At 43.5% G+C, this 72089-nt stretch overlaps 1 protein-coding gene and 1 pseudogene across 1 annotated transcript; both read left to right on the top strand.

Moving 5' to 3' along the window:
- The first annotated feature begins 15325 nt into the window (after nucleotides 1-15325).
- On the top strand, nucleotides 15326-68817 carry LOC126248221 (protein obstructor-E). The gene is made up of 4 exons (XM_049949045.1): nucleotides 15326-15442; nucleotides 52240-52653; nucleotides 61666-61873; nucleotides 68506-68817. Exons 1-4 carry the CDS (start codon nucleotides 15391-15393, stop codon nucleotides 68525-68527), a joined length of 696 nt encoding a protein of 231 aa, XP_049805002.1. The 5' UTR covers nucleotides 15326-15390; the 3' UTR covers nucleotides 68528-68817.
- Nucleotides 21597-21714, top strand: LOC126250490 (5S ribosomal RNA; annotated as a pseudogene).
- Nucleotides 68818-72089: the final 3272 nt, after the last annotated feature.

The raw sequence follows: 72089 nt of genomic DNA, 5'->3' as shown, positions 1-72089 counted from the left end.
GCCCACGGTCAAATTCATATAGATTCCTCATTCTACATTGACAACACGCTCACTGATACTACATGCTCCGTGCGTGTGTCTGACTAGCAGCCATTCCTCGCCAGGTGACGCTGCTATCGAGTGGACGGGCTGATATCGATAGTAGTTCGGTGGTCGTTATGTTCTCCTGATCAGTGTACACTCACGGTTCTGGGTGGCTTCCTAACGCGTTAGGTGCATGTGGAGTTCATGCCAACACGCTGTCGTCACGTGGGCGTACCAGGTGATACACGACAATGGGTATGCGTTGCTAGTTCTGTTATTAAGAAGTATATTTTTGCTCCTTGTTCATCGATCAAACGTTTTATCTCCGAATTTAAGTATAATCCCGTGCGAGGATACGAACGGTGTAGGAACTGCGATCGCAGATTTACTTACGTTATATGACCGAAAACCTCCTAACACGTACTGCTCCTTTTTCCAAAGTAGCCAACTGCGTATTCCTCCGCAAGGCGAACTGGTTATCCGGCCGTAGCGAAAACTGACTTGATCACGTGACTACGTACATTCACGTTCCTGTTCAAAGTAGAGTGCGTTGTTACCTCACAATGTGAGCGCAAAAAGTGCGCGTAGAAAATATCTTCGAGGAAAGCAGTCATACCTTGCTGTTAACGTTATTAATTTTATTAACAGTGAGAACGAGATGGGTGTGATGGTGTCAGCAGAGAAGGCAAGGACAGGTGCAAACAGATATTTACAAGCAAAAGATAAGTTAGACAGTGCTGAGCAAATAACAGAAGGAGCAACTCGAGTGGAGCATAAATCAGGTATCTGCCGTAAAGCAGAATAAGCAAAATGCACACAGTAAATTTTTCACCGATGATCTAGATATACCTGTATGTGTTATTAGGCAGTTATTACTGCGATATTTTGAACGATATAAGGAAATATCATTTCTGCAAAAGCTTCACAGTTTTTGTAGCACAGAACTAGACTTCCAGGCTTGCAAAGCAGCCCTGAGAAAAACTGTTCCATTCCTGTGCTTTGATTTTAAAAGGTGCCACAATGAACCATTCATTACGCGCAGACGAGAAAACGTACTTACGAAAAAATGAGGCATCAAAATTAAAGTGGCCTGTGCATTCATAAACACTACACTGCGAATGTATGTTACAAGATTCAGTATTGTCAAACAACAGTTCCAGACCACGTCTCATTCTTGTGAACGCAAAGTTTATTTTCGTGTTCACTTCCCCTTTATGATTATAACGGCATACTGCAGACTATCATGTAGAAATGGGCCGAAAAAATTAAAATTAGTCTTTTGGCGCTAACTTAGGACAACCAATCATTTTTCCTTTATTCCGTCGACAACATTTTGCAATAAAATACACTCCTGGAAATGGAAAAAAGAACACATTGACACCGGTGTGTCAGACCCACCATACTTGCTCCGGACACTGCGAGAGGGCTGTACAAGCAATGATCACACGCAAGGCACAGCGGACACACCAGGAACCGCGGTGTTGGCCGTCGAATGGCGCTAGCTGCGCAGCATTTGTGCACCGCCGCCGTCAGTGTCAGCCAGTTTGCCGTGGCATACGGAGCTCCATCGCAGTCTTTAACACTGGTAGCATGCCGCGACAGCGTGGACGTGAACCGTATGTGCAGTTGACGGACTTTGAGCGAGGGCGTATAGTGGGCATGCGGGAGGCCGGGTGGACGTACCGCCGAATTGCTCAACACGTGGGGCGTGGGGTCTCCACAGTACATCGATGTTGTCGCCAGTGGTCGGCGGAAGGTGCATGTGCCCGTCGACCTGGGACCGGACCGCAGGGACGCACGGATGCACGCCAAGACCGTAGGATCCTACGCAGTGCCGTAGGGGACCGCACCGCCACTTCCCAGCAAATTAGGGACACTGTTGCTCCTGGGGTATCGGCGAGGACCATTCGCAACCGTCTCCATGAAGCTGGGCTACGGTCCCGCACACCGTTAGGTCGTCTTCCGCTCACGCCCCAACATCGTGCAGCCCGCCTCCAGTGGTGTCGCGACAGGCGTGAATGGAGGGATGAATGGAGACATGTCGTCTTCAGCGATGAGAGTCGCTTCTGCCTTGGTGCCAATGATGGTCGTATGCGTGTTTGGCGCCGTGCAGGTGAGCGCCACAATCAGGACTGCATACGACCGAGGCACACAGGGCCAACACCCGGCATCATGGTGTGGGGAGCGATCTCCTACACTGGCCGTACACCACTGGTGATCGTCGAGGGGACACTGAATAGTGCACGGTACATCCAAACCGTCATCGAACCCATCGTTCTACCATTCCTAGACCGGCAAGGGAACTTGCTGTTCCAACAGGACAATGCACGTCCGCATGTATCCCGTGCCACCCAACGTGCTCTAGAAGGTGTAAGTCAACTACCCTGGCCAGCAAGATCTCCGGATCTGTCCCCCATTGAGCATGTTTGGGACTGGATGAAGCGTCGTCTCACGCGGTCTGCACGTCCAGCACGAACGCTGGTCCAACTGAGGCGCCAGGTGGAAATGGCATGGCAAGCCGTTCCACAGGACTACATCCAGCATCTCTACGATCGTCTCCAGGGGAGAATAGCAGCCTGCATTGCTGCGAAAGGTGGATATACACTGTACTAGTGCCGACATTGTGCATGCTCTGTTGCCTGTGTCTATGTGCCTGTGGTTCTGTCAGTGTGATCATGTGATGTATCTGACCCCAGGAATGTGTCAATAAAGTTTCCCCGTCCTGGGACAATGAATTCACGGTGTTCTTATTTCAATTTCCAGGAGTGTAGTTTCCTTCCTACTACTGCTAGGTCATTTAGAACTAAATCCTATAGAACTGCTCTGGAATCTTGCAAAGCATAAGACCCGTAGTTATAAAAGTCTAGCATCTGGCTCTGTAACCCGAAAAAATAATGGCTGGTGCTTTTGCTGGTAATAAATAAACGTCGCGTGTCAGTTAGCCTGGTGGAAGCGTTTCGACGTAACGCTACTTCGGCGACCTGTGCGTCAATTTCACTGCTTTTATATGGAAGCAGCTTTTCAGTGGCCCCATAAGTCTGAATGGATCTCCTTCCAGATCTTTGAAACGTAGAAAAATTTGAGTTGGTCATCGGGAATCAAATCCGGGATCTCGAAGTTTCTAGGCAAAACCATTTACTGCTAAACCAAGCAGCCCGTTTGCTTTTACTGCTGGAAGATTAGGAGGCCACAAGGCTGCGTTTCATGTAAAAAATACGTGTGATTACTACTGGAGGAGAGATACTGTGACAGTCGAGGAAACGGAAAATATAATAAAATCAGTCGGCATAGCTTCGATCAAAGAATCGGCAGTTTCATCTGCGGCTAAAACACTAGCTGACGAATCAACAGACATAGCTGTGGAAAACAGCGATGTTACTGGGGAAAGTAGTTTTACGGCTACTGCAAGAGAAGTGTCGTAAGATATACTTTTTGTTCTGTTTCTGTTCTTTTTCTGAAAGGGAATTTCATTCTGTGGTGCTCACAGAAGTGTAGCATAACAGCACACCACGTGCAAAAGAGAACTGGGATGTACACTACTGCTGCATACCCTATCTGCTGCCGCGCGGGGTAGCCGCGCAGTCTGGGGTGTCTTGCCACGGTTCGCGCGGCTATCCCCCCTCGCAAGTTCGAGTCCTCCCTCGGGCATGGGTGTGTGTGTTGTCCGTAGCGTAAGTTAGTTTAAGTTTGATTCAGTAGTGTGTAAGTAAGTCTAGGGACCGATGATCTTTGCAGTTTCGTCCCATAGGAACTTACCACCACCCAATCTGCTACTCGAGCGTAAACGCATCGGTACTGCCACCCTGGCCACGTGACCAGTTCGCCTTCCGAGTAATAACTACTAGCCTGTATGACATTCTTTTGCTACGACGAGATACTATAGCTTTTAATTTTGTGGGAAAGCTTTCCACCGAGATCTGATACACTGCAGATTCTGTACAACGAAGTATTTCAAAATCAGTTATCCAATTTCACTAGATTATATCTTAATGAATAAGGGTAGACACTTGTGGTGAGTATTTACTACAAACAGTTTTATATTCAGAAGAACTGTCCGATATTACACAGGTATATCTCTTATGTGCATGTACATTCGCAGACGAGCCAAAATATTGTGACTTCCCATTTAATAGGTGACGGTGCCCCTTTGGGAGGCAATACAGTCGCGATTTTGCATGGACTCAACAAGTCTTTGGTAGGTTTCCGAAGTTTATGTGACACGGGATGTCTGTGCACAGGTCACGGAATTCCCATAAGTTATGGGCCGCTGGGTTGTGGGCGTGGACCTATGCCCGATAGCATCTGAGATGTATTCCATCGGGTTGGAATTTGGTGGCCGAGAAATCAACACGAGTTAGTACATTGTTCCTCAACCACTGCAACACGATTCTGATCTTGTGGCACGGTCATTTATTGTTACGGAAGATGCCATCGTCGCAGACGAACACACCGAAAGTGACGCGATGGTGTCCGCAATAATGTTCAGGTAGTACATAGCCGCTACTGTGCGTTTGAATACTACCACAGGTTTCATGAAAGCCCAAGTTAATATACCCCATAGCATAATACTGCGCCGGCCGAAGTGGCCGTGCGGTTCTAGGCGCTGCAGTCTGGAACCGCGAGACCGCTACGGTCGCAGGTTCGAATCCTGCCTCGGGCATGGATGTGAGTGATGTCCTTAGGTTAGTGAGGTTTAACTAGTTCTAAGTTCTAGGGGACTGATGACCTCAGATGTTAAGCCCCATAGTGCTGGGAGCCATTGAACCATTTGAACCATAATACTGCTCCCAACGGCTTGCTTCCATGGCGCCGTGCATACTTCGAGTACCCATTCGCCTGGATGGTGGCGTATCCGGACCGGTCCGTCGATATGGTGTAACAAGAAATGCGATTCGTGCTTTTCCGCGGTTCAATCGCTGCGCGTGGCTACTTCAGTTGTAATTGACGATGATATTGAGTCAATATGGGAACAAGCAAGGGTAGAACTCCATGTTTAACAATGAGCGCGAAGGGTATACTCTGAGACACTCGCACCTGCACTAGCATCGTACTCTGTCAACAGATCTGCCGCCGATCGCCGCCTATACTACTGTATAGAGCGGACAAGTCTCCAGCCTCCTCGTTCTGGGGCGAAGCGTTGACGCCCAGCACCTACTCGTGATTTCACCGTCCTGCAACCACTTTCCGTACGTTTTTACGTCAGTAGCACGCGAACAGTCCATCAGCTTCGTCGTTTCCGAGGTACTCGTTCCTAGTCGCCGAGCCATAACAGTCTGTCATTTGTCAGTATCGCTTACGTCAGTGTATTTTCCAGAATGAGATTTTCACTCTGCAACGGAGTATGCGCTGATATGAAACTTCCTGGCAGATTAAAACTGTGTGCCGGACCGAGACTCGAACGCCCCCAGGCTATGGCTAAGCCATGTCTCCGTGATATCCTTTCTTCCAGGGGTGCTAGTTCTGCAAGGTTCGCAGGAGAGCTTCTGTGAAGTTTGGAATGTAGGAGACGAGGTACTGGCGGAATTAAAGCTGTGAGGACGGGTCGTGAGTCGTGCTTGGGTAGCTCAGTTGGTAGAGCACTTGCCCGCGAAAGGCAAAGGTCCCGAGTTCAAGTCTCGGTCCGGCACACAGTTTTAATCTGCGAGGAAGTTTCAGTGTATTTTCCCATTCCCCATCGTCGCAGGACTTTTAGATTAGATTATATTAGACTGGATTCAGTTTTAATTCCATAGACCCAAAAATGAGACGATTCTCGTGGGTGTGGAACAACTCAGGAAGTATAACATAAAAAACATAAAACATTTGAATTTAATACTCAATACCCTGACCATTTGTTAAGATATTGTCAAAATAGGTGAGTACATTACACTGTCAGAATGAAAAATAATTATGCACTTTTAATAAATTAATCATACACAAAATACCTAATCTTGACTATTGGGACAAAGTGCTGTCAAAATTTAACCTAACAGACATTTTTACTTGGGCTGGTCTAAGACTCCCTGTTAAGATATTCATCAATAGAGGAGAAGGAATTGTCTATCAAAAAGTCTTTCAAACTTTGTTTAAACTGTGCTTTAACTGAAACCAAGTTTTTAATGGTTACTGGCGGTTTATTGAAAATGTGTTTTAATTAATGTTGGCCCCCTTTTTGGACCAAGGTAAGTGATTTTAGGTCTTTATGTAGATTGTTTTCATTCCTAGTATTGAAACTATGAACTGAGCTACTGGTTGGATATATTAATTGCAACAAAATTAATTAAGGAATAAATATACTGAGAATCAGTGGTTAGAATACAAAGTTTCTCGAACAGGTATCTGCATGATGTTCTTGAATTTACACCACAAATGAGTCTTATTACACTCTTTTGCACGCTAAAATCTTTTGCTCGGTTGGACGAATTACCCCAAAATATGGTCCCATACGACATAATAGAATGAAAGTAAGCAAAGTATGTAAATTGTTTTGTATCTATATCTCCTACATCTGACATCATTCTCACTGCAAATACAGAATTGTTGAGGCGTATGGTCTTCCCAACTGACTTAATTATCGAGTTGTAATCCCAGAAATTTAACACTGTCAACCTCTTCAATCTGCATGTCTTCGTATAGTATACACATGCTGGAAGGAAATCTCTTACAGGTTCTGAACTGCATATAGTGGTTCTTTTCAAAGTTTAATGACAGTGAATTAGCTTTAAACCAATGATTAATGTCAGTGAAAGTTTGATTAGCAACCATTTCTAAATCTATACTTGACTTGCTACTTATTCCAATGTTTGTATCATTTGCAAACAAAACAAACTTAGTATCTGGCAATTTAACAGACGAGATGTCATTAATGTACACAAGTAAAAGAAATAGAACCATGATGGAACCTTGAGGAACACCACATGTAATTAATTCCCAATAAGATGAAGGCTGACTGCTTACTTCACAGGTATTTCGCAATGAGACCCTTTGTTTCCTATTAATTAGATAAGGCTCAAACCATTTCGCAGGAGTGCTTAAGAGAATGCTGTGATACACACAGTCAAAGGCTTTTGACAGGTCACAAAAATGCCAGTAGCCTGTAATTTATTATCTAATGAATTAAGTACATTCTCACTGTACGTATAACTTTCCCATTCCATTCCATTCCGTTCTGCTCCGCTTACATACTTACCTTTCTGCGTCAAGTAGCCCAAACGCCACCAGTTGGCAATCAGTCTCGCTAGGAGCAGTGGTTATAATGTACTGGCTTAGTGTACATATTTGAGGTAAGTTTTACAATTACATCCTTGATGATTACAATGTCTATGTTTCTACAGTGTCTGTATCTTCACAATACAATATCCTTCGACATTGTAACCATCAATGATGTAGCCATGCCTCGACGGGTACAAAGACGATGTATTTGTCTCGCTGTGCGGGAATCACGAATTGTAAGAGTTGTGACTACGTGACGTACGAGTTGGATGCGTTCTCGAGGTGTGCTTGGATAGCCGAAGTGGTTCTGATTCACACAACGGAAGTGGTTTCCTTTTGGTACAAAGTCATTAATAGATTATTACCTACTAATGAACGCCTACACCGAATTGGTCTCTGAGACACGGCAACATGTTGTCGATGAGGATCCTTGGACATGCTTCCGCATAGATTTACCTGCAGTGGTCACGTGGAGAAGTGGCCCTGACTGCGGAATCAGCTTGCTTTCCTAAGGACTCACCAGGACTTCTGTCACTGCTTATACCGCGGACATTATCCTGTGACCAGAATTCTCCTTCTTTCCGAAGTCGAAGACTAATTCCGTGATGTGGTTATTTGCTCATTTTGTACATTTTGTTTTTGGTGGTGTGAGGAAGATGACTTTTTGACGTTTCGGTTGTACATGGCTACTACACATTGGGAGCCTCGTAATTGCCCGGTTATTGGGACAATTTTCCTAATACGCTAAATCTCACGATTAGCAGGCAGCCTGTTGGTTACGGTGGTCAGCGGGTATAGTCTTAATCTGACACAGGAGTCGAAATGCACTGTCAGGGTATATGACCCTCATCATTTCCTATTTCTATCTTTGGCAAGATGTTCGCCGATTGTGTACCCTGTTATATATAGGTGGAACAACCTACGTTTGTCGGGTGCTCAGTTCTCCAGCTGTTTGCTGTTTCAGTTTAAAAAAAAAAAAAAGAAAGAAAAAGAAAAGGAGAACAAACCGGTAACGCGCGTGTCAGGAAACCGAGAAAAATAAAACAGCACTAGTGACGTGACTCGCCCCGTGTTTGTGTGTTTAAAAATAGTGGTGAAGTAACCGATCGCGATAAGTGAGGAAATCCGGGTTCGAGTACAAAAAAAAAAGAATAAAATAAAAAAAGTAAAGACATAAAAAAGTAAAGACATAAAAAAGTGAGGTGACCGCTCGCGATAAGCGGGGAATCTTGCGTCGAGTCCCGGTCCTGCACAAATTTTCATGTGTCGCAGTCTTCTGACGTCAATGCGTGGTCGCAGAATGCGAATCTATTCCTTAATTTTTACAGTCAGGATAAAAGTTTTCATTTGCGTTTCACAAATGTTCAATGGGCTCTACGACTGGACACACATTAGTCAAACTCGTCCCAAATTTTTACGCCGATGTCTGAAGTTATTGCATTTACTACTGCTGTAGCTATGAGTCATCGCAGTTTCGGAGTTTTTACAAACCACCACAAAAATTTGTCACGCAATCAATCTCTGTTTAATTCCAAAGAAGACCGATGAGTTTTACCGCCGTATTTTGAGTGCGCTAGTTTCTTTGAACCCTCATGCAATGTTCATTACGTTGTTGACATGAGAGGTGCTATGATGAATCACACAAGAGACTTCTGTTAGCCGGCCGTTGTGGCCGAGCGGTTCTAGGCGCTTCAGTCCGGAACCACGCTGCTGCTACGGTCGCAGGTTCGAATTCAACCTCGGGCATGAATGTGTGTGATGTCCTTAGGTTACTTAGGTTAAAGTAGTTGTAAGTCTAGGGGACTGACTACCTCAGATGTTAAGTCCCATAGTGTTCAGAGCCATTTGAACAAGCCCAGATTATGGAAGGAAGTACATAGGGAAAGAAACGTACACTCAGATATCCAGAAGAAATGTTCACATTCCCACAGTAACTGCAGTAAATAAGGAAACTATTGAACGATTAAATAAACATTTCATTTGTGTCAATTACTGAGGAGAACTCGCTTCAGAAGGAGCCTTCGGAAAACGCGTAATTCCAATCTCTGTGAGGCCATCCAGATGGTAGAGCACTTGCCCGCGAAAGCAAAGGTCCCGAGTTCGAGTCTCGGTCGGGCACACAGTTTTAATCTGCCAGGAAGTTTCAAATCAGCGCACACTCCGCTGCAGAGTGAAAATCTCATTCTGGACACTCCTCTGGTGTTTACGCACTGCGCCTGCACACATATGTACAAAGAATGCATCCAGCGAGAGAGCCGGAGACTTTGGATCTCATAGTCTATGTCGCATTTTCCGACATTACCAGGGGCACTGGACCCTCACTGGTACTGCCTCCGATTTTGTAAACGTTGCACAGGCTATACGTGGAGCGAAGCCAGAGGTCCAACCGTTCTCTCCATTCTTCTTTCACGTGAGTATATACCATTTACCTACCTTTAGTTAGTTGCTCTGTAAGTGACAATTTGTTCAAATGGTTCAAATGGCTCTGAGCGCTATGGGACTTAACATCTGAGGTCATCAGTCCGCTAGAACTTAGAACTACTTAAAACTAACTAGCCTAAGGACATCACACACATCCATGGCCGAGGCAGGATTCGAAACTGCGACAGCACCGGTCACGTGGTTCCGGACTGATGCGCCTAGAACCGCTCGGCCACAGCGGCCGGCCTGACAATTTCTAGAAAACGAGAATCGTTTACTTCTTTCTTCATGTAAGGAAGATAATCGTTCTTAAGAATAAAGCTGGGTGACTTGCACCAAGTATTTACTTTCCATCAAGCGATATCTTCGGCATACAAATTTTCGAAATAAATAAATATACACGTCCGCTTTATGGTCATGTCGACTTTAAGATCACTATGACGCTAAATCATTTCACTAGCGGAAGACTTTATGCACGATAAACGAACATTCCACCAATCACCTACGTGACAGTGCGATGATGCCACGCAGTCGATAAACACTTATTAAACAGGGTGTTCGGTATGAACACTGGTATCCAAAACTTAGGGACGAAAATCTCTTTCGCATGATGTGTCACTACCAAGTAAGATGGCTGGATAGAACTTGGACAATACACAAAAAGAACTGCTACAGTATAGTACAGAAGGTAACTGAAAAGAATACTCCATGAGAAGAACATAAATGACACTCTCATTTAAAAATAATAATTACACTGAAGTCACCGAGATTTGTGATTGTCCTCTACCCATTACGAAAGAAAAGGGTTCAAATGGCTCATAGCACTATGGGACTTAACATCTGAGGTCATCAGTCCCCTAGATTTAGAACTACTTAAACCTAACTAACCTAAGGACATCACACACATCCATGCTCGAGGCAGGATTCGGACCTGCGACCGTAGCAGCAGCGCGGTTCCGGACTGAAGCGCCTAGAACCGCTGGACCACAACGGCCGGCACCATTACGAAAGACGGGACAATGGTCTTAATAGAGTATGTGATCACCTTGGACGGCAATTCATGCTGTGTAACGTGTTACCTTGGTGGCCACGAAGTGGGTAAGGATTTTTTGTGGTAGAGCATTCCGTTCACCAGCGAGTTTGATAGCTGCTGGCTAGTCGTCGGTGCATGTGTCCCCAACGCATCCCACACTTTTACGATGGGATTCAAGTTGGGGAAACGGGGCACGCCAGTCCATTAGCCAAATATCCTCTCATCCAAGAGCTCCTCTTTCTGTGCAGTTTGCTGCGGTCGCGCATTCTCATCCATAAAAATGAATTCGGAGACCAATACACATCTAAAACAAGACGCACTTGAGGAAGGAGCACAGTGCACAATAACGTTGACTGGTGAGTGTGTCGTCTTCAAAGATGTGGAGGACAGTACTCCAGTTCATAATTGTGCCTCCCCACACCATAATAGCTCCGCCAGAAAAACCATTATGTTCGACAACATCCCTACGTGCATTACGCGTTCCCATCTCTCGTTACATGAGGGTACGTCCAGCATTTTCTAATTTGATCGTTTTGGTAGTCCGTGTGTAAAGGTGTGAGGAGGCATAATGTAGCATGAGAATACCGACCTCCAGAACTTTGACCACGATACACTCACTACTCAACGTTATTGTGACAAAGTACTCCTTTCCCATGGGCGTCTATTCAGGGACGTATTCGCCCCTGACTTCATTTTTATGGATGAGAATGCGCGACCACATCAAACTGCGCAGGTGGAGGGGCTCTTGGACCGAGAGAATATCGGGCGAACTGGTTGGCCTGCCCGTCTCCCCAACTTAAATCCCAAGTGCATATGTGAGATGCGTTCGGGAGACGTATTGCAGAACGTCCAAATGCAGAAACGACCGTGGAGCATTTGCCAACCGCGCTGGTGGAGGAATAGGACGCCGTAACACAGGAACCGCTTACCAACCTTGTGGCCAGTATTGGGGCACGTTGCAGAGCATACTTTGCCGTCTGTGGTGATCACGCACTCTATGTGATCAAAAGTATCCGGACACCTGTTGAAAATGACTTACAAGTTCGTGCCGCCCTCCATCGCTAATATTGGAATTCAATATGGTGTTGGCCCACCCTTGGCCTTGATGACAGCTGCCACTCTCGCAGACACACGTTCAATCAGGTGCTGGAAGGTTACTTGGGGAATGGCAGCGCATTCTTAACGGAGTGCTGCACTGAGGAAAGGTATCGATGTCGGTCGGTGAGGCCTGGCACGAAGTCAGCGATTCACAACATCCCAAAGGTATTCTATTGGATTCAGGTCAGGACTCTGTGCAGGCCAGTCCATTACAGGGATGTTATTGTCGTGTAACTGCTCCGCCAAAGGCCGTGCATTATGAACAGGAGCTCGATCGTGTTGAAAGATGCAGTCATCATCCCAGAATTGCTCTTTAACAGTGGGAAGCAAGAAGGTGCTTAAAACATCAATGTAGGCTTGTGCTGTGCTAGTGCCACGCAAAACAACAAGGGATGTAAGACCCCTCCATGAAAAACACGACCAAACTATAACACCACCGCCTCCGAATTTTACTATTGGCATTATACACGCTGGCAGATGACGTTCACCGGGAATTCGCCATACCCACACTCTGCCATCGGATCGCCACATTGTGTACCGTGATTCGTCACTCCACATACCGTTTTTCCACTGTTCAATCGTCCAATGTTTACACTCCTTACACCAAGCGAGGCGTCGTTTAGCATTTACCGGCGTGATGTGTGGCTTATGTGCAGCCGCTCCACCATGAAATCCAAGGTTTCTCACCTTCCGCCTAGCTGTCATAGTACTTGGAGTGGATCCTGATGCAGGATGGAATTCCAGTGTGATTGTCTGGACAGATATGTGCCTATTACACATTACGACCCTCTTCAACTGTCGGCGGTCTCTGTCAGTCAACTGACGATGTCGGCCTTTCGCTTTTGTGCTGTACGTGTCTCTTCAAGTTTCCACTTCACTATCATATCGTAAACAGTGGACCTAGGGATGTTTAGGAGTGTGGATATTTCGCGTACTGACGTATTACACATGTGACACGCAATCACGTGACCACGTTCGAAGTCCGTGTGTTCTGCGGAGCGCCCCATTCTGCTCTCTCATGATGTCGAAAGACTGCTGAGGTCGCTGATATGTAGTACCTGGCAGTAGGTGGCAGCACAATGCACCTAATATGGTTTTCTACCATATACTCTATTCAAACGATGTATGGAGCAGGCAAGCCTGTGATGGAGGCAACGACGACGACGATGATGAAGACGACAATGACAACGATGATAAATAATGTCATAGCGGTGAACTCCAAAGGCCCCTGCCAAGAAACTTAAATTTGGTTCATAGTTCTACCTCATCGAGTAAATTGCCACAGTAATGAGACATTTCGATTGCATACCGAAAGGAGTGTGCTTCAAATATCCATCGAGCCCACTTGGTGTGATTTCTCTGATCACTTCAGACGTATGATTTATCAGATAAAGTACGACGTTTTCCTTCCTCCGTCTTTGTGTAACTTAACTACCGCTCAGTCTACACTGCGCAAAGAAATGTAGCAGTGTTTCGAAAGCTCGTAATTGTCTCCCACAGAGGCACATAAGTTTGACATTTGGCTCAAAGGCGCCTCCATACTTTCTCTGTAATAGTGCAAAAGCGATGGAGCCCTGAAACGTCACCCTCGGGCTCGGCAAAGCTTCAAACAGCAAAGTGTCGTCCCATTGGAAAAAACGGCCACAGTTCATACGTTTATGTGAGGTTCAAGGTGGCTTAATGATGTCACATTGGCACCTACATTTCATCCCTTCTTTTGACGAATCTGCGATGGACTCCAGAGCCGCGGCACACTGCGTTGAAATCACTCAGTTTTCTTATGGGTCGCCGAGGAAAACATTTCAGACACATCGCTTCTCAGAACTGACACGAAAAGCCCTTAGAAGGTGGCGCAAAGAGCGTCAATGAAACCATTCCTTCCGATTCCCATATATTACGCGGACGAAAATGACAGTTCGCAGTGCGATGGACAACAGGACAACATTCAACACCACTAACACCCCTCGGATGATTCAACCCTACCATGGGGCTGGAACCCCAATGAACATGACCTGACCGCTATGGAGTGTAGTGCGACCGCAGTTTTTGTTCTGGCATACAGTGTGGAATCACTAGGTACCGTTCATAGCCGCTCGACGAAATCTGAACCTGATCCGAGGTAGCCAAGGGTGTTAATGCATTGTCAGCCCTCCTGTGGCGTCATCAGAGAGCGGGTGCTGCATTGACAGTTGCGTGAATAAAACAGCAAGGGATCACTCTAAGACCCCCTTCCCTACCCCCTAGCCCAGTTTGCTAACGCCCCCAGTGTCACCCATGCAGTTTGTTGAGCACGTTACAAATGTGCCTGTCAGAGGCTTCGACGCCCACTCAGCTGATTGGTGCCTCGCGACTGCTCTAGCGCCTGTGGGCAGGCAACCCATCTGACATCGCTTAGGTGGGGTTGCCTGCCTCAGGCACTACAGCAGCCACAAGTTTGGCAGTAAGGCTCTTTACAATCATAATACCTTTCTTCTAGCATCACCCACTGGAATGCAGCTGAGCATTTCTGTAAGGCTCTCACGCCCGCTCGGTTGACCGTGCGGTTTGATGCACGGCTTTCCGGGCGGGAAGGAGCGCCTGGTCCCCGGCACGAATCCGCCCGGCGGGCTTGTGTCGAGGTCCGGTGAACCGGCCGCTCTGTGGATGGTTTTTAGACGGTTTTCCATCTGCCACGGCGAATGCGGGCTGATTCCCATTATTCCGCCTCAGCTACGCTATGTCCACGATTGCTGCGCAAATAAGTTCTCCACGTACGCATACACCACCACTACTCTACCGCGCAAACATAGGGGTTACACTCGTCTGGTGTGAGACGTTCCCTGGGGGGGTCCACTGGGGGCCGAACCGCACAATAACCCTGGGTTCGGTGTGGGGCGGCGGAGGGGTGAAGTGGACTGCGGTAGCGTCGTGGGGTTGCATACCACTGCTGCTGCGGCGGGGACGGAGCCTCTCCGTCGTTTATAGGCCCCCAGTTAACATACAATTCAGTGTAAGGCTCTCGCAGTGACTAAACAACCTCGTGACGAATCTTGGATCTCTTCTTGGGTCTTCTCTTTCTCTTTCGACAAGCCAGCCGAAAAAGGACCCCAAACCAACGAACAATACACAAGAACTGGTTGACAGAAAAATTTTCAAACAGCCCTCTTATGATTCTTCCAATAATAAGTTAGTGCGGCTTATGAACTACCCATGGCTCTATTTACGCGGTCGTTCCGCTTTAAATCGTTCCACGAAAACACTCGTCGAGACATAATGACTGTGACAGATTCCAGTAATTCATCACCGATGAACTAGTAAAACGACGACGGATCTTTTTGTCCGTTTACTAACACTCTATTGCGTTTCTTTTTAAATGGAGTGTACGCAGCGGGCACGAAATAATTACTCGTGCCGTTGAACTGCAGTAGCCGAGCAGTAAGTTTCTCGGGCGGTACGCATGGAGAACAGGGGAATGAGATCGGAGACATGTAACTGGTGCAGTTACCTTCTGGCCTAGAGACTGCGGTGGCAGTGAAGGGTGCGGGCTTGGCGACAGGCCGCCAGAGGGCAGCAGCGGCGGCCGGCCGCGTAGAAATGTGTGTCGCGGCGCCCGCGGGAGGCTCAGTCTGCCCGCTGCCTCAGCCATGAACGCCGCCGCAGTCTTCGCCGCCGCTGTCGCGCTCGTCCTTGGCTCTGGTAAGCCGCTCTCTCGCTCCACAAATATTTGTCCGTTCCTCAAATCGCATTAGTCGCTGCACCCCGGCGCACGAAAGTATGACGGCTCACCCGCCACTATGTATTTTTCCTCTCTAAGACACAAAAATGAAACTGCTAAATGTGTATGTCTGCATTGTCTCCACCAGATTTTAAGAACAACAGCACCATCCTCTGGACGATATTTGGGTACTTTCTTGCTTCGTAAATGAATCTCCCTCGGACCGGAGGTAATCTGTATTTCTAGAGAATCACAGGACAGCTTAAACCGATGTCAGGCTAATGGTATTACTTATTTGGCAGTCTTGTCGAATCACCTGAATTGTAAATGATGTTCCAGGTTGTCGCTAGAATTTGATGACGCGCAAGTCGATAGATCGTGTACCTCGGAGCAAGCGGCAGCAAGTGCGAGCAGTTCTCGAACTTTCACAGTCGGATTGTTAGACTTTCACAACCTTGGCGCGAAGAAGTTTTAGGAGAAATCCTTCTCAGCTACGAGAAGCGATCACTATCCAATCTGCACGAAAAAAAGGTCGCACGCTCATAGTTCTCCTGTTCAGGAAGAGAACAGCAATCGGGTTTTGTTTCCACTGCGCATTTAAAAGTTCTTAAAGGAATGTTTATTCCATAAATATTTTATTTGGGCTTTTGTTGACCGTAGGATACGTATGACAAGCAATATTTCGTGAACTGCACGAGTAACATTTTTGCTTCGGAACACAAAGTGTACAGATCAGGGACGTAGGTGAAAGTAGCAGGTAAAACGGACTGCGCTGGTCCTTTTTTTGTGTCCGAATTGAAAAGTAATCATTCCGTGGCGGGCGGTTTTGTACGAAAGCTGACAGCGTGTAGCCGAGAACAGGCAGCAGAACTAGGTCACTTTCGATGCTTGTGTAAGTTCCACAGGTAGAGCACAGATCCAGGCGGCCGAGTCCGTGGAGCACGGTTGTGTTTGCTGACTGCAGCGTCTTGACAACTGGCTGGCCCAGACGCTCGCACCAGCAGTGTTGCACAGTCTCCCTTAGCTTCGCTGATGCGTTTGTATTCCTAATGACAATATTGACATAAGAAATCCCAACATTCTATACTGTTAAACTTGGACTTTCAGTTCATATTCGTTACTGTTGTGGCCTTGGCAGTGTTGTAATCGCCTACAATGGTCAAAAAAGACTTGTAGCTCAGCCGACACAAATCGTAGCCTGCAGCTCTAGAGGGTGGCATAGGCTATAGCACAATAACTGAGAACTAAAGCTCGCCCATGTTGGCAGGAAGTAAACAGCTGCTGAACGTCATCGAGATGGTGCAACGGGTAAGACACTGGAACCCCCGTTCTAGAGGATTGCTACTCAAAACGAAGAAAGAAAGATATGGAATCGACAAGATTCTGTCAGAAAATGAGCTGTCACCATTATTAACGGAATGTTCGCAGCATTCTACTTGGGTCTTATAGGGAAACGCGAATTTGGTTAGCTGGACGTATATTTAAGCAAAGCTCCTTCCGAATGGAAGTCCAGTGTTCTATCTCATTGCACCGCCTGACTAGGTGACTAACATTCAAATCCTACAATCCGGATGAAGCTTCTCGCCGATTTTCTTAATTTGTCTCAGGAGAATACTGGGGTCAAGGTAATTTTGCCCCCATCCTCAACCAACTGAAGAAATGTTCTTCCTCCAACTACCTACACCACGCCTTACATCATTATCCCACAGAAAAAATTCCTGGCTCTGCGCTGCGAGTTTATTTCATTAGACAAATATTTCTCTTTATTTTCAAGTTAGGTAGTGCATATATGACATTTTACGATCTTAATTGTTGCTAATTAGGAAATTTACTCACAAACCTGTTCTGAGATAAGGTTTGACTGGATGAATCATATCCGACTGCTGTGATCAAGCACATTACATTTTAACTAAGTATGCTGGATTTTAATGACAGTTGCCGGCCGGAGTGGCCGAGCGGTTCTAGGCGCTACAGTCTGGAATCGCGCGACCGCTACGGTCGCAGGTTCGAATCCTGCCTCGGGCATGGATGTGTGTGATAGTCCTTAGGTTAGTTAGGTTTAAGTAGTTCTAAGTTCTAGGGGACTGATGACCTCAGAAGTTAAGTACCATAGTGCTCAGAGCCATTTGAACCATTTAATGACAGTTTTTTACTGTAATACTGACACGTTCATTCCTTCTTGTTACCGTCCACAAACTTTGTGTGTGCGTGTGTGTTTACGTGTATGTGTGTGTGTTCAGAATTCTTGTACTGGACTGGTGCTTGAATATCTAAAGATATTACCACCTGATTTCGAAATAACAGTAATTTTTAGGTAAACTGGACGACTTCTCGATGCTACATTCTCTTCTACCCCTTTCCTCTCTCTCTCTCTCTCTCTCTCTCTCTCTCAACACACACACACACACACACACACACACACACACACACACACACACACCACATCAGCACTTATTTACATGTAGAGTGGCTTGCGGTGTGTAGAGGTAGAAAAAAGTAACAAACAAAGAAACTAACCTTACGTAAGTTAGTGACGATAATATGTCAGATGAGTGGAAAACACACTACTCTATATGACTACAGTACACAACTATCGACCAAGTGATAGTATTCGTAATTTTCGCTGTCAATGGTCTGAACATTCTACAAACCATTCAAAGTATTACTCACATTACTACGCCGTCAGTAGGAGTTAAAGGCCACTCCGCCATTATGCTCTCATCTTAGGTTCTACGTTCAACTCCTCTGATCGTCACATTATGAACAGACTCAAAGTCGAATATATCCTAGTGACCTCTTAAGGCTAGCAAAATTCAGGTAATCTAGAAAAAAAAATCATCCCCAGAAAAATTATTACCAATATTTCAAATATCTTCCCAAGGTCTAGTATTTGGCTCTGTTATTTCTGTATGAGTTTCACTATTAAGACTGGTGATAATATGAAACGAACTGCGTGACGCAAAGAAATGCATAATGACATCGCACTAGAATATGAAACTCAAGGGGGGAAGCTCTCAGTAGCGTTGTCACCATCATTAACGCTGGAGTACTTCAGTTACCTTATCCGCAAATCACATGTCGCGAATGAAGCACGGGTTTATATTTATGAACATGCAGAGTTGTGGAAGCTACAGGTTCAGAGCACCAAGCGGGAATGAGAAAGAGTTTCGAAAAATGCCAAGTGACACTGAGGTGAGTGTTGGTTGCACCAGTACCCTAGACTTCGCAGGTCAGCCAAAGGAATTTCTGTAACTAAAGCTCAGAACAGCTATAATAACAAAGTGATGATCTAGGTGACATATTTATTAATGCTAGCTGTCCTTCGAACCCTGCGTTAAAATATGACTATAAGGAATGAAATATGGTCTCAAGGATGGTTACACGTCCTTGCACCATCATTTGCCAAAACAATAAAAACTTAACGAACACGCCGAAACGATAAAGATATGCCGTTTACGGCCGAATATCTAATGTCCTCTTAAGTCACCTGCCAAAATTATTCTGCGTTTCTTTGTTTAATCTTTCTGCGACTCAAAAGAAAATCCAAGTCGGCAGCTACAGCCTGTTCGCAACTGAAAAACACTTCACAAAGAGCAGCAGCCTGCGGCAAGATGCTCGAGAACTTTAAGGACCATCTTAATGTCAACCCTCTGAATGACGTAAACATAATTCAGCGACATCAGCAAACACAAAGTCCACCAAAGATCCGATACAAACTGACGGTACTCTGTCTTGACTTAAAAGTGCTGAAAAGGACTCAGAATTAGTATTGAAATCCCCTTTAGTTTTGTCTATAAATGTCGCAGTTGAATGTTGGTACAAATCGCTCCGAGGGGGCACGAAAAAGCTTGTCGAAAACCCTAGCGAATGTTCGTTGACTTCTCCCAGGTCATCTAGACAGAAAGCACTAGTTTTATATTTGCCACCCAGTGCGTGTTTAACTAGCGGGAGCATACAGTTAAAGAACCTCATTGGCCCTAATACCTGCGTTTTTTGCAGGCGCTGCACAACGATGCGGCTTGACCAGTTGGGTATACTACCTGCGCGAAACTAGAATATTGAACATACTGCCGTAGATGCCTCACAAGGTGCTACATGTGAACACCGATTCAGATGTGTATTATCCTTTCACTTACGTCTGGAGAAAATAGTTGCCTCTACGTGAAACAAACATTAAAAACTGAACCTTGTGATAGTCATGCGGTAAATTGCTCCAGTAGTCATACCTAGGGTGCCCAATTAAGTTACTAATGATAAATGCGAGAAACGTTTTATTTCTCATAGATCGAGGAGACTGTTTACTTTTTTAACTCCTTATCTAGTTTAAAAACTAAACAGTATGCGTACTGCCTAAGCAATAAACGTGTCTTAGGGTCGCACCATGTCAGTTCTCTTGACGACCATCCTCAAATTGAGGTACCGTGTCCTGTACGTTGAGTAATTTGTAAATCAGTGATGAGCCTTTCAGTAGTTCCATGGTAAAATCTGTCTCACCTTTTCTCTTCCTCTTTGTTATTCCTGAGAAAATTCATTATCTCAGCGACGCGTTAGATAATAGACAGTTAACGCCATTTAGACAGTGTGTCACGAACTCGCTTCTTCCATAATACTAATTTGCTGTCTATGGGAATCGACTGCGCATGTATCGCAAAAAATTGTGACATTCGAGCAACTAAATCAGAAAATTTAACACCTGGAAACACAAATTTTCCGTTTCCTGAACCCTATATACAGGGAATTGGCAAAATAATGTTAACACCTGTTCTTACTTGGGAATAGTTTATTAATACGGGGTTGGGCCGCCATTTGCCCGTAATACAGCTACGATTCTTCTTGCAATACTGGCATATAATGACTGTATAGTTTCCAGTGGAATGTTATGCCACTCTTCGATCAGAACCTCATCTAACTCCTGTAGTGATGAGGGAGGCGGAAATCTGCTCCGGACTCTGCGTCCAATATTGCCACAAGGGTTCGATAACGTTCAAGTACGAGGATTGTCCTGGCCAGGGAAGACGCTGCAGTTAGGTTGCATGCCCCGCATGCCACGATTGTAATGTCCTAGCTGCGTGAATGGGTGCTTTATCGTACTGAAATATGGCATCATTGTTGGGGAATAACATTTGAATCATGGGGTGCACCTGATCACCTAAAATGTTCACATAATCGTTGAGTAAGGATGGGACTAGCAGAATACCATTATATGGCTGCTCACACCACTACACTTCCACCTCCATGCTTAACCATTGGAATCAAGCAATCAGGATTGGAGGCTCCTTTTGGCGTTCTCCAGACGTAAACACGGCCCGATGTTGGAAATAAAGAAAACGTTGACTCGTCGGATCATATGACGTGTTTCCACTGATCAGCCGTCCAGGATTTATGCTCCTGACACCATGTTTTACGCTCCTTTGCAGTGCTTGTCATCACTGATGGTTTCGGTATCGCAACTCATCCATAAAAATTCGCTTTATGGAGTTCTCGGCGGACAGTGTCGATAGATACGGGGCCTCGAAGATGCTACTGAGCTCTGCAGTAACTTTAGCCGCCGTAGTTTTGTGCTGTTTTGACACAATTCGTGTTAACTTACCACGATCTCTGTGATTTAGTTTTGATTTGCGCTCACTATTACGTTTATACGATGACGTCTTTCCTTTTGTGTAGGCTCTCATGACTATTGAAACAGTTGCTCTTGAAACAATAAATAAGTTGGCTGTCTTGGTTACTGATGCTGCAGGTAATTGGGTCCCCACAATCTGCGCTCTTTGGAACTCTGTTAGGTCTTTCATCGCACGTCGGCCTCGGCCTCTGAATGCATATACGAAGTGTGCACTACTTGTAAACAACCTGCACGGATGCCTAGTCCGTACTGAACACTCACATTCCAGTGCGACAAGTGCCTGACCTGCGTACTGAACACGCACATTCCAGTGCGACAAGTGCCTGACCTGCGTTGTTGACCGTCAAACACAACCATCCCATTACTACCACTGTTCACATTATTTTGCCTATCTTCTGTAGGTATTAGCGAGAAGGCGACTGGAAACTATGGCTCTTACTTCTTAGCAGAATAACTAGAGGCTTCCTGTGAACTAAAGTGTGCTTGGAGTTTTAGAGCATCTATACTAATCTCTAGGCAACGGCCGTGCCGCAGTGGGTACACTGGTTCCCGTGAGATCACCGAAGTTAAGCGCTGTCGGGCGTGGCCGGCACTTGGATGGGTGACCATCCAGGCCGCCATGCGCTGTTGCCATTTTTCGGGGTGCACTCAGCCTCTTGATGCCAATTGAGGAGCTACTCGACCGAATAGTGGCGGCTCCGGTCAAAGGAAACCATCATAACGACCGGGAGAGCGGTGTGCTGACCACACGCCCCTCCTATCCGCATCCTCACCTGAGGATGACACGGCGGTCGGATGGTCCAGATGGGACACTTGTGGCCTGAAGACGGAGTGCATGATGATATACTAATCTCTAGTTTCACTCTTAAGTGAAATTGTTCTTTAAATTACCGTCTATAGGTGCATCTGCAATAGACCTATTATAAATGAAACATTTGCTAACTTCACCTGATATTTCATTCTAGGTTCTATGACGTTGGGAACCGAAATATACGCATCAGTATATACGTTTAGAGCCTAGTCTGGAATGGTACGATGACCTAGAGTTCTCTCCGGGTGAAGTGCTGCCCTAATCGTCTACTTATATAATGCTTCACCGAACTACTATAGTTGTGAGATTCCTGTTATTGTAGACTAGCAGGAAAGGCGAACGAACACAAATTAGGGCTGAGTAGCTCTTCATCTTTGTGTAATTCAGCGGTAAATGAAATACTATGTTGCAAGTAGCTACTTACGACATTTGAAGAAGCGAGTTTTATTGATGGATTTTGTATATTGCATTGATACAAAAGAAACAAGACCGCTTGCGTTACTATGGAACCAGAGGATGGGCAAAATAAAATTCTCCCGGAAAATAATTACAGTAAGACTGACGCGCGATTGACCCTTGTTAATGAACATCACAGGAGGTACTAGAAATGGCCATCGTTGACGTCGATGCAACACAATGCTCGATTTATCAAACTGTAAGATACAGGTAGCAGCTTTATCTGAGGGACAGAAGCAACAGCGTTTTCAGTGCTCTGCTCTGGCTCTACCAATGGGTGAGAGTTGTTTGAGTACAGCTAAGCCTTCAGTTTGCTCCCCAGGTAAAAATCACAGGGGGGGGGGGGGGGGGGGCAGGGAGAGATGAGGTGATTGAGTCGTTCTGCTGACTGTCCTCTCCTCATCGAACACCTCATGCACTCGTGACAAGTTTGTTAACTCGGCATGTGCTGTCCCTCAGTCTTGCTGAAAATATCGATATCGTCGTCCATCTTCTGTGAGCTGATCCACACATTATTTAAACATTTTCTGGACGTACAGCTTAGCATTAACAGATTGGTGAAGAAATGTTTTGCGATGTGAACACCAAATACCAATCTTGAAATTGTTCAACGCCTCTTCAGTGTACTTACGGGATTCTCTGATACATAATGAAGCATGTTCTGTGAGTTCACATACCCCGAGCTGAGCCAAGCCTCATCTGAAGAAATGAAACCAGAGGATTCCAAAGTCCTTACTCCACTTCACTCAGAAACCGCCGGCTGAACTCAGCACGTGAAAGTTCGTCTGGACGCTTGAACTTACGCACAACAACATTTTCTTTCATGGGAAGCTCTCCTGCTCATTAAGAAGGGCCACTTCAGACGTACAAATATTTTTCAGGTCAGTTTTATTTATTTTGCCCACCCTTTATTTGTGGAGGCGTGTTATTACGCGACTATTTTTCAATCTTGAACTGTTTCCTCGTACTGTAATAAGTGACATCATGTAGTGGATGACCAGTTTAATGTAGACGTATTCCTGCTTGCTCGTTATATCAACAGATAAGTCGAGCTTATCCAACTTTCTTGACAACTTGCAAAGGCCTTACAGAAAGATACACAGCAGATAAAGTAAATATCTATACATACTTACTTGGTCATGAACACTGGTCATTCTATAGACATAAGGATACATAACCAAGTTGTTTTAGCACAAAAAACACTTCATTCATTACCTTTCTATCATCATTGTGATATTCATAATCTCCAGTTTTGATTAGAAACTGTAATTATTGCTCATATCCATGACGTCTTCCACATTTCTCCACCCGAAGTTCTGTTGATGTAGTGAATCAGCTTTCATGTATTATTTTCAGATTTCACGAACATTACTGCAAAAGACCTATCAGTATTATGTGGCGCTAAAACACTTTATCTTACAGAACTTTCAGTTGACCAAACCTCAAGCCTCAATTAGAAGTAGTCCAAATGTAAAATGACTGGAATAATTTTCAGAAGCGACGTCAGTCACAAAAAGAGACAATTCGCAACATCTGGAGAGAAATCGACAAATGTATCATTACCTTTCACCGCAGTTCACTTTATACCGTGAATATGAATGAAACAGGTGCTTACCATTCGCTAATACGCTGAGTCGATTTTTTGCACTAACTGTTGCTTCAAAACCCGAGCATGCCGTAGGTATATCATCAGACCTCTGTAAACGCAAATACTGAGAACAGACACACAGCAAAAACTGAGTCCGACACCTAGGACGGGATTTGAACCTGCAACCTACCCCAAGGTAACGAAGGCCAGTGTTGATAGCCCCGATCTGAGTCACCATATTTGTCAGCCCCAACATGACCAGCAGCATCTCTTTGCTGTAAACCTCCACTGTACCGTAGCGACTTGCGAATCACTTTCAGAGCTGAACAGTCCTAGGCATCAACTGGGTACATCCAAACGCCGCATTTCTAAAATCTCCGAAGTAACTTCCAACAGATTTGCACCACCTATCAACAGTGCGCCGTTAGTTCTATGTTCCACAACAAAAAATGCTTGCTTTGCACAAATGGTACAAACAATGCTATTTTTATGAATTTATCTAGTAACAGATAGCAGGTCTTACTCTCCTATTTTAATAGAAACAATGTGACTCCTTATACTCAAGGCGAATGGTATCCTTCATATGCAGGTTGAGTCACTCCGACCCATCTCCAAAACAGGAAAAGCTATTCATGATCAGCGAATGTCAATGTGTTCCTTTTTAGGAGTGAGGCAGTGACTGATCCAGTATTGAAGAAAATAACGAAAAAATTGCAGGAGTATATTGTTTGGCTATGCTTCAGCAATGTTTATGCATATATAAAGAAGCCATATGTCATTCGAGAGCAGTCTTCTGTTAATCACCCCCTTATGTTACCTCAGCTTTATTCTGTCCAGACACCTGCGCACTGTCCCAGTAGGTCAAATAAGTATTTTTGATTTGGGGATATACTCAGATTTTGCAACAAATGACAGCGAATAACATTAGTACTCGAATAACGTTAGTACTACCATAACTATCATGACTACCAACTGCTTTGTCACATACGTCTTGATCGTAATGGTATTTAGTTTTGAGGGTGCTCTACAGATATGTCATCATCACTTTCTTATGTTATTATTATCATCAGAAAGCACGTGCCATATCTGATCAGTTGTCACTGTTTTACATATGAATCATCCATATTGTCTAATACATGTAACGAAGTGACAGGCGATGTACCTCCTTCTATGTGTGTCCTACCTGTATCCGCGATCATGATCAGTAGATCGTGGGACCCAGAGATAACTGAATATAATTCTGTTCAGGAGGGAAAAACATTAGACAAGCATAGCCTTTAGTGGAAGGTGTTGGTCTGCTGTACTAACGACCAGCCTGTCCTGGTTACATTCCAAACTGTTCACTGAATCATATGGAAGGGGGCGTACAACAATGTTGATAGCGATGAGCCCGTCTGATTGGGAAGCAAACCCTGGCTGCCCAGTTGCTGTCTTTTGCAATGAGTTTTGTCGCCTCAATGTAATGTTCAGCTTGTAGTGATATCGACTGTGACCACCAGGTCCCCAGCGGTTTGAATGTCATCAGTTCTCTCCCCCTCCCCCCTCCCCCCTCCAATTCCTATTTGTATCTCCTTTTCCTCCATCTTCTGCTTTTTATTGGTTAGCTTACTAGAGATTATGCGATTATGCCGGAATCGGGGTGACTTCCAAGCCAGAAACGTCCCACCAATGGGCGGCAACTACCTCGTATGTCTGTCTTTCTATTCTGAGAGACTTGTCTTGCTTACTACCAGTGGCTGATTACGTTGCATATTTTCGCAATACCTGTATTTCATATTCTGTTAGCTTTACGGACTGGGAAAGATGTAGTGTATCTCGCCTAGCATTCGCCATATGTTTGGAATGAGTCCAGATGTGCTGGTCACACTGTATGTTCTGATATTTTCCACATTTATACAGGCCATTTTGGCCCATAGACCACTAATCATCTTTACCGAACGAGATTCGAATGAGCACGAACTGTCTTGGCCAGGGTAAATTAGTGAATTTATATGTAAGAGAATGTAGGCCCGGACACTACAGAGCCAGTAGGAATGCTTCAGCAACTTTATTTCCCGGCCATGAGGTCTGACCTTCTGCTTCAGCAAAAAAAAAAATTATCGTTCTATGGCCGAAAATATGCGTCATAATTACATTTCTTTGTTTATGCCAAAAACGATTGTTATTATAGAGTCTCCTTGAACAAAGTACGGTATTTTTCTTTTTATAATATGTGCGGAGTGATGCATGAAGTTTCGGAAGAGCATCCAGAGAACACCTTGAGCTCTGTTCTCCAGTAGACTTTACCGGCTGTTGAGAATGGATAATTTGTTCTGTCTGAAAATTACAGCTGCTCCTTGTTGCTTAACATGGTCACGGAACGTCAGTCATGTCATAATTCCGAAACACTCTGGAACTGCAGCTATTAATTTAAGTGGTCTGCATAAGACTATGATTGCCAGTTCCAAGCAGTTTCCTGAACCAAAATAAGCTCGTATTCAAAGCACGTTACAACATCAGGGCTCTCACGTCTACAGATACGGCTCAGAAAATTGGCTGCCGTCACGAAAAGACGTGATCTGCAGACAAAAATCTTCGATCTGTGGAATCATAAACATAACAAGACATAAATGAGGCTGAAGATGTAAGAAAGAAATTATAGACTGTACTGATGTACTAGCTAACAAAGCGATGTCGGAAAAGCACATCGGAAGAATGTTTATTTTTTTGTCATCCCATCTCATTATTCAGTACAGACACATAAGAAATTACTCTTACCTTATTTTGACACTGACATTACAAATTAAAAATGATGTTCGCATTAAATTTCGAACGAATTATGTGCAATCGCTTTCATCTAACCGCGTAAACATACATCTTTCAACGAGGCAGGGTACAAGGACCCAACGCAAATACACGACGAAGTTATTAGGCAAGACGTTTCAAACTTTACTGGGTAATATCTCACATAGAATTAAAATAACAAAATTGACATGAAAACTAATTGACAGAGTAAAATCCTTTTATGACATAACCTCTATAAGTGTTGGAAGAACTACAGGATTGACCTCTTGAAACCTGAACTGATGTCTTGTGGGAACCAAACATGTACTATTTCCAGCTGCTGCGTGAGTCTTCCCCTCGCTACTACATATTTACTTGTGGAGAGCAAGGTATGATATACACCTCCGACCATTACACTATCACAGTCACAGAAAGGCGTTTTCTCGATGGTTATTCCATATACAGATGTGGCGGAAACCACCCATGACCAAATTTCATTCTTAAGTCCAGTTCAACCTGTTGACCCTTTAATCGAGGTCTTAGGTAGGCTGTACCGTGCGTGATGCCAGCTCTAACGAGTTCTGAAGTGTTCCATTGTTCTTGTCATTCAGTAACAATTCTCGATACTAGACAGATACGAGGGACGTTCTGAAAGTACGGTCCGATCGATCGTGAAACGGAAACGACGGTAAAAATCCGATGAAACTTTCAACAGTTGTGTTGGGCAGTGTCTCTAGTATGCCCGTCGATCGCGTCACGTCGATATTTTCAGTTTTGAGCGCACAGTGAGCACGTAAAGATGCATAGAAAAAAGTGTCTCCTGCCAAGTGTGAGGATTTAGTGAGAACTTTCGCTTGTAGATATTCAACCCACATAGCATGACTGCCATGTACTTCCTTCTTCATGACAATTCTCACCCGCACTCTGCAGAGCCAATGAAGGTCCTCCTGCAACGTTTTCGATGGGAAGTGTTTGATTACCAACAATACAGCCCGTAATTGGCTCCCAGTGAGTTTCGTTTCTGCTCACATGCACCGCTGGCTATGAAGACCACATATTGGCACAGACAACGAGCTGTAGACAAGAGTAGAGATTTGGCGGAAAGCACAGGCGACTGCCTTCTACGACGAGGGCATTGGAAAGTTGGTACAACGCTACGACAAATGTCTAACTCTGAGCGGCGACTATGTATAGGAGTAGATGGAAGGTCTAGCTAACTGTTTCATATAAAACATTTTTGAATTTCACAGTGGTTTCCATTTTGCGACCGATCGGACCTTCGTTTCCGAATAGCCCTCGTATAAATTTCTTTCTATGGAATCTTCAACTGAAACATAAATATTTTTAATTGTCTCCTTTGTCAGTTGGTTTTTCTTCTCACTATCATTCATTCCACAATGGCCTTTAAGGATTGAGAGAAAGATTCGGTCGTGAGCTTTTTGAACTGTTCTTCGAACATTCAACTAATGTGATTTAGAGAAACAAAAGAAAGCCTAAATGGAGATGAGCGCAGTAGAATTTAAATCCCGTTTTCGTCAGATTAGAGTCCAGTATTTTGGCAGTGCATGATCTCCTTTGGTAAAGGTAGCTTAACTGTTTAATTTATTATGAAAGTGTTTTGTAAACTATTTTCATGAGGCTATAATATAAATTTCGCTCGTGTCACACGTTTATCATGTATGACGGCTTCGACACAAGCAGCGTCGGGTATATCTTGAATTAACATCCGGAAAAATATTGCGTAATTCACGTTAATATGTGACGTGTTCCTGTCCATAGGGTATGTGCTGGTAACTCAGTTGTTTAAGCATTACAAACTTTTGGGTGCCAAAGGAAAGAAGAAAGATTAGAAATTAACATCCCATTGGCATCGACGTCATTAGAGAGCGCAGGTTGTGCTAGATCAGAATGGTAAGAATGGTAAGGCGACCAACATTGACATTTCTTGTAGCAACGACCCTGAAATGATTTCTGGAGACCACAGTACTTCCAATTAATGGCTGTCTGACGGGGATTGGAGCTCTACTGCTACGGATTGGGACACCAGGGTCAATCACTGAGTCATTCAATTGAGAGACCGATCTCCAGTTGGCTCTACGCTCTTTCACGTAATTAAAGTGATATTTCCCTCTGATAGTGTGTCCGATGGCTTCTGAGTTCAGATTGCACTTAAAACTTGAAAGATAATTGCATACCACCTATCGTACGACCGCGACTTGTAGACCACTGAGATTTTGAAATCAAGTTTACTGACTGGTTTACTAATTGAATATTTGGCTGCAGAACTCTGATTTAGAAATATTTTAGAATGTTGCCTATGCTAATTAGCACCACGACTCAAACTCCGATTCACATGCTAGAGCCAACTGTAACACAGTATAACTATTTCACTGAGACTGTCACCTGTAGTGAATACAATACTCGCTTCTACGCGTTACTTGCTTGATTTTACTAAATTCCAGCGCTACAACAAAGGCTGTTAAACTACGATCCAGCTGTATGTCACAGCCATTACGATAGCCGTAATATTAGCAACAAATAAATGAATGCCATCAACAGTTTATAGTTATCCAGGACTCACCAAACTGGCAAACATCTCTTGAACATTTATTTGTCTTTCAGCACAAAATATTTATTCCTGGTACTCTGCTAAATACTTGCTGCAACCTAACCACTCAATAATCACGAAAGCAGTTACATCATCAAACATCAGAAGGACACAGCAGAAAATTCCATCATAGAGGCCTTCTGGGTCATGCTCACATACATGAAAGTTTATGAGAGCATTTCACATTAACAAATACCATAGTATAAAACAGAAATGGAAAGTGATACGAAAAAAGAGTGTGAAAGAAAGCTGCACCATACTGCATATCGGCCTAACAGTTGACATCACCCAGCTTCATATTCACACCCACTACTGCACTCCGCAAGCCACCATACAGTGTTTAGCGGAAACACCCATAAATAAAGAACAAAAAATCTGCCTCTTTCTTTACTTATGTTGATGGATGAATAATTATTCTATCCTGAAGTGCGGTTTCTCAAGACTTACAGAATATCCAGTTAAAGTTGCCATAATATCTTTACTGGACTATAAACATTTTAGAAGACAAATTTCTTTGTGTGGACATAACAGAAAAACAGTGTGTGCAAAATCTGGTCAGCTGAGTCACTTCCACTGACTCGTAACCCCTGTTTTTCCTTACCAGAGCACCATCCATCGTCCCGACGAAAGACACTTTACTTTTGCATTCTAGGTTTTTTCTGACGTATTGTATCATGAAGTTGGTCGAGAATACATAAGATATTCGGCAGTAGTTGTTGTGCCTTTCACAAAGTAATCAACAAGAAGAATCTCTTTTGGATTCCAAAAACATCGACCACAATGAAATTAATTGGTTTTTCAGTGCAGTGCCAACAGGTATCATTCACTCCTTTTTTTACTTATTCTTTTCTAGCCTGTAGTAGTGGACCAATGTATCACCCACATTAACAATTCAGTGCACACGGCCTGTAGGGTTCTTTTTAAAATGGCCCAAAAATTGCTGTTAAATTCGATTTTCTGTTTTGTTTAGGCCAGCATTTAATAAATATTTCTCATAGCTAATCCTCCTTGTTAAATATACGACACTGTTTCTTCTGATACACCTCTGGAGTCAACTGTTCCATACAACTTTAATCACTGATCCTCCACTACCATATTGTGCACTTTCTCGATGTGTCCATCTCTGGTCCCAGATCTGTAACATCCTCCATGCGGATTGTCTCAAGAGAAGTAACGCTACATATATACTCAGAAGCCCATTTCATCAGTCTTGCTATCAGAGGAGGCTCATCATAAGCTCGAAAGAAGAATGTAAGTCAATGCCGAGGAGTAGGAAGAACAAACCTGTAGTGTTCGGATACAATATTACTAACTGCTTGACAAAGTCAATTCATTTAAATATAGAGCATAACGTTGTAAAACGATACGAAACGGAACGGGCATGTGAGAACGGTGATAGGAGAGGCGAATGGCCGAGTTCGGTTTATTGGGAGAATTTTTGGAAAGAGAGGATCACCTGTAAAGGAGACCGCATATAGGATGCTGGTGCGACCTGTTTTTGAGTACTTCTCGAGTGTTTAGGATCTGTATCAGATCGGTTTGAAGGAAGACATCGAAGCATTTCGGAGACGGACTGTTAGATTTGTTATCGATAGCTTCGAACAATACGGAACTCAAATGGGAATCCCTGGAGGAAAGGCGACGTTCTTTTCGAGAAACACTATTGAGAAAATTTAGAGAAACGACATTTGAAGCTGACTGCACAACGATTCTACTACCACCAATATACATGGCGCGTAAGGACCATGAAGATATGATACGAGAAATGAGGACTCATGTGGAGGCATATGGACAGTTGTTTTTCCCTCGCTCTATTCGCGACTGGAACAGGAAAGGCTATGACTATTACTGGTACAGGGTACCCTCCACCACGAACCGCACTGTGGCTTGCGGTTTATCTATGTAGACGTAGAAACTTTGGATAAACTTCCGTTGGAGATAAACTGAAAGAATGACAGCAGGCTATTTTGTTTTATCCACTTTAAGGACTCAAACACAACACAACATATCTGGGTTGTTATTTATGAAACGCTCTATGCCAACAAAACAATGTATCCGTCAAACTCCTAAACCTAAATATGTACTTGACAAGCCACTGTATTAGCTGGGAATGAGAGTGCTTATGTCGGCTTATCGTTAGTCAACGCGTAATCGGTGTTTCGGAGGGAAGGAAAGATGCTACAACTACTGTTATGCAATGAAAACTGCACTAACCTAGTTATTAACAGTTATGGAGTGGATGGTCTGTCACACAATGGGTAGACGCCAAGTTCTTCATCTGCTGTAACCGTTTCGCCGGAATCTGCTGCAGTTTCATCATTCATTTCAGAATCCATATCACAGTCGTTATCATGTTCTGCATATTCATCTTCATTCTTCAGACCAACATTGATTATTATATTCTCTGTTGCTTCTTCCAGTGACCCATCTCCCCGTGTACCGTGATTCGTCACTCCACACAACGTTTTTCCACTATTCAACCCTGTAATGTTTACGATCCTTACACCAAGAGATGTGTCGTTTGGCATTTACAGAGTGATCTGTGGTTCTTGAGTAGCCGCTCGACCATGAAGTGCAAGTTTTCTCACCTCCCGCCTAACTGCCATAGTACTTCCAGTGGATCCTGATACAGTTTGGAATTCCTGTGTGATGGTCTGGACAGATACCGGCCTATTACACATTACGACCCTCCTTAACTGTCAGCAGTTTCTGTCAGTCAACAGCCGAGTTCGGCCTGTACGCTTTTGTGCTGTAGGTGTTCCTTCACGTTTCCACTTCACTCTCACATCGGAAACAGTGGATCTATGAATATTTAGGAGTGTTGAAATCTCGCGTACAGACATATGAGGCAAGTGACACCCAATCACCCGACCACGTTCGAAGTCCGTGAGTTCCGCGGAGCGCCCCATTCTGTTCTCCCACGATGTCTAATGACTACTGAGGTCGCTGATAAGGAGTACCTAGCAGTAGGTGGGAGCACAATGCACCTAATATGAAAAACGTATGTTTTTGGAGGTTTACGGATACATTTGATCACATACTGTATGTTCGGAAGCTTTCAACCAACCATGCTGGGTAAACTTAGATAAATACTTCTTAGTTATTTGTTTTAGGGTAGCTAAATTAATGGCAGAAACATTTTTTCAGAGATTTTTTGTTTCATTGTATTATCTCTATAGTGTTCAAACCACAGTGGTATAGAGGGAGCCTCAAAACAGTAGACCTATATCCCTTATACTATAAAACTGCATCTACTTTAAAAATAGGTTTTTGGCTTGTTATAACGCACAATTTGTAAAAGCTCATCTCTTGTTAAGTTCGGTTCAAAACTTATTTTGTTCTGTACGAGCCATTCAGTTACACCCTTCTTGCGAACTGCAGTAGCGGGGGCCTTTATTTGCCTGAACACGGTGCGTCATCAAAAACAGCAATACTACCAGCTGCAACGTTAGGAATCAGTTTCTCTTCTAACCATATGTGACAGTTATCCCCATCATCATAATAATGTTGTGACTTTGATATGGAATCATAAATTGAGTCTGCTTCCTCTATGAAACCCATTGCTTCTCCGGAGTGTACAACAATAGCTCTTTGGTCTGCACTGGTATTAGTCATTGTACCCGGAAATTCATGCTGCCAGCACTTTTTCCTGGTGTAATTCGTATTTAGCCACGTTCATCCACGAACACCACTGGTTTATTTGACCTCTTTTCATTATTGTTGATTGCTCTGAGGTATTCTGCACGCTCTGTTACAATGTCGGAATGTTCTGTTAATATGGTTTTCTTACTTTTACATTTCTGAAATGAAATCCTATCTCTTTAAAAATTTTCCTATGTGTTTTCCTTCCCTCCTGAAAATATATCTCATTTTCTTAAAATATAAGCGTCTTTCTCAACGTCATAACACTCCAAAACGTTTGTTCGTATAACTGCTTTATCGAAGTCATCTGGAGAAACTAGGAGTTTTGTTAAAGTTTTTCAGAATGTATTTTACTGTTCTTTTTGACTACCCTACCATTTTTATCGCTCCTAAGATTGCTTTCTGTAGAGGTATCATAATCTGATTCTGCTTTTCTTGTTCCTGGCAAAACTGTACACTTTGAATACAAGCTCTTTTTCAGCTTTCACATTTTTCCGACATTTTTCTCTGTTTTCCACTCTCTTGATTATGGATAACACCGTACTGCACTACTGACGACATTTCACGAGGACACGCTATAACACATGATAGTACAAGCATTGACAGTGCGATGCGTTTTCCTTAGTCACTACTGTACCTGTTTACTGTAACGTCCGCGTTGTTTCCGACAACGGCCACGAGAGACCAATTGCAGTAATGTCATGGCTGGCCGGCCGGAGTGGCAGAGCGGTTCTAGGCGCTACAGTCTGGAACCGCGCGACCGCTACGGTCGCAGGTTCGAATCCTGCCTCGGGCATGGATGTATGTGATGTCCTTAGGTTGGTTAGGTTTAAGTAGTTCTAAGTTCTAGGGGACTGATGACCTCAGCAGTTAAGTCCCATAGTGCTCAGAGCCATTTTTTTTTTTTTTTTTTTTTTCGTGCCTGGTTGGTCTAGTGCTCGGTTGAGGGACTCATGAACACAGAATTAAATATTAAATACCTGCCTGTTACTGAAGTTATGCCGTTATACAACCAATTATACAGTGCGAAAGGCAAGTTTGGGGTAATTCGGTGATCGCGTTAGCATGCGTATACTTGTAGGCGGGGTCCAGCAAGTGGCGCGGAGAAATCTGGAGCAGGCCGGCTTACTCGTATGCCTTTCACTCGCGGCGGCGGCGGCTGCAACTAGATCTGGTTGCACCATCGGCCAGTCCAGTCCCTGCCATGACATTTGCCCGTGGCCAGCTTACGGCGGCTAATGCAGCCCAACCGGCTGGTTACCACGCGCGCTGCGGCCGGCTGGTGGGGCAGGTTAGAACGCAACGCGTGTCACACCACACACACACACACACACACACACACACACACACACACGGCTTCCTGCGCAATACTTCCACTGCTTGCGCGTGCTTAGATTTAAAGATATTGCACCCTCACATAATCAGACGGTCGTCAGCACTTCTACTGTACATAAGTCTGCCGATAGCATTCAAAAAGAATCGATATTATACAATGTAGGCTTTCACGTCCAGTGCTTATTTCAATTAAAATTTCCGGGCTGAGATGCCCGCTCGGGATACAGGATGTTTAGAAACAAGTGTCACATATTGCTGCAGGAACTGGTGTGGGTACAAACTAGAGGAAAAGTTTCTGTAATGATACGTCCAGAAACCAATACCTGTTGAGGAATAGGCCAATCGGTCCTCTCATTTCCATCTCTGTTACGTAAAAGTAGACACTATAGACAGCGCTGAATGTTGTTACCACGCATCCTGACACATACATCAGCCCTTATCCCCGGCGAATCACGCACTCTTTCAGATACACCAGACTCCATTCGGATTGCGTGGCATGCATTGGTCACATCCTCACCTTTACGCACATCGTCTATTGTGAGTTGGGTGTACACAAATGTCTTAAAATGCCCCCCCCCCTCCCCTCCAGGCCATACACCCAACGTACTCAGGTTCGGTATATTGGGAGGCACCTTCGATCAATCCATCACCCTCGAAACGATGTGGTGAGTTACGTGGCACGATCCGTAGAAAATCGGATTTCGTCCCGTCTTGTATAAACGACAGTAGTTGTCTTTCTACAAAGGTAACGTTCTTCAATGGCGATGGTAATTCATCGTGCAGCGCCTGGTAATCTGTTTGTTACAGCGTGTGACCCCATGAGTCTGTCACCAACAATTCCCGCCAATACACACATACTGAAGCGATCCTAATGCCTCACCTCTATGAGTGCTCGAGGAACTGCATCTGCAAGCAAGTGCGTATTATGGTAATTTACCACGACCTACACCACCGAATACTATACATTACTTGTAACAAGTAAAATGGCCCTATATCAACAGGTACTGGTTTCCAGACATGTAAACATGTGAGCTTTTCTTCTAGATGCGACCAATACTACCTGCTGTACAAGTGAGACACTTTACTCAAACATCCTATACGAAAGTATTCCCTGACGTTTCGTCTCCGACAGCGGCAACAGAATGACGATCGATTACTTTTAATCGAGAATGATGACGTCAGCCAGAAGTAATCACGTGACGAATGGTTGTTCCGTCACCACAGTCATGCACAACAATTAAATACGTGGGGGATATACATCCTTAGCAATTCAAGAGAGAACGACAACGTAAGTCAGGCTGTAGAGAAACCAGATCCACTGGAGGAATCCTAAGGAAATATAATTTATCCACGGAGATGAGCACCGGAAATTTCATTGGGCTGACTCTCGACTTTTATTCGCCAGTCCAAGCCTTTTGCCGAATGAGACTAATAGATAAGATAGAGAACACTCAGAGATGAGCCGTGACATTCTCCACTGTGCGAAACGATCGTAAAAGTATTCAGTAGACTCGAATTAAGGATGATACTAGAAAGAAAAATGAAGATTCTGCAGTGCTTGACTATTAAAATTCTGAGAGAAGGCATCTCAGTATACATCAAGAAACATATTACTTCCTGCCACATACCTCTCCCGTAATACCCCCAACTGTAAAATAGGAGAAATTCTGGTTTATACAGACGCATAATCTTTCCTCTCGCGTTCCATCCACGAATGCAACAAGAATGATGTTGGTACACTATGCTCCCTCCGTTACACGCCACACAATGTCTTACGGAGTATAAACGTAGATGTAGACGACACTTTTCATCTCTTCTAGCTGGTGTCATATTTAGATAGTAACTGATATGGCTGAACATTCATATTTCCAATCCAATGTTCATGAAGCACAGCGGCACCGAACTTAGATGAAACGCCATCCGAGATTTTATTTGAATTCTTTGTACAATTAATTAAAAATATAGTAAAATGAGATAAAAACTGCTATATCACCAATGCAGCCTGTATTATAAACAAAATTTTATGGCACATTTAAGAAACCAGTTACCAGCTATGACATCACCCGGCGCGACCTGAGGCGTCTTGTCACGGTTCACGCAGGTCCCCCCGTTGGAGATTCGAGTCCTCCTTCGGGCATGGGTGTGTGTGTCGTCCTTAGCGCAAGTTAGTTTAAGTTAGATTGAATATTGTGTAAGCTTAGAGACCGATGACTTCAGCAGGTTGGCCCCATAAGACCTTATCACAAATTTCCAAAAGAATTTCCTACCGTCATTTCACGCAATAGACTTTCAGAACCTTTTAAAATGTGTCACACTTGAGGAAACAGTTACTCGCAACTTTTAAATGACACACCATCAAAGTAGTTAGAGAGCCCATAGTGTTGGTTATCAGCTAGAGGTAAGGTCAAGAGAGGGAAAACTCTCAGACTAAACAGGAATGCTGTTCAGAATCCGCGCCCTTACTCTGATGAACATGGTCAGGGAAGATTCTGCTCTTCCCGAATATTATTACACTGTCTTAATTATTTCCCACTTTATCAGGTAAGAGCTTGATGGAAAATATATGCTAGCATGGAACAAGGACCATTACTTCATTAAGGCCGGTCAGTGAGGCCGAACGGTTCTAGGCGCTTCAGTCTGGAACCGCGCGACCGCTGCGGTCGCAGGTTCGAATCCTGCCTGGGGCATGGATGTGTGTGATGTCCTTAGGTTAGTTAGGTTTAAGTAGTTCTAAGTTCTAGGGGACTAACGACCTCAGATGTTAAGTCCCATAGTACTCAGAGCCATTTGAACCATTTGAACCTTGATTAAGGACTGTGCAACAGGCAAACGTTCGAAAAGCTTTCGACTAGTTTGGTGCAACCTTTTATTTCTTTCTACCTTAATAAAAACTGTTCATGTCAGCATAGTTACTACGACCATTATCTTAAACAATTCTACTCCATAATTATCAGATTAACCAAACTCGTAAGCCTTAGAACACCTACACATCTGATTTTACTGTTGGTAGAGTTTCTCCATGGAATTATTTCTTCACTTAATTCATTTCTGCTGGTTAGATTTCTCCAGAGATTTCTCTCCGAATTTTTTACATCTAAAACCTCTTCTTTTCTAGTATCCATAGATTTCTTGCGTAGCACTACATTTCAAACTCTCCTCAAACTTTCTACCGCCGGTGTTTTGCCTAATTGGAGAGTCCTAGATCAGATGAATAATTTCAGAAGCTCCCGTCCTTTTCTTCTACAGGCAGCGGTTGGTATGAGATTTCTTTTGTTGAACGAAGCTTATTTCGCCTACGATAGTTTGTATTTCACGTTTTCCTTGCTCCTTCCGTCTCATGGAACTTTCCATTCTAGACAGGAACAGCTTTTCAGATCTTTTATTGTGCCTCGCCAATCTGACAGATTTAGCATATGTTACTCGTGTCTGCGTTACTAATGTAGCTGACCCTTTCGGTATTCGTTCTACGTCCTTTTACATTGTACTTATGTTTTCAGTGCTTGAGTGTCGCTAGCGAGTTAAATACATTATCATAGTTCTGAAGCTTCATTTCGCCTATTCCCTCACTACTGCAGCGCAAAAGTTGAGCAATAGGGTTGGTCTTTATGCGATTCCCCTTTAACATTATCTGCAGTTTTATCATTTCAGTTTTTAATTCTGTTGTTTAGAATTTCCACACGTCTAAAAATTATCGTCTTCTCTCAGTCGCACTCATCCTTAATCAATGAACATTTCCGTGATTTCCCTAAATCGTTTCAGGCAAATGCCGGGATGGTTCCTTTGAAAGGGCACGGCCGATTCCCTTCCCAATCCTTCCGTAACCCGAGCTTGCGCTCCGTCTCTAATGACCTCGTTGTCGACGGGACGTTAAACACTAACCACCACCACTTAATCAATGAACAGCTACTTGCATCTATCAGGAACCAGTGCAGAGATTTTAATACGATTTTCACTAATAGACAGACTGATCTTCGTGGAAGGTTTGTGCATATAATCTATTACCGCTACGCCAGCCAAGTCGTCCGGTCGTAGATAGTGCTACTGGTTTGAAGCCGAGGCTGGTCGTCAGTTATATCTAACCGCAATATATTTTGTGTGATGTTTTCTCAAACGCCAAGAATAAATATTACAGAACTATTCTAGTTGCTCTTAATTATATTTCCTGTTTCCGTGCTAATACAAGTGCCTCTAGATTATTGTTATTTTCTCTAAAGCGAAACTAAATATCACAGACTAACAGTCCATAGTCTTTGATTGTTATTTTGTTTTTAATGTTTACGTCCCGTCACGACAAAGTCATGAGCGATGGAGTACAATGAGGTTGGGACCTTTCAAAGAAACCATCCCGATATTCTCCATAAGTGATTTAAGGAAATTACGCAAGAACTAAATCTGGATGGCCACACAGAGATTGGAATTACGCGTTTCCCGAAGGCTCCTTCTGAAGCGAGTTCTCTTCAGTAATTGACACAAATGAGATGTTTATCTAATAGTTCAATAGTTTCCTTATTTACTGTAGTTACTGTGGGAATGTGAACATTTCTTCTGGATATCTGAGTGTACGTTTCTTTCCCTATGTACTTCCTTCCATAATCTGAGCTTGTTCAAATGGCTCTAAAGCACTGTGGGACTTAACTGCTGAGGTCATCAGTCCCCTAGAACTTAGAACTAGTTAAACCTAACTAACCAAAGGACATCACACACATCCATGCCCGAGGCAGGATTCGAACCTGCGACCGTAGCGGTCGCGCGGTCCCAGACTGTAGCGCCTAGAACCGCTCGACCACTACGGCCGGCAATCTGAGCTTGTGTTCCGTCTCTATAGACCTCGTTGTCGACGGAACGTTATACACTAATCTCCTTCCCCCTTCTCCTCCTCCTCCTCCTCCTCCTCCTCCTCCTCTTTCCTATACCTTATATTCAAACCACATACCCTACAGTAACTCTGGACTTTGGTGGTCTTTTAGCAGCTCAAGCCTTTTATAAACACCTTCAAATTGAGATAACATCACTGGTACACCTTTTTGCAATATAATTGAATCCCTTTTTTGCGTCACCAATCGTAAATGCGTGGTGCTTAAGATACTAGACACTTATTAGGGTAAAGTTAATTTGCCCAGCATCCTAGTTTAGGTTTCTGATTATTTCTTTAACCATTTCAGGTGAATACTGTGTGGTTCCATACAGTTCGGCCGATTACCTCCCCGGTCTTTCCCCAAAAGAGTCAGCACACCCTAACTAACGGCTTCGATGTCAATGAACCATTACACGCTAACTTTTCTTCTTTCTTTCCATCACGTTCTGACAGCGTCTTTTGATCTCGCGCAGCCTCTTTACATGCACTTTGAAACACTTTTATCTGAGCTTGCCGAAGATTTCTTTCTATCTCGCTTTGACGTTGATGTCTTCCGTTCTTTTGATACGCGAAAGCAGTCGGTGGTGTCTTATCACACTGTGTCTCCGCATTAAAAATATCAGATCTGTAATATATTCTGTATCGATTAGTACCACTTGGAAGTTTTGTTACTTTCTGCTATACACGTTCACAATAGGATTCTTTTCAGTTTCATTTAATTCCTCTTTCGACATTGGATGTGGTTTTATCCGTAATGAGTGCAGTGTGTCTAGCCTTCACTTGACACAATATATATTCTTTCCTCAAGGAAAGGCTGAAACTATATCCAAACAGGAATAACTGCATCCACCTATTACGATAATTACTGATTATCAAATACTTTCGACTGCTTTATGTTGTTACTCGGAGGAAAATATACAGCTTGTTATCGCTACTGTCGCTGATAGAACTGTAAGTACATTTTCCAGCCATAACAGAAGTACAGCTGACTTCGGCCTTTTCTGTAGCTGATATCTTGTAGGCTCCGTGGTAGTTATTCAGAAGTGTGCAAATCTTGCAGTGGCTGACCTTTTATTAGGGACGCTTCGGTTTCTATACACCTTCAACGTGCTACCTTTGGTGAAGCACTGTCTTTGTAGTGAAATCTGAATAAATTCGCCATCGACGGAGCTGTTGAAGGGGCATTGAACCTTAACGAAACCAGCATTTTTTCTTAAAGACATCGGTTGCTCCCGGATGTGTGTGCTTAAACAGTTCTGGATTCGGAGTGGAGGTCATTATCTGTAATGTACAGTGGCATTAATATATTTGTTCTTATAACAACTCCTTGTCCTCTCCTTAACGCGTATTCTGTAGGCATTCATGACATTCTTCTCGAGACAGTAAACAGCTCATTCCCCGCCTCTCCATTCCGTACATAGAACTGTACCATCTTCCTCCGCTTCAGCTAGCGGTTGTCTCTCTTTTCTACTAGCTACACCCCAGAGAAATTTGTGCTCAACTGACAGGAGCCTCCCGTGGTACTCACATCACTGAAGCATTTTCCTCAGCAGAGACGGAAGTGTAGCCGTTGGAATTAACTTCCAAGTGCTACGTCACTGCTCGACAGAATTAAATTCGCAGAGAAAGCTGTTTTACAGGAAGCTGCCTCTTCTGTTCGCAATCTGAACAAAATCTCGAGTTCAGAGGAAAAAAGTACGGTGAAAATGTTCCACTTTCTAGTTGTAAACGTTCAACCATGACGATCTCTTATAAATACTGCTACACAAGAATGCACAGCACCCTTCGTAGCACAGCAAAACTTTCACTCAGGCAAAGCTCGATGACGATGGCCATGCGGCACCGTTTCGTGGAATTCCTCGAAACGAATTTAATATCCTACTGTAAACCAGAAGTTGATCATCTGATAGGAGACAGCCGTCATGGAATCATTTCATAAGGAAAACTAGAGCACTCTGAGGCGCATTTTATCGCAATTTTATACACGCGTAGATAAAGGGTATTCTTTTATCCTGATCACCACAAATAACTTTTTCTCCAGAAGCAAAAAAATAAAAATAAAAAATCAAGCTAACGTTTTGACACGACTTTAAACTCTGTCCTTACTTGTAAAGCACTGATGAATGGTTATGGTGTATGACCCATGATAATGCTTCAATTGACGTCGCATCAGATGCACTGTCCACCATCAATCAAGCAAGAAGTAAGAGTGTAAAACAACATGCAAGAAATTGTGATGTTCAAGTTTTGCCTATAACCGAATGAACTTACATACAAGCCTATCGATCAAAACGTTGAAACGAATTTTTTAAACTATCGTAAGAAAGACAGAGCTGTTATCAGTTCGAAGGTTAAAGGTAGTATGCCCTTGCCTTTTTACGACATTTGAACTGACATATCCAACCAGGTTTTGAGACCCAACAGTTTTCGTGGACCCCGAAGGACATTGCGACTTTGCATTTTCCACATTAACAAATCATTGTCAGAGTGAAAGAAGCGACGAATAAGAAACCAGAGAATCTTATAAAAAGAATGTATTGAAACTGTGATAAGAGACTCTTCCAATTTGCTTTATTTCTAAGCCGTCGAATGAAGAGAAAGAAAAAAAATTCAATCCCAAAGCAAATGGTCATCGTAACAGACTAATAGTTGCGATAGTGTGAAGTGAAGCAGTGGTTACGACATTGGGCTCGGGTTTGGGAGGATCGTGAAACAAATCCCCATTCGGCCGTCGTAATTTACGTTTTATGTTGATTACCTCAGTAGATTATAGCAGTTGCCGGGCTGATCCCTGTGAAAAGGACCTGGCCATTTTCTTCCACATCTTTATCGTATCCGACCTTGTGCCAAATCTCTACTTTCCATATTGCTGCCGGCCGCTGTGGTCGAGCGGTTCTAGGCGCTTCAGGATGAGGAGGAGGAGGATATTGGTGTTTAACGTCCCGTCGACAACGAGGTCATGTCAGACGGAGCACAAGCTCGGATTAGGGAAGGATGGGGAAGGAAGTCGGCCGTGCCCTTTTAAAGGAACCATCCCGGCATTTGCCTGGAGTGATCTAGGGAAATCACGGAAAACCTAAATCAGGATGGCCGGACGCGGGATTGAACCGTCGTCCTCCCGAATGCGAGTCCAGTGTGCTAACCACTGCGCCACCTCGCTCGGTTAGGCGCTTCAGTCCGGAACCACGCGGTTACTACGGTCGCAGGTTCGAAGACTGCCTCGGGCATGGACGTATGTGATGTCCTTATGTTAGTTAGGTTTACGTAGTTCTAAGTATAGGGCACTGATGACCTCAGATGTTAAGTCCCATAGTGCTTAGAGCCATTTGAACCATATTGCTCCTCTTTTCTTCCAATAATTTCGAAATTAGTTAGAGGAAGATGTGAAGACATAGCAGCAGACGGAAGATTCTCATCAGTAACTGGGCATTTGTCGGTTAGGTCACGGAGAAGTTTACTGTTAAAAACTCAAGAGCGAATGTTATCAATCAAAAAGTTCCCGATCGAAGGCCGTACAGTCCAGAATCGGTATGCCAATCTGTCAAAATTACCGTGACCATTGAGGCAATCATCCCACTGACGCACCAAGTATAAGAGAGCCGCTTGGTAAAATACGGTCTCCTGCTGCGTGAAGAAGTTCGTAACTGCCGGCTGAACATCCTGGTCGGATAGGAATCGTCGACCACCCATGGCCTTTCTTAATTAACCGAAAGCGTGAAAATCGAATCGAGAGAGATCAGGACTATAGGTTACGTGCTCGAGTGTATCCCACTTCATAATGGATCAGGCTGCCCTCCCAGATCGACCGGCGTCTTGTATCGAACCGCGACCAGCACGGAACTTGGTACGCCAGTCCACAACAGCGGTTCTCGATAGAAACGCTGTCTCATACACAGTATCCGTTCTCCGATAGATGTCCTCCGGTATTTGTCCTTCGGCAGCCAAGAAAAGAATAGGAGCACGTTGGTCCTGTTTGGACGCCTTTGGTAATAACGTCGCCATAGTTCACGTTACCGCGTTTCCCACTCGCACGTGGGAAAGACACAAGTGCTACGCTAATTCCTTGTCTACATGTCTAAAAAAAAATGGTTCAAATGGTTCTGAGCACTATGGGACTCAACATCTTAGGTCATAAGTCCCCTAGAACTTAGAACTACTTAAACCTAACTAACCTAACGACATCACACACACCCATGCCCGAGGCAGGATTCGAACCTGCGACCGTAGCAGTCCCGCGGTTCCGGACTGCAGCGCCAGAACCGCAAGACTACATGTCTGTGTAATACATCCTGAGCTAGAGTCTCTTCCGCATCTGAGACATCTAGATTTATTAAATAGTCACTTACAGCTATAAAAAACAGTTGATTTATTGGTCTTTCACAGCACAAAATACAATCCATCCTAAAATAGAACTTTGTATGCTGGAACGTCACAGGGTTGAAGTTGCAACATATGACATCCACACAACTAGAACATGAGAAAGTGTCAGCTTGTTTGGCTACATAATTGCAGAATTATTAAGAAAAAGAGCAGACTGACACGTTTTATTTTAAGCAAACTGAAAAAAATACGCTCATCATGTCGCTATGCTGAAAATGGTAGAATTTAAATGCGATCAACGTAAGAACCCTACATCACGCGAGAAGATAAAAATCGCTGATCATTTTATGACACACGAAAATCGTACGGGCAATAATATAAATCATATGACCAACAGTTATTGAATTCGATGGTTCACGTCATGAAGAACTGTAGAAGAGGTAATAGAAATACCTGTATCGAAGTCGCGCTCCGTTGCACATAAGCGGCAGCAACGCCCTCAAACGGAAACTTTTTGATCGTTCCTTGAGCTGAAATAGTTAAGTAACATACACAATGCGCAAAATAACCGTGACGGGAAAATGAGAGAAATTCGAGCTGGTAAGAAGGCTTTACAACATATCAGCGCGCACTCCGCTGCAGAGTGAAAATCTCATTCAGGCTTTGATGTTGATACCCCAAATAACGTGAGGGGGTTTGCGGACTATAGATATAGATGTAACTGCGAAACCAAAGACACGGATTCAAGTCCTGTTCCAGGAAACTGAATTCCTCTAACGTGGCTGCAGTCAGTTATCAAAAGCTTCGTAAGGGAAATAGGATGCAAGAATATAGTTAAATGTCCCGAAATCGACTTCATTAAAAATAGACCACTAACTTAGAAGAACAAGGACGATAGAGTTAATGAGCGGTCGTCCTCTTGGAAGACCCATACTTCCATTCATGTGATGTATCTTAGAGAAATTCTAGGAATCTAAATTCGGATGGGCATGTGAACATCACTCCACCAGAATACTGTACAATGAATGTTTCAATTGGTTGGTTCAAATGGCTCTGAGCACTATGGGACTTAACATCTATGGTCATCAGTCCCCTAGAACTTAGAACTACTTAAACCTAACTAACCTAAGGACAGCACACAACACCCAGCCATCACGAGGCAGAGAAAATCCCTGACCCCGCCGGGAATCGAACCCGGGAACCCGGGCGTGGGAAGCGAGAACGCTACCGCACGACCACGAGATGCGGGCGTTTCAATTGGTATTCACGTTTGTATTCTAATACGTGCTCCGACGACTATCTACATACACATAGCACCACAACAAGTGTTAAATAACTTTCTGATCTTTCATCTCGTTAACAGGAGAGAAGTAAAGACATTTATGCGAGCTACGAAAGAAAAAAATCATTAGTATCCCTGAAACATAAAGCTGCGTAAGCGTAGGTGGGCTGTCTCCACGACTCTGACAAACCTGTAAAACGATGACAAGAGTAAATAATAAACTGACTTAAAGAGTATTTCTTCACACACTAGCTTCTTCTAAGCTCTTCCTCATAGCGTTCCGCGGCAGTGACCATCAAAATCTGCGTTGTCCACGGGCATCGCGACACGCCGACTGCCTTATAACACAGTGTGACTAGCAGAACACTTGTTTTCTTTCGCCAGGGACTAAACATAAGGCAGTCAGTGGGCAAACTCTGAGGCCAAGTTACTGCTCATTTCGCAACGTGAAGAAAGTGACAGTGTTTAAGCGAGACGTCGCTTGCGCAGTCGTCGAGAGTTCACCGTATAGAAAGCGCTTAGCTACCTTGTACATGCTAAAAACCGAAGCTAACCGCCAACATTTTTTCATGCCAGTAATGTCCTCAACACTTCCTGAATGGGAGAATCTAGAAACATTGCAGTTCAAGTCAATCGAGCTAAAGATGGCTCATCGCCGGCCGCGGTGGTCTCGCGGTTCTAGGCGCGCAGTCCGGAACCGTGCGACTGCTACGGTCGCAGGTTCGAATCCTGCTTCGGGCGTGGATGTGTGTGATGTCCTTAGGTTAGTTAGGTTTAAGTAGTTCTAAGTTCTAGGGGACTAATGACCACAGCAGTTGAGTCCCATAGTGCTCAGAGCCATTTTTTTAAAGATGGCTCATTACATATTCGCGTAACTGATCATCTCTGCACCCCCACTACTCTAATCTGTAGCGTACTACTGTCTGTGGCTGTCTGCATCAACCATCCCGCCATAGATGACATCAGAGATGATGATCTTCGAATCCACTCGATTGGAACGGTAGTGACGCTTCATAAGTGCAGATTACTCAAGAGGAGATTTTATCTAGAGAAATTACACGAAAGCTATTGCACGACGTAATGTTATCCGCTGCAGATCTTCCTGCATTTCGCTGCAATTTTCTAATGCTGCAACTTCTCTGTATACTACAGCATCATCCGCGAAAAGCCGCACGGAACTTCCAACACTATCTACTAGGTCATTTATATATATTGTGAAAAGCAATGGTCCCATAACACTCCCCTGTGGCACGCCAGAGGTTACTTTAAGGTCTGTAGGTGTCTCTCCATTGAGAACAACATACTGTGTTCTGTTTGCTACAAACTCTTCAATCCAGCCACACAGCTGGTCTGATTTCCGTAGGCTCTTACTTTGTTTATCAGGCGACAGTGCGGAACTGTATCGAACGCCTTGCGGAAGTCAAGGAAAATGGCATATACCTGGGAGTCTGTATCTAATATTTTCTGGGTCGCATGAACAAATAAAGCGAGTTGGGTCTCACACGATCGCTGTTTCCGGAATCCATATTGATTCCTACAGAGTAGATTCTGGATTTCCAGAAATGACATGATACGCGAGCAAAAAACATGTTCTAAAATTCTACAACAGATCGATGTCAGAGATATAGGTCTATAGTTTTGAGCATTTGCTCGACTACCCTTCTTGAAGACTGGGACTACCTGTGCTCTTTTCCAATCATTTGGAACCCTCCGTTCCTCTAGAGACTTGCGGTACACGGCTGTTAGAAGGGGGGCAAGTTGTGGTTAGTTGTGCAATAGTATGTACAACAGATGGACAAAAATATGGAAACACCAAAAACACAACACTAATACGGTGTAGAAAAAGCCCTTGGTATTACAAACAGCTTCCAGTCGTCTCGGAATGCATAAATACAGGTACTGTATTGTATTCAAGGGAATCTTATACCATTCTTCCTGCAAACTAGTGGCAAATTCAAGTAACGATGATTAAGGGCGATAGCGATCACGCACCCTTCTCTAACAAGTAGACCACAAAGGCTCAATTATATTGTGATACAGTGACGGTGGTGGCCTGGTATGGTAGAAGGGGCAATTCATCATCGTGCTCATCAAACAAGTTGTGGACGATGTGAGATGTGTTAACAGGGGGCCTATCATCTTGGAATACAGCATCACCATTGCGGAACAAACATTGTATTATGGGATCGAACTGATCAGCCAGAATGGTCACATAAGCCTTTGCGGTAATACGACCTAGCAGAGTAACCATGTGGCCCACCGAATACGGCGATATGGCTGTCCAAATCATCAGCGAATCCCCGACATGTTTCACCCTTGGGACGTAAACTCTGACAGAAATTGGAAACAGTGTAAAACAAGCTTCATCCTGCCAAATGACTTTCTTCCATTGCTCCATGTTACAGGTTTTATGGCTTTGGCACCACGTTTTCTTGTTAGAGGCATTTGCCTCACTAATAAATGGTTTTGAAATTCCAGTTGGCCTTGCAGCTCCCTGCTTCTGGAGTTTGCTTTATGTCTTTTTTGTGCTGAGGAGGTCCGCGGGTGCGATATTAAATTCTGCAGTTCCATTTGCAGCTGTTGTCCACTTAGTTTTCACAACCCCCTTCATTGATCGTCTGTCACGATCACTCAACACACACTTTCGTTCGCGGTGTGACATAGCTAGTGATGTTTTTCCGATTTCCCTGTGTGCGGTATAAATCTTCGATCGTTGCCCCTTGAAGTACCACACGCTTCGGCTACCGTGGTTGCGGTACCACCTATCATGCGAACACCAACGATTCGCTCACTTTCGAATTCACTTATGCTTTCACAACTACACAGAACACTGTTCTGGCCATGACTGACACTTAAACGACGTATTCAGGACATGGCACAGGTGCCGCTCGTGGTTAAACGCGACAGCCCAACCTACAGCCTCGGCTAGCATCTATATTTATGTTAAAGCATGCAGTTTTCACGCTGTTTCCATTTTTTGTCCAACTCCTGTAAATTTCGCGCAATGATGAATAAATAGTCTCTGGAAGCACATACCCATGTTTGAGTACTGAGGCATACTGCGGTATAACATATCTATTACTCAATATTAAAACACCAATTAGAGATACAGAGCAACTTCCCATCAAGTTTCTGTAAACATCATTAATTCTGTGAATGAAAGTATTCTGCATCAGAGAATTATGGTGACACTGATATTTCTAGCTTTTTTATCATCTTGACATAGAGAAACATGACAAGTATTCGCAATTGTGTAACATTTTTAAGTGTAATATTTTCTCAGCGTCTATTAAAACTCAGACTAATGCGTAAGGGAGATAAACCGTGCATGGAAGTAGAGTATGAAATTCGTGAAGACGGTCAAGTTCGTCGTACGCTAATAGTTTAGTGGTTTAAAGATATAAAGTCTACAACGTAAGTATGCTGACTATCATGATGTCCGAATTTTTTGTGGCTGCTGTCGTTCGAAGTGCTTCGCAAGTATACGGGTCTCACTCCAAACGTGTGTAGTCATGTAACAGTGTGTTCTACTAAACATCAGTCACTACTTAGCTTCGATTAGGCAACAATTATAACCACAAAAAATATAGTAGGCACAAAGAAACGCTTTCTGTAGGCAAGATGGAGGATGAAAGAGCTATCTTTAGTTTTCGCATGAAGCTATAAGTGATAAAACCCTTAGAAAAACAAATGAAAACATAGCGCATGCTTTCTATAGTAATAATAATAGTAATAGTAATAATAATAATAAATTTTGACAGATCTATGTGGGTACATAAATCACTTGTAGATCTGTTAAAAGTCACTTTGTACAGGCAAACATGTGAATTAAACTCTTTCTTGTTCTTTGTGGTGTTATCTCACATTCCAGGTGCCAAAAGTTATAAAAATCTGCTCGTAGCGAATTTGGTACATGTTTACGTGGCCCCATGCTCTTCCTGAGGTCACAACTCCAGTTTAATTTAAGAGGCAGAATGTATACGCCTTCAGTTTGCCAATTCCGTAAATTCTGCTCTGTATGTTTTGATAGTTTGTGTACTGGGATCCTGGGGCTGACATTGAAGATCAGCCCGACATTCGCCTAATCTGATGTAGGAAATCGCCTAAAAGCCAAATCTGTGCTGAGTTATCAACGGTCGTTACTTATTCATGCACATTCGACATTACCATGGTTCACTTCCCTATCGTGAAATGCAACGCTCTGCGTCTTACGCTGTAGGAGCAGAGAGCTGATACCATTAATAACAACCATTCCAAAACACGCTGTTAGAAACAATAAAGATTCTCATTCTAACAGTGTCATTATTAAAGACTATCTGATAGCACCGAAAAAGTGCGGTTTACACAACGAGTGCGATAGTATAGAGATTCCCCGAATCATATGCGCGAAAGGCGGATACGTTCATAGACAAAACATTAGTCACACCCCTAAAAGAGCACACTGGTCCTTTAGAGGCTGTGAATGGTGGAGAACTCGTACCAGCAGTTCATGTGAACTTCCACTGCTGCGTAGGTTATGGCAGTGAAGTGGTGTGTATGTGTCAGTCGATTGTATCTTGTTTGGAATCAGCAAAGTAACATGGGTCGACATTTGGGAGTGCCAGAATGGCAGAAAGAAGCTATCTTGTTTGGACGTGCTCATGATAACACTGTCAGTCAAGTTTTACGATTTGTTGCTGCATCAGCCGGCCGGTGTGGCCGAGCGGTTCTAGGCTCTTCAGTCTGGAACTGCGCGACCGCTACGATCGCAGGTTCGAATCCTGCCTCGGGCATGGATGTGTGTGATGTCCTTAGGTTAGTTAGGTTTAAGTAGTTCTAAGTTCTAGGGGACTGATGACCTCAGCAGTCAAGTCCCATAGTGCACAGAGCCATTTGAACCATTTTTTTGTTGGTGCATCAACAAGGAAAGTCCAATGTGTCTACAAGGAATATTGTACCACTCGCCGACAAGCAACACGGCGAAGAACAGCGATCGGCAAAATACCCTAACCGACAGGGAACGAAGATGCTTCTCATACCCTCTTGCCCTCGTTGGGTAGCCGTGCGGTCACAAACGCCTTGTCACGGTTCGCGCGACTCTCCCCGTCGGAGGTTCTAGTCCTCCCTCGGGCATGGGTGTGTGTTGTCCTTAGTGTAAGTTAGTTTAAGTAGTGTGTAAGGGTAGGGACCGATGACCTCAGCAATTTGGTCCCACACAACTTATCACATATATCCAAATTTCCATGCCCTGTCAATGACAGCCGGTTTCCAACCCGACAGAAATTGCTGCTTTCAGTTCATGAAGGTCCATCTCAACCAGTTTCAGAGCGAACATTGAAAAGGAAACTGCATAAGAAAGTCATTTGGAGTCTGGTGCCTCGCATTGCTCACCGTGGTGCATAAAGCTGCATACTTTCGCTGGGACAAAAACCATAGAAACTAGACAGTATCTAACTGGAGGCGTGTCGTGTGGGCCGACGAATCGCGATATTGCCTCTTCTCAAATGATACTCGACGTTGATTCCACATACGGCCAAATGAGACGCGCAGCCAGCGGAGGGTGTAGTTCAGGCCTGAGAGGGTTCTGTAATGTTTGGGGGCTGTTTTTTATGCCATGACTTCAGCCCACTCGTTTAGGATATGGTGAACACAACCTGGGCATTTATTTCAATATTCTCGGTGCCGCACGTTTAGCCCTTTCTCCTGAATTTTTCATGATTGGTATGTTGTAGACGCTTCCGTTTTCCAAGATGACAATCGCTATGGTCACAGGGCTGCATGCATACGTTTCTGGTTTTACGAACACTCAGGCACCTAGCTGCACCTCTACTGGCCCACCAAATCATCCAATATGAATCTGTACTACAATATACACTGGTCAGCCAGAACATAATGACCTTTGAACTGCTGCCGATATAAACCCGTTCGGGCGACAGCAGCGTCACCTGGCGAGGAAAGACTGCTTGTGAGACACACCACGCACGGTGCATGTAGTATCAATTAGCGCGATGTATCTGAGTTTGACCGAGGGCATATTGTGATGGCCCGAACGCTCGGCACGAGCATTTCGCAAACTGCACGACTTGTCGGGTTTCGAGGAATGTTGTGATGAGTGTCTTCAACAGGTCGCGAAACCAAGATGAAACCACGTCGAGACATCGTGGGGTTGTGCGGACAACCCTCATTACAGATTTCGAACGTTGTAGGCTAGATAGACTGGTAAAACAGGACAGGCGGCGAACTATGGCAATTCTAACATCAGACTTTAATGCTGGGCAGAGTACAAGTGTGTCTGAACGCACATTGCACCGAATACTCCGAACGATGGGCCTACGCAGCCGACGACCCATGCATGCACGAATGTTAACACTACGATATCCGCAACTACGAGTAAAATGGGCACGTGACGATCGGCACTGGACGTTGGCGCAGTGGAAGAGCGTTGGATGGTCTGATGAATCCCGATATATTCTTCATGATACCGATGAGAGGGCGCGAATCCGTCGTCTTCCAGGGCCACAGCTCCTTCACACCTGTACTGTGGAACGGAGACAAGCTGGCGGCGGCTCCATTATGCACTGGGGAACATTCACGTGGGCATTCATGGGTCCAGTGGAGCCCGTGCAAGGCACCATGACGGCCAAGGAGTGGTTGCAGACCACGTACACCCCTTCATGACGATCATATTTCCCGACTGAAGTGGTATTTTTGAACAAGATAATGCGTCAACGTCACAAGGCTAGGAGAGTGACGGAGTGGTTCGAGGAACACAGTGGCGAGTTCCAATTGATGTGTCGACCTCCCAACTCGTCAGATCTGAACACTGTCGAATGCATCTGGGATGTGCCTGAACTTGGTGTCACAGCCGTTTACCCCCCTCCCCGGAATTTACGGGAATTAGGTGACTTACGTGTGCAGATGTAGTCCTAACTCCCTCCAGCGATCTACGAAAGCCTGATTTCTTCCATGCCACGACGCGTCTCCGCTGCTATCCGTGCCAAATATGGACAAAAAATGGTTCAAATGGCTCTGAGCACTATGGGACTAAACATCTGAGGTCATCAGTCCCCTAGAGCTTAGCGCGGTTCCAGACTGTAGCGCCTAGAACCGCTCGGCCACACTGGCCGGCCAAATATGGACACACCGGCTATTAAATAGGTGGTCATAATGTTCTGGCTGATCAGTGTAAAATATCCAGCGTTATTTGCAATTGCGGATGAAACACCCCACAGTTTGGTAGCTCTACGGGATCTAATCATCAGCTCGATATGGCATACCTGAAGAAACTTTTGAACTCTCTTCCTCAGCAGACTGAGAGCATTATCAAGCCTAGAGGGTGTGTTACACTATATTGGTGTGATATGTCCTGGGGCTGACTAAATTTTGTGCGGTGTGGTCATTCCTGCAAGGAACCTGTCCAGATCCCCATCGACTCGATAAGCAATAGAGCTAGAGCTTTGCCTCGAATGCCTCGCGATGTTGACAGGAGTTGGAACTGTAAGCTCTTTGCCTGTTGCAGCGGAGGCGGGCGTGCTGCTGCACGTGCCCGCGTGCCCGGAGCCACTGGGCGTGCAGACGTACCCGCACCCCGACCTGTGCGACCACTTCTTCCTCTGCACCAACGGCACCGTGACGCTGGAGCAGTGCGAGAACGGGCTGCTGTACGACGGCAAGGGCGCCGCGCACAACCACTGCAATTACAACTGGGCCGTCGACTGCGGCACGCGCAAGGCTGACCTCACACCGATCAGCACGCCCGGCTGCCTGTACCAGTTCGGCATCTACCCCGACAGCGCGCAGTGCAGCACCACCTACGTCAAATGCGCCTTCGGCGTGCCGCACCAGACGCCGTGCGAGCCCGGCCTCGTCTACGACGACAAGACCCACAGCTGCAACTGGCCCGACCTGCTGCTCGACCAGTGCAACCCTGAAGGTACGTTCGACACCTTCCACTCATTCTTTTAGTCTCCTGCGCCTCTTCTGATCCAAATGCTGACAACAGTAACCCATTAATACAAAAAAACTGTGACCAGACACTTTTTATTATACGAGGGTCAATTAAAGAGACAAATTGGTCTGGGGAAAAACTGTTAGCACGGCAAGTTTATTACTTTTATGGCCTTAAGTTGGCATTACTGGGATGAGTCCTGATCAGTTGATGTATCAACAATGTTATGTTTATAACCTCAAAAATACATTTCAAAATGGTGAATCCGCTTGAAACGTCCACATCAATTGAACAACGTTCTGTTATTTTTTACTTGCTGAAGACGAGAAACCAGTGAATGTATACTGTAGAATGTCTAAAGTTTATGGTGAAAGTTGTGAGAATCGTGAACATTTTTACAAGTGGCTAGAGCAGTTCAAAAATGGTCGCGACTCAGCGACTGACGAGCACCGTTCTGGCCGACCAGTTGCAGTTTCAACACCCTCACTTGAAAGTCGAATTGATGACATTATTCATGCCGATCTCCATGTGACTGAGAAAATGATAGTTGATAAGGTTCAAGTTGGTACTTTTACAGTTCGTAACATTATCTGTAACAAGCTGAAGTACCGCAAAACTTGTGCAAGATGGGTCCCAAAGGAGTTGATGCGGCCACACAGGCAAACAAGGTTGAGAGTGTGCACAGAGCTGAAGGAACGTTATTAAAGAGAAGGTGAGCACTTCCTCAACAAAATTTTGACTTGTGATGAAACTTGGGTTCACTATTATGAGCCAAAATAAAAAAAGACAAAGCAGGAGTGGAAGCACACCAACTCACCTGTCAAGAAAAAGTTCAAAACCCAAGCATCACCAGGGAAAGTCATGTTGGCGTTGTTTTGGGATGCTGAAGGTCCAGTTTTTTGTGATTATCTTGAAGAGCAGTGTACAATGAACAGCAAGTACTACTCGGATTTGCTTTTAAACAAGGTGAAGCCAGCCATGAGAGAGAGACGTCCTGGATCTCAGAGGAGAGGTGTGATTCTCCAGCAAGACAACGCACGTCCTCATATTGCGCAACTAACCCGTGAAACCAACGGCAAAATGGGCTGGGAATTACTGCCTCATTCCCCCTACAGTCCTGATTTAGCGCCTAGTGATTTCCAGTTGTTTGGTGCACTGAAGTAGGCATTAAGTGGGAAGAGGCTCGAGGAAAACGAGGACGTGAAAAAGTTTGTGGGAAATTGGTTTAAACATCAAGATAAAGAGTTCTTTGCAGCCGGAATAAAAAAGCTTGTAGCCCGTTGGAACAAGTGCAAAATGCTGAAAAGTAGAAAAAGTATTGTTTTGTAAAAATAAACGCTTTTTTCTCGAGACCAATTTATCTCTTTAATTATTGAGTGATCCTTGTATTTGCTTATTGCCACAAACAGAGGAGCTACTTGACTGAGAAGTAGCGGCTCCGGTCTCGTAAACTGACATACGGCCAGGAGAGCGGTGTGTTGACCACATGCCCCTCCATATCCGCATCCAGTGACGCCTCTGGGCTGAAGATGATACGGCGGCCGGTCAGTACCGTTGTGCCTTCATGGACTGTTCGGGCGGAGTTTAGTTTAGTTTATATCCACAAACAGTTGTTTTAACTTTTTCAGGTTCATCTTCAGATGGGACGCATAGAAGTTACATCTTTATTTTCGTAGTGTAATGTTAGGTCCTGCCTTGTGGCAATATGAGAAGTATTTCAGTCACAACAGATTCCCTTTCAATTGCCTATTGACCCTGAATTAATCAATTTTCACTATAAACATAAATACTGGTTGTTACCATAAATCGGTCAGCATTCAGCATGGGCTTTGCAACTGATGTGCAGGCTGAGCCAAAGTCCACCAACATTGAAAATTCAGTACTTCACGGAATAATGTAGGTAGAGAGGTAAAAACTGACACACATGCTTCAAATTACATCGGGTTTTACTGAAACAAAGAAATTGCTCAAAACGACTAACAGATGGCGCTTCATATGATACAAAATCAATAATTACCATAACAATTGGTTTTTTAGGAAAGACAATATTCTTCGTAACAAATGCTCAACATGCCGACTATTAATCATCAACAACACCTGTCGTTGAGAGACAATACTGCGAACAGCATTGTGCAGCGAATCGGTAGGTATGATGAGAAACTGACGTTAGATGTTGTCTTTAGCATCCCTAATGAGCTCGAACGAACGCGGTAGACTTGCAACGTCAGGTAGCCCCACGACCAATAATCACACGAATTCAGTTCTGGAGACCAGGGAGGCCAAGCATAACGGAAGTGGCGACTCAGCATGCGATCCTCACCAAACGTTGATCGCAAGACTATTTCACACATGTCGCAATATGGGGTAGAGCGCCAGCCAACATAAGTCATACCTTCCAGCAGGTGTTTATCAGCTAGGCTAGGGATGATGCGATTCTATAACATATCGACGTACCTCGCGCCCGTCATGCTCACAGTCTGAAAAGCAGCTCCCCTCGTTTCCTCGAAGATAAAGGGTGCGATCACGGCTGATGTGGTAAATCACGCCACAACGAGACTTTCTCGTTGTGCAATGGAGTTTCCACGACAGTTATAGGATTTTCGGTGGCCCAAATTCTGCAGTTGTAGGTGTTGGCAGACCCTCGGTTTGTGAAATGGGCTTTATCGGTCCGCAACACGTTAGTCAACTAATCGTCATCTTCCCCCATTCTCTGAAGTGCCCACACTGCAAATGCTCTCCGCGTCACAAAATCGGTGGATAACAGTTCATGATGACTTTGGATTTTGTACGAATAGCATTGGAGGTTACGTCTTAATGCTCTCCAAACAGCAGAGCGTCGATTGACAGTGCAACGAGCGACTTCACGAGCGCTGACTTCGCCATGCGGAGATGATCCCGCTAAAGTCTCCACCCTTCCAGAACTCTCCGAGAAGCAGTTGCACTTGTGTTTGGTCACCCATTCCAGGGCAGATCGTCTAAAGAACCCATAGCTCCGGAGTTCGTGATCATTTTCTTCACAGCGACACTTGTCACTGGACCTTTACCCGTTCGAATACCCCTCTCAGGGCGAAAGGATCATAAAGCTGCAGTAGCGGATTCTCCATTTTGATAATAAAGCTTCATTAACAGTGCCTTTTCTGGTACGTCAACATGCCGCGACTGCTGGATTATAAACTCCTTCTCCCATTACAGCTCATTTTATAAACGATTCTCATGAACCGTCACTGACGTTTTGCTGTCCACCGCCATCTGTTGCCCAGTTGTTGCATTCGTTTTTGATTTCAATAAAACCCGAGGCAGGTTTATCAGTTTTTACTTCTCTACCTACATTAATCCTTGAATTAGTGCATTTTCGAATGTTATCAGACTTTTGGGTCACTCTCTGTATAACAAAGATCTTCGCTCAATTCCAACCACTAAAATATTTTTTCGGAATACACGGACTGCAAAAACGAACTTTGATCTCTTCAATTAAGTATGGATTCTACAACATGGCCTAGCATCCAAGATGCAGGCCGTTGTTTGAAATAATATCTGTAACAGACTAGATAGAGAGAAAGAATTATACGTAAAATGTGACGCACGTTCGTATCAAATTTTCTCTATAGTTTTTGGCCACTTTTCCGCTAGTGCCTTGAGTCTAATTATTTGAAGTACACTCTAATTTTAAAGCGCATCTGTGTCATTGTCTTGTAACTCAAAATGTCTTGGCAAACTCCCTGCAGACTCGGCTAGACAGGGAAACATCTGACGTTAGCTTAACATAATCTGTGTTTGGAAGTGAGTTTTCATTCACTGTTCCGACCTTTACTCTCATTTGTTCTTGTCCGACCATCAGGTTTGATGTAAACTATCAAATTGACGTTGCTTTGTATGGAGTTATTTACTTCGGAAATTGTATTATGTAATTTACAGATTCGGAGGTCCTGGAGAATGCACTAATTTGTGTCATGACATTCACGAATGAAAATTTATTTGAGGGGTAAGGTACCAAAAAATCATAATTGCTACTTGGCAAGTCTGTGGCGAGCATAGGAATTCTTACCGCACTATAGTTTGTACAGTATATCCACAATCAACAACACATTATAACTCTGAGACATTAAGCGTATATATTCCTCATCTCTCTCTATTAGTCCACTAACGGCTCCGGTTGGAAAGCCGATATTAACAGCCGCGGGAGCAGCGTGTCCATCAACGAACACTAACACTGTCTTCCATGGTCGCATTAGCTGGAGCTTACAGCACGGAATATTCATTTTTCGTGTTAGGGTCCGCCGTATTTAGAAGTTTATTGAAGTTAAACGTTATTTTCTGATGAGATTGTTTACTATTTGCAAAAACTGGGATTTATTTCGTCATTATTAACCAGTTTCCGGTCTGGAAACTATTTTTAGGTGAACTTTGCTTGTAGATAGGTGCAGATTTGCGCCAGAAATCATTCCAGACATGAGATGTCTTTTTCTTGAGCACATACATTCACCAAAGGCGTAACTAATGTATCTAATAGCAAGGAAAAGGCTTATTTAAGAGTGCAAATACTTACTTTCGTGTAATTGTGACTTGTGACACGTTCGTCTGCTAATGTATGCACAAAAAATGCTTTCGGTGCAAGTGTTTACTCTAGAAAAGGTTAGCTGGCCTTTTGAATTATTTTCGACGCATATTTACACCTGTGTACGTGCAAGTTTCACTTGAAAATTATTTATAAAGTTGAACATGACAATGATGACACAGTAAATGAATTTTTAAAGTAATATACAGCCTAGGCAGACAAAGGCATTGTACTACAATAAAGTTTATTTTATTTTCCCTTTCTCTCAATCTGTGAATAAAAACGATCAAATTCCTTGTTTCAGAGGAAACCGAAGGTGTGAACGGCACATGACTGAAACCGATTGACGTCAATCTCAGCCTGATCCTTAGTCCTTTACCCATCAAAGTCACATTTTCCCATAACCCATCGTCATAAGTTTTGAAGGTTTCGATTTAACCTATTTTTCAGTAGCAAATTTGGCTTTGGCCAACGACCTTGCCGCAGTGGTAACACCTGTTCCTGTCACAACGCTGAAGTTAAGCGCTGTCGAGCTTGGTTAACACTTGGATGGGTGACCATCCGGTCTGCCGTGCGCTGTTGGAAAGCGGGATGCACTTAGCACTTGTGAGGCAAATTGGGGAGCTACTTGATAGAGAAGTAGCGGCTCCTGTCTCGAAAACTGACAACAGCTGGGAGAGCGGTGTTTTGTCCTCACACCCCTCCATATCCGCATCCAGTGACACCTATAGGCTGAGGATAACATGGCGGTCGGTCAGTATCGTTACGGTCTTCCGAGACCTGTTCGGGCGGAGTTTAGTTTACAGTTCAATTTGGTTTCAATGACTCCACTTACTGTAAATAGAAAAATATTTTCCTGTCTTTGATGGTACTGACAAGGGAAACCCCCCATCGCAACCCCCTTAGATTTTGTGATAAGATAGCCCAGTGGATAACATGTCAAAAAATGAATACAAATCAAGTACGACAACAGGCTGAAGGTCCAAGCTCAGGATGTGCAACATCGAGCGGTACAATACAGCGACGGCGTCGTGGTTTTGTGGACACGGTGTTGGACTGCAACGCGGGAGATCCGGGTTCAGATCTCCCTCTCCCCCAATTTTTTTCTCACAAAATTATGAACTGTCCGTCTGGTCACTGACGTGTCTGCTCTCTCCTTGTGCGAAAAAAGATTTTGCTTTATTTCTTGACATCTGTACAGGACAGGAGGGTCAGGCATTGAACAATTTTGGTGTGGGAGTATATGTGACTACCGTTCCTCCATGTTGTACACCTCTTGTGTAACCGATAGACGAGTTTGGCTTTAGAGAAGCGAACTACTTTGTGAAAAGACTCTACGATTTCGCGAAGCTGCCCAGATACAAAGAGCAGTATTGTTCACGTGATCTTGTGTCAATTATCGGAGGCCAAGTTCTCACACACAATCAACTTCGCTCTCCGAAATTCCAGGAAAAGTTCAGATTTGCTTGGACATATGCAGGATTTGAAGGTGTACACGTGTAAAACTTCAAAAACGTTAAAAAATAGGTTTTGATAGAGCACTGGGAAAACTATGTGTCTGTGACACTGTTGCATTCATTTGTTGCAAATAATGTGGCAAACTGTTATATTTTCATCATTTCTTTGGAAGTGATCACATTAACATTCATACGAGCACCGAAATCGGGCAAGGAGACATATCTCGCTCTCTCATAAGACGTACAAGCTAGGTGCGTCGATAAGAGATTCCTATCATATGACACACATACTGTTACCAGTGTCATGTATGACACACTAGACGTATTTACCGATGGAGGTTTCGGTTGATTTGTCGCGTTTTCATCAAACGTTTGCGGTTTTCATTTGACAGCCACTTTCTTTTGTCTGCTAGTAGAGTAGTTGTGCGGAATCAGCTTTCATTATAAGTCCCTTCCTTATACCTCGCTGTTTCAAACGGACGTTACACCACGACATAGACACGAATTTGAGTACAGCGAAAAGAAACATCAATGACCGGACAAAAAGTTCATAATTTTGTGAAAAAAAATTGGGCACAATGGAAATTTGAACACAGTGACCACATAATCCCGGACGCCATGGCTCTACGGAATTTCTCGATGTTGCACCTCTTGATCTTGGACCGTTCACTTTTTCTATTTTGCTTCTTTTTTCCTGACTCGGTACACCTTCTTCCTTTTTTCATGCTTGATCTGTGTTCAGTTTTTGACGGGCAATACACTGGGCCATTTTGCCACTAAATCTGAGGGGGTTGCGATGGGAAGTTTCCCAAGTCAACGTTTCGGCACGTTCATGCCAGCTTCCATGCGTCTCAAATTATTTCTTAATGCGCTGAAGTCTTATATTTCAGAGGGCAGTAATCTTTGAAACATCTTATGGCCTGATTGTATTCCATTGTTATGCCTCCTCAGTGTGTTTTGTATGATGTGTTCTGAAAACTGTTTTCCCTATTTTACTGTTATTTTCTTTTATGGATTCCTAGTAAAAAAACGTACGGAGAAGACAAACACACGGAGGGCAATAACACGATTGCCATCTGCATTTATGTAGTTGTTTTTAAATTCATTGGTTTACAATTTTACACTTTACAGATTTCTAAAATCATTTTAGGTGATCCTACCAAATTTTGATATGCTTATTTCGGAAATGTCAAGAATGTCTCTCTATAATGTAAGCTTTTTCACAAAGTAATGATGAAGGCTCAGAAAATTATTACTAATCACATATATTTTAAAAAAGTGTATAAAAACATGCTAAAATAACACACTCTTAACAATATAATGAAGTATTATGTTCTTCAGTACTAAGACAAAGGTATACATCGCAATGTGTCTTATTTTCCCCCTTAACTGTGTTTCGAAATTTTTCTTTTGTGTGCTGCGTGAGGACACTCCATGTGCAGCGTCTAGCAATAGTCAGCTATCATAGTGGCATCCCATCGACCATGATACCTCGTCCCATTTCTTTACACACTTGAAGGAGCGTTTCTCCCTGTTTCTCACTCATAGCAACTAGATTTTCTTGAAAATAAGCTGACATGGGAGCCCAGAAAGTGCAGCTTGAAGCTCACTGTGTTATACAGCACGTTTTTACTACACACTTGTAATCAGAGTTTTTGAAGTTGCTCATAAACTTGTTGATAACTTATTTAAAGTATATCCAAGCTGATCTACCAATGTCTTTAATTTTATCTTAAAATATTCCGTCTTTCGTGACTTTCCGAATGTCAGATCCGATTTACTTTGAAGTCTCCTCGTCTTCCGATAGTTTTAATATACTGTTTCATAATTTCAAGTGTTGTGTGAAGTGGAGGCAGGATTTTTTTTCCCATCAAGAAATCGAATAGTAAGTTTTTCCGTCCAGTGTAAGGCGTTTTCCTTTGTCAGATTTTCCAGGTCCAGTGCTGTTTCTTTCAGGGCCATCCCATAGCGAGGTAGTTGCCTTACAGACTATGAAATAAAACAACTTTTTGTAGCAAATAGCACTGCGAAACATCACAAAACAATACTGGCGTTATTATGATGCTTATCTAGGTAGCTACGTTTTGCGTAACATACCTCACAGAGATTCTCAATTCAAACTGCATGTGACTGAACATTTTACGTACTGTACCTGAAATCAGTATCCACAAATACAACAGACAACAATATTTCATTGTTAACTAGTGATTCACACCCTAAGACAAAAAGAATGACGCATCACGATGGAATTATCCGAATGGGACGGAAATCGGTAGATTTGATGACCATGTACAGACAAATAAATTACAACAATTTCAGAAAAATTGGATGATTTGTTCAAGAGAAAGAGCTTCACATATTGAGCAAGTCAGTAACGCGTTCGTCCACCTCTGGCCCTTACGCAAGCAGTTATTCTGCTTGGCATTCACTGACAGAATTGCTGGATGTCCTCCTAAGGGATAACGTTCCAAATTACGTGCGATTTGCACCTTAGATTGTCAAAATCTTGAGCTGGTAGAAGGGCCCTGCAATTTCTGTCCCATTCGGGTAAAACCTTCGTGGTGCGTCTTCACTTTCGCCTTACAGTGTATATAAAGAACTTTGTAAAGATATCTTGCGAGGAAATAATCATCTTGATGAATTTTGAAGTTCTTGTTTTAATTCGTAGTTGTTAAGTAATTTGGTTTCCATTAGCTTGCTCTTTGTGAAACAATACTCATTTCTCTAGTTTTTCTTATAAAGATATTTTTCAGTGCCTGTATGTGTCATCGTGTGTAGTTCTAGATTTATTTTTGGTTAATAAGCATAATTTAAGTCTTAGATATAACAGGGTAGCATATTTCAAAACTAGATTATCAGCTGGAGCTCAAATGCATATTACAGCAACAATATACATGTTTTGCGACTGTTACCGAGACGAATTCAGTGATATTCTGCCACTTGCGTGTCAGCAGACGTAACTGAGTTACGACTCGATTGTTGCAGCTGTCGTGGGCTTCAAGTGCCCGACCAAGGTGCCGTCCAACACGGTGGCGGCCAAGTTCTGGCCGTACCCCCGTTTCCCCATCCCCGGAGACTGCGGTCGCCTCATCACGTGCGTCAACGGCTACCCGCGCCTCATCTCCTGCGGCGAGGGCAAGGTCTTCGATGAGTCCAGCCTCACCTGCGAGGAGCCCGAGCTCGTCCCCAAGTGGTAAGAGAGCAGTTGTTAAAACGCCCATCAGTTCAAATTCCTGTCCAGCTGTCCAGATTTAGTTTTTCGTCGTTTCCCTAAATCCCTCGAGGAAAATACTGGAATGGATACCTTAATAAACATACGGCCGATTTCCTTCTCTATTCTTCCCCAACTCGAGCTTGTGCTTCGCCTCTGATTTTAGTATCCCCACCTATAGCGGGTATCGACAGCGACTCAGACTACTACAACCGCCGACTACAGCCACAGTGGGTGCAACCGGCGTCTGACTCGGGCCGCGCCTCTTGCACGGAGCTAGGGCAGAGAGGTTTAGGTTTCCCGTGATTTCCCTAAAATGCTCCAGGCAAATGGTGCCGGGATGGTTCCTTTGAACGGGCACGACTGACTTCCTTCCCCGTCCTTCCCTAATCCGATGAGACCGATGACTTCGCTGTCTGGTCTCCTCCCCCCAAAACAATCACAACACATCCTGTATAGTTTTCAAGATAATCTTATACCATTCTTCCAGCAAAAGAGGGGCATTTAAGGTAAGTATGATGCGGGTGGACAGTGCTCACGCATCCTTCTGTCCAAAGTGGGTCACAAAGGCTCAATAATACTGATATCTGGTGACTGTGGTGGCAATGGGAGATGTGTAAGTTCATCTCAGCGCTCACAAAACCAGTCTTGGAGATGCGAGCCATGTGAACAAATGTGTCGTTTTGGAACGCAGCAGCAACAGCACCATTGGGCAACAAACATTGTTTCATGGGATCTTCCTGACCAGCCAAAATGGTCACATAATCCTTGGGATTAATGCGGCGTCACAGAGTAACCATGGGAACCCTTGGAATTCTATGATATGGTTACCCAAGTCTTCACCGAACCCCAGCCGTGTTTCACTCTTGGGATGTAAACTCTGACAGAAGTTGAAAACAGGGTAAAACAAGACTCATCAGACCAAATGACTTTCTTCATTGTTCCATATTCCAGGCTTTATGGCTTCGGTACCTCGTGTTCCTTTTACGGGCATTTCCTTCACTGATAAGTGGTATTGGATTTCCAGCACGCCCTGCAATTCCCTGCTTCTGGAGCTCCCGTGGAGTTGTTTTGGTGCCGACAGGTTTCGTGAGTGCAACGTTCAGTCCTGCAGTGACTTTTGCAGCTATCGTCTTATTTATCGTCACGATTATCTTCAATTACCGTCTGTCACAATTATTCAACACATACTTTCTTTCGTGGTGAGGCTAAGCGGATGATGCTTCTCCGCTTTCACAGTATGCGGTGTCAATCTCCGATACGATGCCTCTTGATACACCAAAAGCTTCTGCTTCCTTTGTTACGGAAGCAGTCAGCATACGAGTACCAACTATCTGCCCACGTTCGAATTCACTTAGCCCCGACATAATGCACTCACAACAACACTGAATGCTCTTCTGACCATGAATGATATTTACATCATGTTGAGGTGCTATTCGTGGTCAAATACGAGTATAACAGTACAGCTTGCAGGCTTGTCAAGCATCTGCGTTTATGTTCCAGCATGCATTTCTGGCTGTGTTTTCACATCTTTGTCCAACATCCATATACATTCAGTGTGCAGCGTACGACGACTATTGCTCTGATCACGGTTTACGCTTGCGCGTCGAACGTAGACAGTAAACTTATGACTTTTTCATTGATGGGACATTAAATCCTAATTTCCTGCCTACCAACAAACTTCGATATCAGCCTTTCGTTATCCGTCCAGTAGATTATCAAACATTAGTGATAAAGACTCTTAACTCACACTATCAGGGAGAAGTGTTACTAGCGAGTTACTGACAGTGATTGGAGCAGATTACTAATGAATCTTAGCTGTGTTTTTGGAGTTTTTGTTAAAAGTGTTCAACGTCTTCCCTCGTGGCTACTATACAGACACTGAAACTGTAATCATGTTTGTCTCTCAATATAGGTAATACGTTTGTATAAGTCTGCGTGATGGGATTGCCAATGCGAGTTCATAGTTCTAGCAGGTCTACTGGCAAAAGTGCCACAAACAATAAGAATCTTGAAATGAAACTTCCTGGCAGATTAAAACTGTGTGCCGGACCGAGACTCGAACTGGGGACCTTTGCCTTTCGCGGGCAAGTGCTCTACCAACTGAGCTACCCAAGCACGACTCACGCCCCGTCCTCACAGCTTTACTTCTGCCAGTATCTCGTCTCCTACCTTCAAGGCTTCCAATAAGAATCTTCTTTGTCTTCTTAAAGAAGTCACAAGCAGGGTGAGAGCTGAAGTCTTTACGGGAATCTCTACTCACTGTTCCACCACGAACCATCCATAAGTTTCCCAGTGTCGTGTTTAATAACTCATGGAAGTCGAGGTGGACTTGGGTTGTGGCACTGTCCTGTTGGCAGATGAAGACCAGAGTGTCAGTCTTTAGCTCCGGCTAGAGACAATTTTTCAGAACACACTATCCGATGTGAAGTATCCGGACACCCCTATATAATGTCAAATTGACTACTAACTATCACACCATTATAAAAGGAAGCGGGAAATACTGTGTTGTCAGAAAATAATTAGTAACAGCAGAATGGGCCCGTCAGAAGTGTTCACTGACTTCGAACGTGAACTAGACCTCGGATGACACCTTAGTACCAAACCTACCATCTGCCCAATTCGATTGTTGGTGGTGTGACTGTGAAGTGTAAACGCGAGAGAACACGCACAGCTAAACCAAGACCAGACAGATCTCATGTAGCGATGTACAGGGACCATCGACAGCCGCAGAAGTTGGTTGTAAAAACTTGCAAGAACTCAGCGGAATGAATCATTCGTGAGTTCCAAAGTTCTCTCAGCATTCAAAATAGTACTATGACCGTGCATAGGGAGTTAAAAAGAATGAGTACAATGGTCTAGCAGCGCCTCGTAAGCCACACATTTATGTAGTCAATGCTAGCGACGCTTGAGGTGATGTAAAAAGCGACGTCACTGGACAGTAAGTGACTGGAAAAAAGTAATGTGGACTATTGATTCATGCTGTATCCTGCGGCAGGCCAGTGGAAGTGTTTCGATTTGACATCCTGGAGAACACTACCTGCCGTAATGTTCAGTGCCAACAGTGAGGTACGCCGGAGGGGCTGTTGCGGTATGGGGGTGTTTTTCATGGTTAGGGTGTGGTCTCATTATTGTACTTAAGAAAACGATAAATGGGGAAAGATATGAACACATTTTACAGCATTTTGTACTGCCTGCACTAGAGGAACAGTTTGGAGACTATGACTGTATCAGCTTGACAACGCAGACTGTCATGAAGCAGAATATGTGAGGCAGTGGTTTGTGGACAATAACATTCCTGAAATGGACTGACCTGCCCAAAGTCCCGACCTGAACCCAATGGAATACCTATGGGACGAGTTAAAACGTCGACTTCACTCGAGCCAACAGCGTCGAACTATGGCTGCGGCTGTTGAGGAAGACGCGACTACCATTCTTCCATAGACATTCAGGCACCTCATTGAAAGTAACCCCAACAGAGTTCAATTATGGACACACCTTATACTCGTATTACTGTCCACTAATAGGTGTCCAGAGTGGATTTTCTGCGTGCCAGATTTGCTTATTGTGTCAGGTCGCTGTACCATTTACATCCAATGACACGTTTCGCACGAAAACTACACTCTTCCATTCTTCCACATTCTGTTGCATTCGTGTAGAAAACTTAAAATGAGTCACTTTGTCCTCGTGCTTGAGTGGTTGTGGTGAATGCGTGCAGTGAGGTTTCTGCTTCATTAGTTTCCTCACGATTTTCCAAACAGTCATTTCTGGATCGTTCAGCTCTCAGATTCCTCTATTCATCGACTTCTGTGACAGATCGAAGGTCCCTTTTTTAAGGCAACGGAGTTAACATTCGGGAAGAACGAGGTTCAAACATCCTATGGCTGTCCAGATTTAGAATTGCCGTTATTTGCAGAAATTGTTTGAAGCCAATGCCGGAATGGTTCCTTGGTAAAACGTACGCCAATCTCCTTTCCCATTCTTCTCCTATCCGAATCTGAGTTCCGTCTCTTGTGATCTCCTCCCCGACATGAGACGGAACAGTAATTTTCAATTCTCTCTTCACTTCTGTGGTTTACGGAGAAAACTCCTAAGTACGATTCAGCTGTTTTTCTATAATCACTGTCAGTTGATCTGTTGATTCCTCCTTAAAGAGGAATTCCGTAAGTGGAAGCCGTGCATGTCATTACTGGGTGGCACTCGGTTTATTTTTGTAAAACCTCGTTCTTATTCTTATTGCACTGTTGCAAGAGAATACTGCGAATTACACTCTGGTATGATGTAAGCTTTCTTAGCGCCCTACGTCGTCTTTACTGATTGCTGCGATCTGATGAAAGTAAGGAAAAACTTCTGCAGCAGAGCGATTGTTTTTTAATGTCTGAGTATGACTACCAAGTTCCAGAACATTATGTGAAAACACTAGTAGAGTGAGATAGTTAAACAACTTCAGTCAACTGTAATAATCTTTTGTATTTGTAACAATAAGCATGGAAGAAACGTCCGATGTGCAAGGAGTGATGTCTTAAAAGGAATTTGAGAGAAATACACAGGTGGTATTAACGAGTCATGTAGAAATTCAGCGACAATGAAAGAATCAGATTGTCGCAACGAGCAATCCTATGCTAGAGTCACTTCGGCGGTTCAAAGTGTTAGATATATGTGACAACCTAGAAATGTAATTTAACGCCAGATGTCACAAATAAGTATTAATTCCTGTGTAATACCGTCCGTGAGCAGTACAATATAATATACTGGAAATTACCGATGTTGGTTTCCTCTAATTTTTGCTTGTATGATTCAAGACATAACACGGCAATTATGTGTGAATGTAATTACTCATAAAAAAGAGGAATCAGTCATATTTACTAAACCTATTTAGTTTCTGTTAAAGTAAACATTCCCGGCAATGTAACGAAGAGGTAGTACATATCCAGATCGAAAACAGCTTTTCGTCTTCGTTCAACAAATGCAAATAATTAGCAAATAGGACGAGACACATTCGTTAGGAGCCCTATAAAGTCCGCAGTACTGGGAAGCAGTCAAACTGGAATTTCTCAAACAATGGCGTAACTTGTTTCAATAAGTGTTCTTAAGTTTAAACTACACAGCTCACCTGTTTTTTAGTTATGCGTGTAAGTGACCATAAAAAGACGTTTAAATTTAATAACGTAGTTAAAGAGAATTTGAGGCTGAACATACTATTTCTTTTTAATGAATTTGAGGATTTTAGATCTCTGTAAAGCCCAGCATCAGTTTCGGAATTCCGGGGAGAGAAACTAAATATATGTTTGACGAACATGAAGAAATATTGTGAGATTGAGCTCTAATGTTGCGTGGACAACGAAGTCTATGAGGCAGCAAAAGCTCGAGCTGGAGAGTAAAGCACGAGGACAAAGTGACTCTCTTCTATGTGAAACTTATCCGGAAATTGTTTTGTATCATGCTGAAACAGTCATTGATTTTTTTTATTTTTGTATTTTAAAGGAACTCGGATTTTTCCATATTAAATAAAACTATAACACTTTTTATTTTATCAAATAAGTCTTACCACTTTTCTTTCGGCGTTACGTGGAAAACACGATTTAAATGTTGGCTTTGGCTTAGCTGGAAACCAGATATTGATCTTTTGTGGGAGATTATGCATTGGAGGTAAGGTATTTCTATTACCTCTTCTGCAGTTATTCATGACGTGAACCACCGAATTCAATAACTGCTGGTCATATGACTTATATAATTGCCCGTACGATTTACGTGTGTCATAAAATGATCAAACATTTTTATGTTCTCGCGTGATGCAAGGTTCTTACGTTGATCGCATTTAACATCTACCATTTTCAGCATAGCGATATGATGAGCGTATTTTTTCAGTTTGCTTAAAATAAAACGTGCCAGTCTGCTGTTTTTCTTAATAACTCTGCAATTATGTTGCCAAACACGCTTGACACTTTCTCATGTTCTAGTTGTGTGGATGTCATATACTGCAACTTCAACCCTGTGACGTTTCTTATTTTAGGAAGGATTGTATTTTTTGCTGTGGAAGACCAATAAATCAACTGTTTTTACAGCTGTAAGTGACTATTTAATAAATCTGGATGTCTCAGATGTGGAAGAGACACTAGCTCAGGATGTATTACAGTAAAATATAGCGAATTCTCTAAATAAAATCGAACTAATTACAACATTTTTAGCTACCAAATTCCAATTGTAGGAGTACTTTGAAATACTTTTGCTCACGTATTCGATGGAATTCAGTTAAATGGTCTTCCACATTCGAAAAAAATATAAGAATCGTTTATCGAAATTACAATAAAAGTTCTATTCCGGCAGACAACTTTTTTCTTTCATTTTTGCTCATTAAGATATAACTGTACTCCGTACATACATAGAACGAATATATACAGTTGTTATTTCAAAACTGGATATAAGTTACTCTTTTCAGTGAAATAACGTTTAAAATATTGAATTTGAGTTGACTTAAAGAAAGAAACAGCTTCTTTTTAAATCTTTACTGAGCAGCTCTCTAGAATGATTATCATGATGAATGTTCTCAATCTTGAGTTATTAAAACCTTATGTCGGTATGAATGATATTGACGCAGTTTGTGTTTGTTTCAGCGCCAACTACCTGAGGAAGTAAGGCAACCGTCCGCAAATATTCTGGAGCATGCTGCTGTGCGCCACACCTTACAGTTAATTTCTTAGAAAATGTGAAAATATATTACCAGAAAAAATTATTTATGATGTTCAAAATTGTGTATGTAAAGTCCTAACATATTTTAAGACTGCAAGAAATTCATCCAGAATAATGTAATTATTGTACAAATGTTGTCGTCTCTGTAGAATAAGTACTGTATATCTGGTTCAGTGGTATACACTAATTTCCACCGAATAAAGTTCTTTACCCAATTAACTACCGTACAGCACCGACTTCTTTGCGTTTTTATTTTTATGAATTTTTGTTTTGATTGTCTGTAAGTACTTATCTGTGGTAACTGTTTTTCCTGACGCATGTTGAATACAATATTTTTCCGCTTCGGAACTTCTGTGCACATAGTCAGTCTGTCAGTAAATAAAATAGTAGCCAGTCGCTAAACCATTTCCACTGAGCTAGTACCTTCTCAGGAATCTTGTGCAGGAAACCTAATCGTGTAGGGCTCGTTACAGTTTAGTGACTTCCATGGCACATTACAGCGTTGCTATTTTTGTACTAAATTATAAAAGCACGGAGAATGAGAAATTCCAGTAAATGCTGGGTTTGGCGGGTAGTATACTAATTTTTGAATATCCAATAATTACAATCGTAGACTGCAGAAATAATTTTGAAAATATCTTAGAAAATTCTAGTTTATTTCTTTTTTGATATGAAATGAAAACTCCAGGTTTCTTTCACGCTATTCTTGAGGAAATGATGGATTTGGTAATGGAAATGCAAAAAACAGCAATTTAAATGAAATGAATTTTGTACATCAGATTGTACATCATGCAAAGGTAAACGCTCCTCCAAAAGTGGCTTTACCTCAGTTATGACTTCGGTGAAAAAATTCTGCGCTTTAGACACAGCTGTAGCATTATTGTCTCAGTTACAAAACTCACCCGATATTCACATCAGTACCGTAATCTATACACTTTCATTGCCCTCTGAGCAGATGTTCGGTCTGCGCCAATGTCTACTACCAGTGTCACCAATGGCCAGTTGATACTTGTACAAGGAAAAACTGCTCCTAGAAAAAGGGAATGGACACTCCGTTGCCGGCCGGAGTGGCCGAGCGGTTCTAGGCGCTACAGTCTGGAACCGCGCGACCGCTACGGTGGCAGGTTCGAATCCTGCCTTGGGCATGGATGTGTGTGATGTCCTTAGGTTAGTTAGGTTTAAGTAGTTCTAAGTTCTAGGGGACTGATGACCTCAGAAGTTAAGTCCCATAGTGCTCAGAGCCATTTGAACCAATTTGACACTCCGTTTGGAGGAGAACACTTTGCCTTCGATCGCCAAATAAACACCGGTGGGGAGCATCCTCGGGGACTCAGCGTGGAGGGGGCGTTAGCCAAGTTACCCAAGTCACACTGCGCGATTGCATCGATTTAACTCAGCATCGGTATCCGTAAAGTAAGCGCCTCGTCGAACTGTAGCCCGGTCGAACCCTGGTTCTCTGAGGCTCGTCAGGATTTAGTCCAGTTACACCTAAGTTCTCCCGACATCTCAGCCATCGGTACCATAAATACATTACTGCTCGTATTGGTGTGATTTCTCTCACCATGCTGAACGAGTAACCGTCGAGGATACGTGCGCGTTACTTCTACCGCTCATCTTATGCTGGCTGAGAACGTCCATTGCACTATAAGCTTACTGACTAGGGATGAGTAGTTTCAGAATGTTTTAGGGGTACCAACCGAATGGGCTGCCAGGGGGTTACATGGTATCCCAAAAGCGAACTCGGACACTAATGACTACTATGCGTGGCCCTACATCTCAGACAACTGCCCCGATAGTGACTCCACGATTCCCTTCCCCAGAAGATACGCTTATCGCCAAGATCCCCTTCGCGCCCCTGCCGCAATATAATTCTACCAGAAAACGCAGACAACGTGGCTACACATTGGGTGATTTCTGATAGTTTTGAGCGTGAATACCATGCGCTCTCAAAAAGGGAATTCGTCGTGACCACAAAGACCCTCAGAAAGTTATAAGTCCCATCGCTGTGTGAGACCCTACTCTTTTAATTACTGGCCAAGTGTTCCTACGATCTAGATACCAGAAAATACTCAAATCTGTATTTTGACGGTTTCTGTCTGTAATTTTAATTTATTTATTTGGGCTTAGATTTTTAAGGCACACAGCCATCGACAATTACAATTTTTCTCTCCTAGGTTAAAATTCAAATTAGTGATTAACAATGTTTTAAGACAGGAAAAAGATCCTACATTTCACTTATGACTATACATTCAGACAACAGAGACAAGGACATATTCAGAAGTCGTAGGTTCTCGTCAAAGGGAGTCACTATTGCATCCGTTGACCCCTTAGAGGTACGCTTGCTTATCACAGTTGGGTTTTTTCGTAAAACTGTGCTCCACTAACGGTCTCTCGAGAAGATAGTCCGTTCAGCTAGACTCAGATACCCACATCGTTGGGAAATAGTGGGACTGGTTTGAATATTTTTGCATCTTCCGTTGCTAGAAGAGGGCTGACCGTTAAGTCGTCATGACACCGAACTGTATAGCTGCCACAGGAAATTCTCTCTTGGCTTTCCTCAGTTGACACCAAAAAACAATATGATTCATGTCGTCCACGTTTCCACATTCACAACTGGGGGCGTCTCTTCTACCAACTGTATACAATTTTTTTTTTACATAAAAAGTGATGGTTAAACTTCAGCCGAATAATTCTCGTATAGATCTTTTTATAATTACCTTTCTTTAAGCCAGTGTTTTCAGGATTCTTCCACGTTACTTTCAAACTGCAAGTGTTATACGAAGTCAGTTTTCAGTAGCAAATCACTGTCCCCTGTTCGAAAACAGCGATTCTGGGAGAACAGAGTAAGGTGAACTCATTGAGGTCGCTACGGTCTCAGGGTCGAATCCTCGGGCATGAACGTGTGTGATGTTCTTAGGTTAGTTAGGTTTAAGTTGTTCTAAGTTCTAGGGGGATGATGACCTCAGATGTTAAGTCCCATAGTGCTCAGAGCCATTTGAACCATTTTTGAACTCATTGAGAATTCAATTATCCGGTTTCTCCTAGTTCAAATCCTTCTATACAACTGGAAATCGTGAAATAAAACACCTATTGCCGTCCAAGATGCTACTCCAGGCGGGTGTAAAATGCATGTGTGCAGTGGAAAATACTGAACGATAAAATTATGATTTGACCCTGTCTGACTGCCCCCTGAAGCAGATCTTAGGATCTCTTAATGCCCTTTAATATATAAATTACAACCTCAACTTAAATGAATGATTAAGGCAACTAATACTACTAAATTATAAACGTTGTTTCTTATTATACATTTATTGTAGATTATAAAACAACCATTTAGTACAAATGTCTATATTTCCTAACTAAAATTTCTGATCAATTGCCCAACTCTGCCCCTTTTTATGGCCACACGATCTAACATAAATAACTCGAAATGACTGACATGATCTATGTACCAAACAATAGAAGACAGACACTTCTTTCAAAGATGATCTACGGTGGTGTGGAACCT

Source organism: Schistocerca nitens, chromosome 3 (genome assembly GCF_023898315.1).
Source record: "Schistocerca nitens isolate TAMUIC-IGC-003100 chromosome 3, iqSchNite1.1, whole genome shotgun sequence".
Taxonomy (NCBI): Eukaryota; Metazoa; Arthropoda; class Insecta; order Orthoptera; family Acrididae; genus Schistocerca; species Schistocerca nitens.
Note: the sequence above shows the minus strand (reverse complement) of the source record. Positions and strands in the feature narration are given on the sequence as shown.

Excerpts from the sequence above, each read along its gene's own strand:
- LOC126248221 (XM_049949045.1), top strand. The coding sequence starts at position 15,391 with ATGAACGCCGCCGCAGTCTTCGCCGCCGCTGTCGCGCTCGTCCTTGGC. Across the intron at positions 15,443-52,239 it reads CGCGCTCGTCCTTGGCTCTG|CGGAGGCGGGCGTGCTGCTG; the intron begins GTAAGCCGCTCT and ends TGCCTGTTGCAG. Across the intron at positions 52,654-61,665 it reads CGACCAGTGCAACCCTGAAG|CTGTCGTGGGCTTCAAGTGC; the intron begins GTACGTTCGACA and ends CGATTGTTGCAG.